The following is a 72089-nucleotide window of genomic DNA, read 5'->3' on the forward strand; positions in this document are numbered from 1 at the left end:
TTTTTCTAAGTTTCAGCTTAGCAGTAGACAGCTAAAAACTCGAATTTTAGATCGAGTGATTTTTAGCCGGCACGACCTAAACGAGAATCGAAGGTCTCGTCAATTTAGAGATAATAGGGGTCGAAAACGACTTTTTGACAAAATATTATTTAGAATAAATAATCTTAACCAAGTTGTAGAATACGTCTCAAGGGTTCCGTACATATAAAGAACGTTGAAATCCGAGTTATAACGAAAAAGTTATGGTCCGTCGAAGTTTTACGGCAAAACTGGCACGACACCGGGAGACGTAAATAGTGAATTTACGATGGATGACTTTTTAGCCTTAGAAATCTAAACAAAAGTTGTAGTATACATTAAACCGAGAACATACAAAAAACGAACGCCCAAATCTGACTTCGTATGAGGAAGTTATGAATTTTCTAAGATTTGGCTTAACAGTGCACAACCTGAAACTCGAATTTTAGATCGAGCGGTTTTTGGCCTATGCGACCTAAATGAGAATTAAAGAGCTCATTAATAGGAACTCAACGGTAAAAAGACAGACGAAAACAGAGTCCGTATGTAGAAGTTATGAATTTTACGCGGACATTTAACAGTATAATCTCCTCGTACTGTTAAATTTAAGATCGGTCACGAATTAGCCGACGGAGTCAAAATGAAAGTTGTAGATCTTGTTTTTACCTACGCGTGGATATAAAGAACGTCAAAAACGGAGGTCGTATGTGAAAGTTACGGATTTTAGAAGTCGGAAGTGTGCTGTGCGAAAATGGGTGATGTGGCACAATCTTGGCCATTGCTTTCTCCCCAAGTCTTGCCACTAGATGGTGACATGTGGCACCAAGTTCAGCCATTTTTCACCCTATAAATAGAACCTCTCCCACCCTCATTTTCTTCACACATTTCTCATTCTTTCTTCTCTTTACTCTCTCTCTCTCTAGAACCTCTCTCTGGCCCCGAAACCCCCCGAAAAGCCTAGGGAACCTCCCTATCACGAGGCGGAAGCCCCGGAGTGCTCGACGGCTTCGAGAAGAAGAGCTTTTCGGCTCGGGAACGCTGCTCCAAGCAAAGCCCGGTTTTCTATAAAACCCGCTGTAAGTGAGCTACACCTACGCTATTTTTAATATAGCTTTTATTTAATTATAGTAACGTTATTAGGAACTTATAATAAATACTTGGGCTATTATTATGGGTTATATAAGTATTTTTTAACGCTTATATAATAGTAATAATAGCTAGACTATTAATTAGTCTCGGCGAATAATATACTAAACTCTAGAGATAATAATACTAGGTTTCGTCGAAGGGAATTATTTTTAAGAAGCGAAGCATTGTCTGAGTTCGGAATCATCGCCTTTTCAAGTGAGTGCATAGTCACTTTCATCTTACACATAGATATGAAGTATTTTATATAAATTACGTGCTACGTGTGCATATTATCTGTATACTTGCCGTCTATGCTGGATGAACGATTTTATACATGTTTTAAATGATTTAAACTGTATATGTATTTTATATCTACAAAATGTGTTGGGTAAAACATGGGTAGATGTAATAGTTGATGTGTGACAAAATAAAATAATGAGAGGCCTCATTATAGATGTTATTGATGAACCGGTTTGTTTGGTTTGATAAAGTTAATAAACTTATTTATTATGGGTTGAAAACCCTATGTACTCACTAGGTTTCCCAACCTGACCCACTCAGTTTATTTATATCACAGGTGTTGATATGAAGTCACATTACACTGAGAGATTAAGGAGATATAAATCACTAGTGATAAGGAATGTAAGTTCTGTTTATGCTTATGTTTCTGTATTGACGATGACATCCCAAATGTTTTAAAATGAATAAAAATACTTTTCTTCGGAAATGCTTTGATAACGTATTTATCATGTTTTACTGGGAACAAATTCCGCAACATTTTTATTAAAAGAGATACTCTGATGTTTATAAAGCATAAACAAAATCGGTCTTTTCTGGCCGTGAAAATGGGGATGTCACATCTTACATAGCCCAATTATCATTATTAATCAATTATGTGTTTGCTGTGTATGACCATTATATAGTAGTACATGAATTGGTAAAAATATTAGTAGATCGGACCAAGATTTCTAATTATATATAAATTGGTAACCAACTTTATTTATCCATAAATAAGAGCTAATCATAGGAAAAAGATGGATTCAATAGTAAACGAAAGTGTTTTTTTAATATCTTGATTACAATCGTTTTTAGTTTAGTGCTTAAGTTAGTCTAAGCTTGCAAAATCAGATACAAATCCCTTTTAATTATCGTTTTCTTTTAGATTAATTTTTAGTAGTTATTTTAGCATACTGAATCTGTTCCTTGTGTTCGATACCCAACTTACTTTACTATACTATAAACGGACTAGGTATACTGCCTATAGGTGCATTAGTAGATAAGTAGTTAGGTTATAAATTTAAAGTTAGATAGGTATATTTTTGCACACATCAGGTATCCAAGATCTTACTTATGTGTTCTTTTTCTTATTCTATGTTGATTGATGCATTTGAATAAATAATGAGTTGATTCTTCTAGATTTCCCAAACCCTCAACTGGTTGGAAAATACCTTGGTTGGAGAAGTAAGAGGAAAATACCTTCTATATTGCCCAAACCCTCAAGCAGAAGTAAGAGGAAAATACATAAATGGTTTATAAGCTCACAAAAGGTTTCTTCCCCGCCAATGTGGGATAGAAGAAACTTGCCAACTTGCAATATCTCCTCTATAATTTCCAACATATATATCAACTTGTTTGTTTGTATTAGATCTAGAAAGAATGTTGAGAGTTATATTATAAGAGTATTGGGAGTTATAAGTTAGGGTATCTAAGATCTTACTTAAGTGTTCTTTTTCTTATTCTATGTTGATTGATGCATTTGAATAAATAATGAGATGATTCTTCTAGATTTCCTAAACTCTGAACTGGCTGGAAAATACCTTGGTTGGAGAAGTAAGAGGAAAATACCTTCTAGATTACCCAAACCCTCAAGCAGAAGTAAGAGGAAAATACCTTTGTTGAAGCAAAAATAAGAAACAAAAGTAGAAAAGGAAGAGATAAATCTTGGTTTTATAAATCTTACAAAACTAACAAGTCTTTGTAGTTATAAACTCATTTTCTTTTCATACTCCCACCAATGTCGGATGAGTTAAAAATAATTTAACCCACTTATTATTTTTTTCCAGCTACCATACTTTGATAAGTAATTTCTCATTTATTTATACTCCGTTTTGGACGTGTGGTATATCAAAACGAATATATCACAAAGAGAACACAAAAATATAATCATTTGTCTGTTTTGATTATATTTAGAGTCCTAAATTCGTATTAAAAAATGGAAAAAAAACCCATTTTTGGAAGTTAATAAAACTAGTTTTCCAACATCATATAAATATAAAAATACTAATGGCCAATCACTTACTCTCATTTACATATGTTTTCCAAAATATGATAATAGATCCACTGATTAAATCAAATCAATCCGAACAATTATCTATATGGTTAAGGTTAAAAGGTCTTGTTCACGCAGCTTCTGCAAATCCAACTCTTAGATTGCCATAATCAAATACAGTGTGGTAACGACGCATAAACAAATCACCTAATATCCTGCATCACATGAAACACAAAAATCCTGTAATAGTTGACTTTTAAAGATTATAGGTTTTAACATCTAAAAGCAAGCTAAAATTATGTAGTCAAACCCGAAGAAGGCATACGTACCAGTGTGGCCCACGTGGAGGAGGAATATCCAAAGGCATGAAACCACTAACGCAGTGTGCATCCTCACCCTCCCCGGTCTTAATTATGTACTATGAAACAAACACATATATAAATAAGTACATGGTATTTATAACGCTTGTGGTCGCATAAAATTGTGTTTCTATCAACTGTAAAAGATAAAATATATACACCAAATTGATAAAACCTCATTAGGTAAAAGTTCAAATTCTTTGCCACCAATGGTGAACGAAATAGTAGGCATATAAGGAAGTCTAGCACAATCAACCATCGACTCTTCTACTGGGATGGGCACCAGTTTACATAGCTGCAAATTTGGACTCATCATATTATCATAAACAACAAATTATGTGCCAAATAATACTAAAAACAACTAGCAAGAAAACTCACATTGCCCAATGTTTTTAAAATCATTTCTTGTGTGTTGTTATTGGCGATCATAGTATGCATAAGTCCTACTATTGCTTTACAGAGAATGCAATTTGGCGCGGTTACAGATGGATGTGATACACTATCACTCCTATCTACAACACTCTTAATGCCAATACTGTGCGAAAGGATAAAATCACGATACAAGACCAAAAGATGATGGATTTATCTATGTTGCAAAAGGTGAAGGCTACAAGATAAAATGATGCAATAAATCATTAGAAAGCTAACCTAACTTCGTGATCCCCATCAAGAAAACAGAATCCAATAAAGGGGCATATCGTCTTGGTATTGACCTGTTCAGGAAGTAAATTAACATGTGAGGTATAATAAACTGAAACTTCTAATAAAACTTTGATCGATGTGCGAATTGGAAGTTGTATACAAATGTCGAAAGCAGCCGAAATATTATGTGTCCAAATTTAGAAACAAAACCCTTGCACGCCTCGGTTACAATTCCTTGAGCCCCGATGGCATGATTTATCTGGGTGATCACACTCTGAAAGTTAACAAGCAAAAAGGTAGATGAGCACACTTAAGAACTGGAAAAACTAATGATAATAAGATCACACCCTAGTCCCAAGAGTTTTAGATACCAAATTATAATGGATAATGTAACCAACATTCCAATCAGAATCAAATGGAAATATGAGGTCCTTCGATTTTTTAGTATAATGAAATGATACTGGTACATATTATTGAAAAGCTATGTATGTAAATCATGAGAAACGTGTATTAAATATTACAGCTTTATATAAGTTATTATGAAAAAACAACTTCTAATATTAAATGTACATAAAAATAATAATGTATAACAAAAATATTTACTAATAAATTCATATCAATCAAATTTTATAGAAATCAATACCACTGTTGTTTGTATATTTTATTCCTAAAAAAAATTATGTTAAAAACTATTTGCCAACCCATTATAACATGTTAATATTACATGAGAGTTACATACCGTTGGACCAGCTAGCAAGGCAGTTCCAGAATCAACAATAGCTGCACATTTGTTCTTACAAGACCCTGGAAGCAACCACAACACATCATGCATATATGTTCCGATATCCAACATGTAGTAAAATATAACATTCCATGTTACATACCAGTCGGCTGCCCACCAATAAGTACATCATCCATATCAAACTAGCAAAAAGTAGAACAACAAAGTGATTTAGAATATATATTTATATGAGAAATTAAATATTCTCCTACCTTTTCTTCCTACTTATCTTCGTACCCACATTAAATGGTCACAAATATCATATTTTGATAAAATTCATAATATTTTAAGAGAATTACCATCATTTCACATGGGTAAGAAGATAAATAAGAAGAAACATAAGAGGATATTCAATTTCTCTATTATATATATATATATATATATATATATATATATATACACATTCATTTTTTGAACTAGCATTATGGAATAGACGAACTGACCTGCCAATATCCCTTTTGAGTAACTGGAACAAACGTGTGCACACCTTTGTAGTGATTTGGATCAACACCACCGAAGATGATTTCACCCCCTCCTCCTTCATTACCTCTTTGGTTAAGCCAAAATGAAAAAATGTGCTCCTTAACTAGATGTTGATTGAACATATTGTCCCTATATAACATAAATGTGAACTATTGATACGTTAGAGTTAGATAACACATTATGCCCAAAGGAACTCCCGAATAACTAAGCTACATGAATCTGCATGACAATAATAATACCATTTGTATAATGAACATGGTATTTGTAATTAGGCGACTTCTATTAGATGTTGACAACAAAAGGTCAAAATATATCAAAATATAGGTGACATTCATTTGTTATATGGGTTGGCGTTGAAAAAAATCCACCAATTATGTGAGACATCCACTTAATCTTTTCCAAACTCTTTTGATATTAACATGACTCTTAATATTTTTGAAACACAAGAAATTGTATTGAGAAACAAAAGTTAGCAAGAAACTTCATGGTTACATGAGATCGATTGTACAAAGATGGGTATGAAACATTATTTTCCATCTTATCAGTCCCATAGCGATTCATGATCTAGGCTACAACCAAGATTTTTCCCATCAAAGCAAGTTACCAATGAGCAATTCTGAGATCGAGAAAAAAAAAATACAAATACTAGATATCATTCAAAATCGATAAGTTGTTCTTATCCTTGCGCAAGAACATGTAGTAAATGAGTCAATTTCATTAAATCCAAATGTAAGTGGCTTAATAATGTTCATATAGATTTAGAGAGCGTTAAAGAGGGGCTACAACAGAAAATATCATCCAAAAAGTTATTTGCACAAGTTGTAAAGTCCCACTAATTGTTAACTAGAAACCGAACCTCTTTTTCCACCTTAGAATCCAGAAATAAACAATTCACATTGCTAGGAAGAATAAGTGTCAGGACTTTCACTTTACAAAGGATAGAAAATGGTAGGAATAACAATTTCTCTCCTAGGCAGAATGGATCACATGGGGATCCTCCCCATACGAGACTCGATCCAAACGAACATGTTCACCTTAATAGTAACCTCGTTAATCCACAAGGTTGTTATTTTCCCAAGAAACTCCTTGTCGCTCTTTTAAGGGATGCAACCAAGAAAATCCCATATGACTCCATAATTATACAAATGATCTCCTTTACTGAAATAAATTTGAAAGTAGTGGTTCTTAAAATAATCAGGGTTCCCATCATCACTAATAACGCTTAGATCCCCGCCTCAATCCCATAAAAGTTGACATCTCCATAGAGATTTTGAATCATATCATTAAGGAGGCAATCTAGGAAATAATTAGAAGTAAAAATCCTAAGGAAAGCTCCAAATGTAAAAATCCTATGAAAAGCTTTTGATATAACGACATTATTACACCACATATCTGTATAGAACTTAAGGCAGATTTTGGACCGATGGATCTTCCAATTTGCTTATTAAGAACTATATTGCATTTTATTAAGTCCATATTTATACTGGAAATCACCCCTAACACCCTTCTCCTATTTTATGAATATTTAGAACATCTAAAGCCATAAATACTTCCTTCAAAAGAGCATCTAAAATGCTACCACCATATTCCAAGAAGGACAATGTAGAGCCTTAAGGCTTCTAATGCTAAGGCCTCCTAAATTCTTTGTTTGACAAAGTTTTAGACGAACAGATCCACATGATTTTTTTTCCTCTTAGAACCACCCCCACAAGTTTATTTTAAATGCCTCATATAATGTTGATTACCTTTGATGGGACTTTAAAAATGGAAACAAAGATATGTGCCAAGAGTCCTAAGCATAAACTTAGACAAGGTAAACCTCCCCCAATGTCAATCAAAAGGCTCAATGAGAAAATCTCCTAATATTAGAGGGATCTCGAGGGTAAGGAAGGGGATGGTGCCTTTCCTATACTTTATTACCAAAACCATTGACTTAATCTTACCATTATTCACACCAACACAAAAGACATTGTTTTTTTTCCGAGAGGTTGACTTTGAGGTCCGAAGCAAGTTGGAAACATTTCGAGATACATAATAAAGTAACAATATTATTGGTCGACCACTCACCTAAGAAGATGACATCATCCATAAAATGGAAGAGATATTTGAGGTCTATTTTTAGGATTTTTGTTTTTCAAAAAGCCCATTTTTAATGGCTTCCAAAATAACTATCTTAAGAGAATCCCTAGAAATGATCAAAGGGAAAGGCAAAAGTGTGGTCTCACCCTCTTTCTTCAATCAGAAATGGGTGGTAGGCAAACCATTTACAAGGACAGGAACTTTGGCTATGTAAAGAAATTCATGAATCCAAGACCTCCACTTAATCCCAAAATCAATTTGGGTCAAGATGTCATCTAAGAACCTCCAATCAAGATAGTCAAATGTATTTTCAAAACTGACATTAAAATAAGCATCTTATTTCTTCTTCCCTTAGCCTATAATTTATTAGCCATGAGCGGGCCACTAAGAATGTTCCTTTCTTTAATAAATTTTGATTGCTCCTTATAGATGTCAAACCCCATTACCCTTTTGAACCTCCCCGCCAAAGCGGTGTGAATGAGTTTTCTAACAAACCTAATAAGATTGATAGGTCTATAATCTAAAACAGGTAGGGGATCACTCAATTTTAGGACAGAAAGATAAACGAGGCATTCTTTTTTGGGTTAATAAATAGGTGATCCTCGAAGTGTTTGACCAAGACAAAGATATCCACACCCAACACCTCTCAATATCTTTGATTCAAGCGAAGCTATAACCATCTAGTCTTGGGGTTTGTCATTCCTATATTCCCAAACAAGCTATTTCACCTTATCAAAGGTAAACGAGACTCCAAGGATGACTTTTGATTGTTGCTAATATCAAGAAGATTGGGGTTGCGTAACCAATGTCTATTTGGAATTTTGTTTCTAAGTTTCTCCTTGAAATAAACTAAATATTGAGACTTTAAGATGGTCGTTCGGACTTGTTACCCAATACCTACCAATGCTAAGCCAATTAATCTTCGAATCCCTTAACTTGTTGTTTACCAAACAATGAAAGAATCGGGTGAAGTGGTCCTTTCCAAGTTCTTGTATCAATCTCACCTTTTATCGATGTTTTTTTTGTTTTTCACAACTCTTGAATCTTTAGAATATGTTATTCGTAATCTTTAATATCCATCGGTCCTAGTCGAATAGAATCCGTAATAATTTCAATAGCAACTGATTTTCTTTTAAGCTCATGTTCATGCCCTTTTTTCCTTATTAACTTTTCCGATCCACTTTTAATACCCAAGTTTACATTCCTTAATGTTTTGGATAAAAGTTTAATCCTTGAGAATGCCTCCTCCTACTGCATCCTCCAATTTCCCCAAATTAAATAATCAACCGCAAAGTCCAAGAATCATGACTTGAAATATTTAAAAGGAAAAAGAACAAAGACTTTGCAATATATATACAGTTGAAATTTTAAAGGCGAAGAACGATGTTGAGATAATTATTGGACACCAAAACCTAGTTGAGTTTATTCATTTTGCATATACTCATCCATCCCCACCCTCGCCATATATTGAACTAACCTATCGATGCATTATAATGTTGGGTTTCTACTTTAGTGTTTGTATAATTATGCACAACAAACATGTTACCATATTGAACGAAGATCCATTTATGAGAATGTATTATTATTATTATTATTGATGAAGATGAACTTATTCTTATTTAGATATAGAAGGAAAATATTGATGTTAAGAGAATGGATGTAGGTGGCTATAGGTTGTCAAAAATACAAAGGAGGGGATAAGCAGATCCGAAGTGGAAAAGTTGGTTGATGAAGGTGATGTGAATGCATGATGGCCCTAAAACTTAAAAATATAGAACCACATGACAATAATCAAAAGAATATGGAAATAACTTGTGATAAACCTTGACGTAAAGGTTTTGAATATCGTTTAAGAACCTTGATGTGACTTAAAACTGTTCACTATTAAGTAGGGGTGGCAATTAATGACATGAAACGACAAAATACTTGACACAAAATGAAATTCGGACGAAACTGAAATTTGAATTCGTGTTCGTTTCATCTTTGTGTCAAGTGTAAAAAAACACGATGTCGTTTCCATGTTCAAAATTTGACACAAAATTAACACGATTTAGCATTTGTCTGTCGTGTTTTTCGTGTTTGTTATGTTATGTATGATTAAGTATCAATTAAATAAACAAATTGTTATTTCATGTTATCTTTGTCATGTCGTTTTGTGTTTTTCGTTTTTTAATTGGTTCATTTTCGTGTTAGTTAAAAAAACACGACATCGTGTCGTGTCGTGTTTGTGTTACATAAAACCTTGTCGTGTCGTGAGGTGTCAGACAAAAACACGACATGATGGCCATATTTTCCACCCCTACCATTAACTATGGAATATATAAGAACCAAAGAATATGAAGAATACAATAGAAACTTCACTTACATGTTTGTTCTATTGTCACTATAGCTTTTTAAGAGAAATAACCTAACAACTAAAAAAGAAATATCTATTCACTAAAAATTGTATTTGAATCTACAAAATTCATGATAACATATAAGCTCCAAAAGTAAGGCTCATGGTAGGAGAAAACATATTTCTAATAGAAAGCAAAAATAGAATAATAATAATGAAAATATAAGATTATAAACTAAATAAAGTGTTGGTGATTTTAGCGTTATCAACATATTTTTGTGTAATTATTATTAATAATGAGATAGTATGAGCTCCATTTACTAATCGAGATAGGAGGTGCAGGGTGTACACATGAAGTGATAAATGTGAACTTGAGAATACGTAGTCTGGGGGCAGCGCCCCTGGGTGCAGAGTTCTAAGGGGTTACGCCCCTGGCGGGTCTAGGGGCAGCACCCCTAGCGGGGTCCAAGGGGCAGATCCCATGGTGGTTTCCCGCCAAAACTCACTAGATGACATCATGATGATGCATGTGTTGGTTATGTCCAATACATACCTGTTTTGGTGCCAAATCTGGATGCAACTGCCATTAACCACTTTTTCCATCTTGTATAAGAACACTCTTCATGTTCCAGAAAACGGGTTACAAATATACTCTAAAAATATGATTACTAAGATTTTTGATCTATCTCTCAAGAACACATTAACATGTATTATGTGTTTCACAATCTGAATTACACCTGTAATTTAGATTGATTTATTTTTGGATTATCCCACTTCTGGCAAAAGGGACGAATTATAGATTTCATAAAGTGTTCGAAAACGGTCCGTGAATCTATCCAAGTTTGTATTTATTGTTATTCTGATCCCTTTATTTCTAACATAAAGACTATATTAATCCTAATTTCGACCCCTTAAATATATTGGAGGATTTGCAATTTTCCAAGAATTAATTTGTATTTGGTATATCAATATTTGAATTGAAGATAATACAGTTCATCCCAACATGTTTCATTCTTCATTAATCAATTACTTTTGAGATTTGATAGTTTTTACTAAATTATAGATTGAAAATGATTCCTATATTCATTGCATTGCACTCAGCTTGAAATTTTCACTCAAGGTTACTATATCTTCTTAGTTGCTGATGTTCTAATAGGGACATTTTAAGCTTCAGTGGTTTATTGTTTTTTTTTTGTTGCAGGTTTTTCCTCTATCGGAGGGTTTAAACTTGCAACCACATCCTTTCATATTCACCCCCACTAATGGTAACCTACCCGTAAAAGGGACCGATTTAGATTGTATGGTATGTTTATTGGAGTATAAGGATGTGAAGATGATGAAGATTTTATTTTATAGTAATATGTGTTTTTATTAAAGTATCATAATGTTGGTAAATAACCATTTGAAGGGAAATAATAACGGTTGTAAAAATTGTTTGACGGTAGCTCGATGGTCGACGGGGGTTAAGGGATTAATCGGTCTTGGCAGGGATTAATCGAGAACCATAGATTATTAATAAAATATTTAAGTTAATCAAGGATTAATATATCTTAAGAAAAACAAGTACTTCAAAATTAAAAAAAATGTAATTTAAATTTTGAAAATACGAAAATATGAACATTTTGGTATAATATTTGAAATTTTTAAATTTTGAAAATTTTGGAGTAAAACAAAAGTTGATTTTTTGAATTTTTTTTGACTTTTTTGACTTTTTTTTTGTCTTTTGTTGACCGAATAATCCCGCCAAGACCTATTAATCCCGCTAAACCCGATTAATCCCTAATTTTCGTCAAGCACCCCTAATCCAAGTCGGTTGGAGAACGTCAAACGATTAATCCCGATTTCTGCAACCTTGGAAATAATTGATTGGAAAAGATGAGGATGGAGAGGCAGTCTATAGAGGAAAATGGGGCCCATATAGAGGAAGAGTAAGAGTGAAAGTGTTAGTCGTACGTAGGAACCTCCGATGATGATGATGATAATAATAATAATAATAATAAATTAAAAGTAACCTAAAAAGGCAATGTCAAAAAATATACATGCAGCTTCCAATCTTCATTACATTAATAGAACTAACATCTAAGTTGATGGACTTTAATAATAAGTTAGTTTATGAGAAATTAAAATGGACATTTAACATAATTGATTTATTTATTGAACATTATATATATCTACAAAAACTAATTAAAACATACCATATTGGGAGAGCATTGTCAAGAGAGATCTCCTTAAATCCAAGCCCAATGATACCGTCAAACTTCCCTCCCAATAATGTAATACCAGGTTCCCTTGTTGCTTCGATGAACTCCTAAATCGATTATAGATTTAAAATATTTTAAATCTCAAAATTTTAACCAATCTGAATGCAAAGAAAAATGTTTCATGGTGACAAATTTTCCAAAATCACCTGATCCTCAATTACTATATCACCAACTTTGATGTTGTCTTCACTAAAGTATCCAGATATTGATCCACCGCCATAGTCGATACTAGCATGTTTTCCTGTCAACATAGAGACAAATATTTTCTCCTTTAAGATGTACAATGTAATTTTTTTAGCCAAGATAAAGAGTAGAAATATAGGACAATCTACACATATTCCTTGCTAGTCTGTATATAGCCACGAAGTTCAAGAAATGGAGCACTTTGCACTTACGGTTAGAGCAACCCAGTTAGTAGCTTAATCATACCACCAACTCATTTTTTGGGGGTCTCCTAATTCCACATCCACTATTCTTTAGCGTTTATGAGTATTTGCTTAATCTACAGGTTTTACATTGAATTTTATAACAATTGAGCGACATAAAACATTTAAGGACATGATTCATTTTGTGCAACTTTTAGAAATAAAGAATCTACAATCTTTGGGTTAGTTTTAAATTTTTTTTCATGTCTCGTTATTTAATTCGTCCAATAACAAGATGTTCTCTTTTATCTTTCTTATGGTCATGAATGATCAATAAAATTTCTGGACGAAACTTAGTAATAACAATAACAATTAATGTTTATAACGACCGAGTAGTTAATCCATGTGTGTTAGTTTTCAATATTATTAACGATATGATATTTAATTCATAATTATTTATGGGATTGTTTAATTTTTAAGTCTGAATCAGAAGTTTGTCAAATCAGATCGCTTCAAAGGTCATAACTATACTCGTTGGACTGATAAGTTCAAGTTATTGCTTGATGTGCTTAAGTTTGGTTTTATTTTGGACCCTAAATTGCCTCTTATTCTAGCTAATCTTGTCCTTACAGCGGGAAAGGAACCATACCAGAAATAAATTCACAATCTGGAGAAGATGAGGTCGTTTCGAAGAGAGTTAAGAGGCCTTATGCATTATAGACATAAATAATTACCTATCTAACCGCCTCTATGATCTTACATGTTGGTGACAGATCCTAGAGAGGTATAGAAAGACATGGAGCATAAGTACGAGGTACAAGAGGAAGGTAGAAACAAGTAGTTTATGTCCGTTAATTAGACTTCCAAATGGTCAACAAAAGACCAATTTTGGAGCATGTACATAAGATCCACGTCTTAGTCAACAAACTAACCATGTTTTCCATCTCTCTACCAGAGCTCTTCTAAGTGGGTGCAATTATCACAAATATGCCACCCTCCTTTAAGGACTTCTCCAAGATGATGATGCATAAATATGAGTACTATTCATTGGATGATATGATGAAGGACTACCAAATTCAGTAATAAATATGCAATAGGGAAGAATAGGGTAAGTTAGGATCAAGTTTGCACCACTTCTCATTTGAGAGTTTTGGCCAAAAGGGTAAAACTAGTTTTAAGAAAAAAGGCTTGGCACCTAAGAAAAGGGAGCTCAAGAAGCCCAATCGTCAACAACAACCAACCAAAAAAATCGAAAAGTTCCATGTCGATAGAGAGACCAATCACTATGCATGGGAGTGCTTGTAAGAAAATTTGGTCTTATACATGGCTTTGTAAATTTTATTGAGGAGCGACCCCCTTGGTGGTAAATATGGGTCTTGGAGGAATCAATATATTTTCCATCTCTTACACGGTCAGTGGTGGCCCGAGGATGGTTTATAGTTTCTAGACTATTAGTGGTATTCACCGATTGACACACATGTAGGGTTCGCAACATTATCACAATGTGATAATGTGACATCCCCTATTTTTCAGAACCAATTAAAATATTTTCTTTACGCTTTAAACAATTGAGATGCGGAAATTCTCAGTTAAATTTAAACATTTTTTAGATAACAAAAGTTATTTCATTTTATTAACACTCCGAGAATGTCATCGTTCATATTTAAACATACATTACAACGTAAATATAATAGATCTTGAAACTACTTATTACAAGCACATCTCTTTATTCCACTCAACATCCTAACTAGACATCGGCAACCTTACATCCACTACATGTGATGCACAAATGAGTGGGTCAAGTTTGGGAAACCTGGTGAGATGCATAAGGTTTTTATGCCCATAATATATTAATGATAATACATAAATAACATTACCGCAAACAATCAATATAAGTATACTCTGATATAAGACTACTTACCCTACCCAAATGATTCTCAAAAATCCTAAAGCAACGATTATCTAGAGGAATCACCCACCCTGATAAATCGTTTGAGCAACTGCTTGACTACACATCTAGGGGTGTCCTTGGGCAGTGTAAGTAATATAAAGACAACTAATGTTCAGAGCAATTGATAGATATGGTATCCCATTCTACCTATGTCTGTGGGTTATAAGTCCACACTAGCAACATAATTCACTAGACCACCTAGAATAGTCAAATGTTTTCATCTACTCTAGTCGATGACCTAGACATACTTGTCCGTTGCCTTATCTGGATCCACCATTTTTGGTCATCCAATAAAGAGGAGGACTACTACACTCCACTCTAATCTCACATTTTACCCTCAAAATGAGACCCCACGAATATCCAGCTTATTTAGAACTAAGTACCTTTTATAAGTCCATAACTAAACCAAACTACATCTAAAGGCAATTCTAATTCTGACATAGTTCCTAATAAGTAATACTATTATAGTTATATAAGTAGCACAGAGTATAATTAATACAATTAGCATTTAACAAATAGTTTTATTAAATTATGCTCTTGAAAGTAACTACGCACTCACCTGACACAAGTAAACAATTCAAGGTTAGGGCAACGCTTCCCCTTAACACTTATCCTTTCGAAAGATCTAGATTCAAATGGTTCTAAGACTTAGCTTATTTTCATATTTCTTGTGATTATAATTCTAGATTTCTCAATAATCCCAATATATACTGAGAGATATAAGTAGCAGATAGTATGTGACAACCCGAAAATTTTTAAAATTTTTGCCTGGTAAAGCTCCGCCAGTCAACTCGACTGAGTGTCAAACTCATTTCTGCTATCGTTTAGCCTCGTTTAGAGTCCATTTAAAGGTCCAAAGGTCAGTACATTCAAGCATTGGGCATAGAAATGGATCGCGTACACTTCTAACATCAAAACCGGGCCTTACACTCCAACACAAGGAGTGTACGGCCGCACACATGGGTGTGCGGCCGCACACCCCTCTCCTGGCATTACACTCACGTGTATAAGTCTAGAACTCAGCCTCCTTTCATCCCTTTTCACTCTCCAAGACTTAGAACTCGATTTCTCTCTCAACTATCATTCGATTTTCAGCCTAGATATTCAAGAATGTAAGTGTTCTTCACTTGATTTGTTGTTAATCCTTCCAAACTAGTAACACTCTTTGATTTCATCCATTGGAAATCATGTTTTGACTAGATCTTCAAATCTTCATCCATTTCACCAAGAACACCAAGAACACACACTTGTTCTTGGCGATTTTGGGCCTTCTCGAGCTTCCGTATCATAAGTACTCTTCCCTTATGCTTAGATCTTGTTAAGGACACTAGTTTAAGGCCTTGAAACTGCCCAGAACTCAAGAACATATGGTGTGTGCGGCCGCACAAACTCATGTGGCTGTACACCCCTCAAACACCCTCAAAACACCATCAAAACACCCCTAAAGGCTTGTATACTGTAAATACCATTCCCCAAGCTTGCTACTTACCAGATATGAGCCTTAGAAAACGTCCAAACCATGTTCATCAAGGATTGTGCGGCCGCACACACTCCATGTGGCCGTACACCCCTTTGTTTAGTGCTTAAGGGCCTCCAAAGTGCCTTTCTAGCTTCAACACTTGATGAGCATCAGTGCTACAAGCCTCCCCACCATTTGGAAAATGTTTTGTGCACTCTTTACCATGAGTGTGCGGCTGCACACTCCCCTGGCCGCACACCCATGGCCGAACACTCCTCAAAGTGGACGTACACTCCCTTAATTTGAATCACATGTGATTCCAACACTTGGACAAAGTGTTTCCTAGTCCCGTAAGGTGTTTCCTTGCATTTGGTTGTTTCTAAACACTATATTTATGTCAATATATGCCATTATATGTCATTTAGGACTCGTTAAGTCTCGGGAGTTCATTCGTGGAACTTCTCATCCTTACGCGCGTATTCGTTTGAATCACCCACATCAGGTGAGTTCATACCCCGTAATGAATCTTTTAACTGTTTTAAATGTTTTAAGGGGGGGGGGGAATACAAGTTGAACACAATGTTAATTGTGTAATTGTTTGTTATAAACATTTTCAAAAGGATTACTTATGTCATTTATAAGTTGTCAAAACATTTCAAAGACTCTTTTCAAGTTATGTTACTTTATAGTTTAACAAAACTCCGTTTTTAAAGTACAAGTATAACTTAGTAGTAAAATGAGTATTTTCAACAACAGTTCAAGCACGTTACTAGTAAACTATAATAGGTATAGTTTAAGGGTTCAGTTCATACTATAACAAGTACATAGGGGAACATACTATAACAAGTACATAGGGGAACATACTATAACAAGTACATAGAGAAACACACCACACTAAGTACCGGGAAAAACGTTCATATATCTTTCCGACCTTGCGTTGACACTGGTACGATTTCACGTACTAGGACTAACAGGTACGAGGTGATAAACTTAATAATATATCTTTCCGACCTTGCGTTGACACTGGTACGATTTCACGTACTAGGACTAGCAGGTACGAGGTGATAAACTTAATAATATATCTTTCCGACCTTGCGTTGACACTGGTACGATTTCACGTACTAGGACTAGCAGGCACGAGGTGATGAACTTAATAATATATCTTTCCGGCTTTGCATTGACACTGGTACGATTTCACGTACTAGGACTAGCAGGCACGAGGTGATAAAATATAACAAAATATCCTTCCGCTTACATACGAGTTCACATTTAAACCTTTAATTAACCGACTAAAGATTAAAGGCAAAAAGACTCCCCGAGGTGTATTGTACATTTAATACTACCTGGAGCCTGTATTTTATTACTTTATAGCCAGTAGTGTCACTGCTGAGGTAAAACATTATTTTCCCTATACATTACTTTGTGAGCTTTTCACATATTCAATAATGTACAAACTAGATATAGTTAATGATAGTCTCACTTGGGAAAATACACACTCACACAAGAAACAAACATACATAACATTAGATGCCTTGGTAGAAGGCTACGTTTAGTAGAAGGGACCATAATGCTAACCTTATGATTCCTTAATGTATACATCAACGGATATATATATATATATATATATATATATATATATATATATATATATATTAATAGGATCCGACAGGTAATAAGATGTGTGCTCTCCGCTTCATTTCCTGTTCCTTGTTTGGTTGTGGGCTTGGAACAGATTCACCCAGTCTATTATCTATTCGATTCAGATATATATGTCCAGTATACATTGAGTCATCATAAGGGTACCAGGTGTGGGTCAAGTCACAGGACACAAGGTCAATGCGCAATTTTTCTAGTACAAAACATACTTTCCAAATCAGAGCTTTGGTATACAAAACTAGAAACTTACCAATTAAGGGTTTAATCCATTTTATTAAACCAAGATAACTTCAAGGACCTTAAGTGGATAACTCTATAATACCTTAGATTATACATCAGAGTTATATATAATTAATAACCGATAGATAGTTGGATGTGTGCCTTCCGCCTCATTTGCTGTTCCTTGTTTGGTTGTGGGCTTAGGGCAGATCCACACAATTAACTATCTGATCGGTATTAGATTATATATAACTAGTATAAACCAAGTGATTATAAAAGGAACCACTGTGGTTACTATTTTATTATAAGAAATAAGAGTTTTCTTAAAGAATCTTTCTTCAAATATAAAGGAACTATTACAGTTAACTCCGTGAGTACCAAGGGAATACACCAAGGTCATATACAACAAGGATCCAACAACTAATGGGATGTGTGCTTTCCGCCTCATTTCCTGTTCCTTGTTTGGTTGTGGGCTTAGGACAGATACACACAATCGATTGTTTGTTTACTCTGGGTATTATATAACTTGTATCCATTTAATACTCATAGAAAGGACTGTTGAGTCATTTTTACTTATCTTTCATCAAAGCAGGAAATATAGGATTTCCTGGAGGAACAGGCAAACTTTTCTAAACAGAACTTACTACAATTTTCTACAACTTTCTACAAACTTTCTTACTAATACAACATCACTAAAATCTTATGAACTCACCAGCTTAATTGCTGATCAACTCTTTCAAATAACTTGTATTCTCAGGAGCCTAGTAGACAGGTACTCGTGCTGGGAATTCAGAAGATGGAGCAGTATAGCTTCAAGTCTTGATTGTTATTTGCTCATGTATTCTATGTTTTGTGAACACACACTTTGTAAACACTTTCTTTCTAATGAAATGGTTGTTCATTACTTTGCTTACTATGATGCATGTCTTGTGATACTAAACATGATGTCCTCCACCCCAGAACGTTTCTGCCGTTCCGGTTTTAGGGTGTGACAGATTGGTATCAGAGCATTGTTTATAGTGAACTAAGTATATCAACCGATAAAAGATATACAACTATAAATACAATGGGGCTTAAGTGCTCTGGATAATGATATATTTTAAGAGTATAACGATAAGTTATAAAAATATACCTACTTGCTTATACATGTACATACTAGACCAAGTATCACAAGAAGAACAGAACTAAAGTATTTAAAGGTTGAACATTGTCGTCAGACCTGAACAGTTATGTAATTATAGCTAGGATCAATATAGCCTGATCAACTATATTCATTCGAGATGTGACCGACATGTGTTTGGGAGGGATGTGGTGTTGCAACAGTCTTAAAACTCACCTAACACCAGTCAAGAGAATACTAGATCAAGTACATTAGAGTTAGAATACTATATGAGTATTCTATGATTCCATAACGCGATAACAAGTTTAAAACATACCAAGTACATTACGTTAAAATACTATAGGAGTATTTTAGACACTATACAAATAACTTATGTGATAACTTAAAAGACCCTTACGGATAGGTCCATAATCTTGCAATGTATACTTCCAAGGTTATATATAATTGAGAATTTATAGACTTAGAATTTGTGATCTACGCTCCACTACCTGTTCCTTGTTTGGTTGTGGTTTTGGAGTAGGATCACTTATTCAAAGGTCTATTTAAGCTTAAGTTATATACAACTTGTATACATTGTGCAATTATAGGAGGACTCTGTAAGGATCACCCCATAAAGTTACCTTAAATCTCATAGATTCTTTAGTCACTTCCATTCTCGCACGACGAACCCAAATAGATGTAACCACTTCCTCATAGTAGACGACATTAGAGTAAGGGGGAAACAAGAGCAAGTTCATGAGAAGTTTTCAAAGAGGGATCAACCGAAGTAACCAAAACGTCTTATGCGTCATGCTAATAACTAATAATCTTGTTAACTTATTGAGCGAGTGGAAACACTGCTCACATTATGTGTTAGGATTACTTTTCTAACATCCAACTGGTAACAGTTATTCAAGTAACAGATATTCATTCGAGGATAGTCATTTCAAATTCATAGAGTTTATTAGGTATAGACTCTTTTATGAATTGTTTCTAGTACCCTGTGGAAGTCAAGACCCGATACACTCAGAACTGGAACAGCCTTGTCTTTTCAGCTTTCGGCTTGTGTCCACTGCTATAGACTTATTCCATCTCATCTTTGTATTCTTTTAGCAAAGATGCCTCCTCGCAAATTGAACAGACGCACTATTCCGATAACTCCAACTCAACCGCCACTACCCTCGCCACAGTTCGACCTAGCTGCTTTTCAGGCAGCGGTAACAGCAGCAACGATAGCCACCCTAACCCAAATTCGCGCAAGTGGTATCAGTGGTTTTGGTGGCGGTGCTCGCCTAAACAACCACGGAGATACCCACGAACACCCAAGGGAATGTTCGTATAAAGACTTCATGAAATGCAAACCCAATTCCTTCGACGGAAATGGTGGAGTCATCGCTCTGATGCAATGGTTCGAGAAAACAGAGTCGGTCTTCGAACTCTGTTCATGCCCAGAAGGGAGCAAAGTCAAGTTTGCTACCTGCACCTTCTCCGGAAGAGCCCTAACATGGTGGAATAGCCATGTTAAGTCACTGACTCTAACAGTGGCAAATTCTATGGGCTGGGAAAACTTGAAGGAAATGATGATGGGAGAGTACTGCCCACGGGGCGAAGTACAAAAGCTGGAACAAGAGCTATGGGAGCTCAAGATGGTTGGCTCAGACATAGTGACCTACACTGACAGGTTTAGCGACCTGGCAGCACTATGCCCCGGGATGGTTACCCCGGAGAGCAAGAAGATAGAAAGGTACATCTGGGGTCTGACTGACCCGACCCAAGGAAATGTGTTGTCTTCTAACCCATCCACATTCGATAGTGCCAAACGCCTAGCCCAGCGACTCATCGACCATGAAGCCCATCATGGTGTAGAAGTCCCGTTTCCCGAGCCATCGAGGGAAGAGGACTATGGACAGAAGTCGAGGAACAAGAAGAAGAAGAAGCAAACAACACAGGACACCCCGCAGGAGGAACGAACGAGTACTATATACACCGCCACAACCCCTGCTACTTCAGCACCCGCCAGTCGATATGCTGGAACCCTTCCGAAGTGTGGGAAGTGCAACTATCACCACACCGGAGTATGCCGGAAAATGCAGTGTCTGGACTGCCACAGAAAAGGATACACAGTCCATTTCTGCAGGGCACCGGCTCAACCGATCTCCCAAGTCCCCGAAGTTGAATAAAACCAAGTCTGCTATGGCTGTGGTGAGAGTGGACACTACCAGAAGGACTGCCCGATAACAAAGAACTCAGGAGCAGATGGACGAATTCTGATGATCACCGCAGGAGAATCGACCTCGGAGTCGCCAGCGTGCGGCGATACGTTTTCGATTTAGTAATTACCTTGAAAATTTAATTTATATTTATATAAGATTAAAACTTGGGGATAACACTTAAAAGTAATTATAATAACTCACATATTGAAATAGGTCACAGTATTCAAGAGAACTAAGAGATCCGTTCTGAGAAGCTATGATGGCTTAGTATGTACCTTAAGGGTTGTGCATAGCTAAGATTTTGCAGACTTAGAGTGAGTGATTCCGCCTTAATTCCTGTTCCTTGTCTGGTTGTGGATTTGAGGCAGAGTTACTCAGTCGGCCGTCCAATTCATCTTAATTATTCGCAACTTGTATATTCCAGGCGATCGTAGTGGTACCAAGGAGGATCGTAGTTTAAAGTATCAATACTAGTTATCAAAGCACTTTCGCAGTATGTACGCGCACATCGCGGTACGATACGTAGAAGTGTTAACAACAAGAGCAAAACAGAAAGCACTAGAACATTTACAAAGAGTACATTTTCGAAAACACTAGGGAAGTACATCATCGTATAACAAACGTTTCTTTCAAATCGGCCAAAACTTTGTTTGGTAAAGAGTCCGTTACTATCTTTCGTCATGAGTTGGCGTGGTCCTCACCATACATGGTGGAATAGCCATGTTAAGTCACTGACTCTAACAGTGGCAAATTCTATGGGCTGGGAAAAGTTGAAGGAAATGATGATGGGAGAGTACTGCCCAAGGGGCGAAGTACAAAAGCTGGAACAAGAGCTATGGGAGCTCAAGATGGTTGGCTCAGACATAGTGACCTACACTGACAGTATAATGACGTGAAATTACTGATAAATCTTATTTATATATTCATAATGAGTATGACTATAATTATAAATTACACTAAAATAGGGTTAAGTGTAATTTAACTTACAGAGATTTTCCTAGACAAAAGTCTGGAAGTTACACTGGCAGTGCTTCTACTAGATAGCTACTAAGTACCGAGCACTCAGGGATCTCATGGCTTCGTCGGAATATCGAAAACTAAGTGAAAAATGGAGCTAAGGCAAAGCAAAAGTCAAGAATATGACTTGTAGGGGTGTGAGAAATTATCAGGAGACTGCTGGCTATTTAAAGGGAAACAAATATTTATTCGTGTCGTGCACTATAGGTCTGCGCACTATCATGGCGGGGCTCCTCAGGGCTGCTGACACATGTTCGAAAAAGGGTGGAGCTGTGTGGCGGCTTCTAGAACCATATGCGTGCCGCACATACGCACATATGTAATTTTAGATTTTCAAAATTGCATAAGTTCTTCATAAGAGTTCCGTTTTTGATGGTTTTTATATCGATGCATAGCTATCGACGAGATCTACAACTTTCCTAAAGACTATGTCGGCTAATTCTGACTTTATTTATTTAACACAGGCTTAGACTGTTAAAACATAAATAAAATGCATAGCTCTCTCATCCAACGTCCGTTTTTTACTGTGTTTATATTGTTGGACTCCTATTAATGAGATCTTCAATTCTCATTTGGATAGTCTCGGCTAAAAATTGACCGATCTAAAATTCGATTTCTGTGCTAACATCGTTAATGCTGAAACTTCGAAAAATTATAACTTCTTCATATGAAGTCAGATTTGGTCGTTCTCTATATGCACACTCTCAGTTTTATGATTACTATGAATTTGGTTTAGATTGCTTAGGCTAATAAGCAATCTATCTAAAATTCAGTTTTTACAACATCCGAAGCCGATCAGATTTAACACGAAACTTCGATGCACCATAACTTCTTCGTTCTAAGCCGTATTTGCATTCCTTATATCTCTGGAATCCTTATTGCAACTACTTCATCTTTCATTAAGGTTATTCGTCCTAATTATTATTCTATTTTGACACGTGTTTTAATATTATTTATTATATTATTAATTACATATAAAACACTTTAGCACATAAATACATGAATAATCCTTTCTTAGTCATTCATATAAAGAATAATAGTTGACCAAAGTGATTACAGAATATGACTATTTCTAGCAGGAAATGCAGGAGTTACAGATAAGCTTCAAGAATGGTCACATATTCGCCCTTCGAGATGCATTACATGTTCCTAGGATCTCAAAGGGACTCATGTCAGTAGAGAAATTTAAGAAGAATGGATATAAGATGGTAATAGAGAATGGTCATGTGGAGTTCACCGAGAATAACTTCTTCATTGGTCGAGCAATTAACACTATTAGAATGTACTGGATTGACTTAAATGAAAGAGATACATATCATGAGGATGAATGCATGGTTCTTTTGTGTTGGATGTTCAGTTTTGTGATAGTTATGATTTGCATATTGCTAGTGATAGTGATGAAACTAGTAGTAATGATGTCACTAAATTTGAGATGAATAAAATTAATTTTTCTGATTATAACACTTGATCAATTTCTTTATTGCACAAATGTTTATCCCATACAAATATAAAAAACATTTAAAAAAATACAAACTCAAGGTGTGTTAAATCAAAACGATAAAAATTTGATAAATGAGAAACATGTATAAAATCTATGTTCAAATAGAGAACTTTTCCATGTGTTAAAAAAAGTTACTTTACTACTAGAGTTAATTAAGTTGAATATTTGTGAACTAAATAGAATACTCACATAAGGAGCGTAGAGATATTTCATTACATATTGTGATGACTTGATCCATTATTTATATTTTTATTTGTTTCCATCAAAAGATGAAGCTGGTGACACATTTAAAATGTATAAGGCCGAGGTTGAAAATCAACATGAGAAGCATATAATGATTTTTATCTTGGATTGAGGAAGAGAATACTTTAATTGAGAGTTTGACACATTCTGTGAAGAATAACATCAAACATGAAAGAAATTCACCATTTACTCCCCAACATAATGGTTGGGATGAAATAGAGAACCAAACCCATCCAAGTCGAGATGGTCAAATACATGTTGAACCCATCTAGTTTACCAAACAATCTAAAAGGGAAAACATTTATGGCCGCTTACAATGTACATACTATGATAAGTATTCATGTCATTCCTCAAGTTCTAATTAGTTGTATAAAGGAAGAAATCCCAACCTAGACTTTCTATGTGTGTCTTTATGTGTGTGTGTGTGTGGGGGGGGGGGTTGGATTTCTTACTATCATACATCCGATCCTAAGTGATCGAAATTGGGATCCTAAGCTATGGAGAGTATATTCATTGGATATGCTAAAATAAGGCTTACTGACTATTGGATAACGAATCATGTATGATAGTAGAATCTTGAGATATGAAAATCTTCAAGGATAAGTTTTAAAATGATGATGAAATCTCAAACCCCATAATAGCTCTAAATACTTATCAAGATAATATCCAACCTTCTATAGAATATCCGAGAAGTACAACAACTAGAAATGGAAAAAATACAGGAGATAATTTTCTCTCTTATTTGGTTGAAGGGACTCCAAAGAAAGTGAAAAAGAAAGGTCATTTTCTCCATTAATTTGGATGATGATCATAAGACCTTTAATGAATCCATGTCGTCGAGGGGTGTTAAATTATGATAGTAAGCTATCAATGATAAAAATGATTCTCTTATGGGAAATAGAACTTTGGGGTTAGCTAATCAACCCAAGGGAAAGATACACATAGAATATAAATGGATTTTCAAAATAAACTATCACCTAAATGGATCCATATCTGCATATAAAGCAAAATTAATTGGTAAAGGATATAGGTAGAGAGAAGGAATCAACTACTTTTGTACATACATTCCAATTTCTAGGAGCAAATTTATTAGAACACTTATAAATATAATAGCCTTGAAAGCACTATATATTTATCAAATGGATCTTTTGACAATATTTTTGAATAACTATCTCAATGAGCATATTTATTTGGAGCAACCTTCAAGGTTTTGTGATATTCTGAAAAGCAAACAAAGTGTGTATTTATTAAATTATTGTATGGTTTCAAAAAACTCCAAAACATTGGCATGAGTGATTTCATACCATCGTAACTCTTTTCATGTTTCAACATAATATTGATGACATGTGTATTTATAAAAATACAGAAGTCACGATCGAGTATAGAGTCATTATTTATCTTTATGTCATTTATATGTTGATCATTTGCACTCACCTAGACATATTATTGAAACGAAGAAATACATATCCTTGATATTTAAGATGAAATTTCTAGGAGAAGCAGATACCATATTTGGTATTAAGGTGAAAAGAACATGTAGCTGGACTTCTCCGATTCAATATCATTACATAAAGAAAGTTCTAAATAAGTTTCAACATTTGAACATTTTAAGGAATTCATCACTCATTTTAATTAAACTTTGAAATTAAATGTAAACTATGGCTGAGCAGTGGCTCAACTAGAGTATGTGAGTGCAATCGATAACATGATTTATGCCATGCACCGCACTTGACCTGCCGTCGTATTTGTTGTAAGAAAAATAAGTCACTATGTTGTCAACCCATGTATGGAGCACTTCAAGGCAATGAACATATTACAACGGTGCCTAAAAAGGACAAATACTCTCGAATTGACATAAATGTCATCTCGCGGTATACTAGAAGGGTGTTCCGATGCTAGTTGGATATACCACACCAGTGATTCAAAATCCACAAGTTTTTGGATTGATACTCTATTTTAAGGAACTATTTCTTGGATGAGGAAGAAATAAACATGTATAACTTACTCGAAGATGAAAACCAAGCTTGTTGCATGAGTAGAAGTAGGAAAAAAGGTAGAGTGGATTAGAGATCTACTATTGGATATACGTCTGTGTGATACTTCAATGCAGTATATTCCAATATATTGTGATATTGAGGACACCCTATCTAAAGTATATAATGTAGTGTTTAATAGGAAGTCAAAAACATATTGGTATTCAACATAGTTATGTGAGACATCTAACTTAAGAGGTACCATTATAGTTATTTATCTATGTCAAGATAAGAGTAACTTCATAGATCTACTTATAAAACCTCTGACGAGAATTTTAGTTGGAACTACCACGAGAGATATGGGTCTAAAACCACTGTAAAATCGTTTAGTGATGGAAACCCGACTTGAAATTAGTACTCATATTCTCAATTTTAAATGGTAATACGTAACTAAATATAGAAGGTATTATTAATAATAATATATCCATCTGAGATAGGATAGTATATTGTTGTCGAGAACGAGGTTGAGTTAAGACTCTTTACAAAGTTTTGGAGGAATCTACACAATGAAGATGTTGTAAAACTTTACCTATATGATCTATAGGTGGTGATGCATCCAATGAACATTAGTGGTTTACCTTATAGATAGGGTGAGCAAAGGCAAACTTAGAAACTGAAAAATCAACAACAACCAATGAAACCAAAACCTAAAAACCAAAAACATACCAAAATCCTCGGTTTAGAGTTTAGATTTCAAAAATCGAATTAAGCGGTTTCGGTTTTGGTTAATACTTCAGAAACCGACCCAATAACCAACTCATACCCATGACCCGACCCATAATATATATTTCTAATTATTTAATATTTAATATATACTTTAAATAATATAATAAAAAACTAAAATATAATAATACGTAACATCGTAAGCTAAACCAGTAAGGTAGTAAGGTACTAGGTAGTAATCTTAATCCCATTTTGTTTGATATCCGACGTTCACTCTCATCTTCTCCCTCTCGACGTTTGGAACTTCCAATTTTAAGAATGTTGATTTTATCTTTCTGATTAAGCTTACGTGAGTGTTTTTTTGTAATATCTTCAACTTTGCCTGCAATGTGCATCACAGGACAAGAAACTCATCTACAACATCTCCATCTTCGTTTTACAATGTCTCGTTTATTTTTCAGAATTTATCCAAGAAACTCATCTGCAACATATCCATCTTCATCTATCTTTCTGAGTTTGGGAACTCCATTTGTAAGTCTGAGTAGATGTGCTTCTCTGAATGTATAAGTGCATATCATCCTATCCGATTTCTTGCTTTTGCTTAGATGTTTAAGTTCACATTAAAAATATAAACCATTACTGTACTAGACTACTATCTGATTTCAATTTAGTCTCAGATTTTGTTAGTAGGTAGATAATTACTAGTTAATTAATATTTTCTTAATATATAAGTTCATGCTTTATTTGTTTAATATGATTTTAATTAAAATTTTATGCTATTTGCTTAATATGACAGAAACAAGAGGGATGGGTAGAGCTCATGTTATATTAATCTCAAGTTCTCTTAGTAATAATGTAATATGAATTTTAATATGCAATCTGTAAATCGGAGTTTAATTTGAAATCTAAAATGTTAGTTAATTTGAGTTTAATATGAAATCTAAAATGTTAGTTAATATGAGTTTAATAAGAAATGCTAAATTTGAGTTTGTTTTTAAATGTATATGGAAGGATCTCAAAAAACTGTTGACGCATTTGAAAGTAGAAGTAAGCAAGCTAATCTAATCCACTAGTTGTTTATGTTGATGAAGAAGATGACGAAGATGTTGTAGAAAATAAGGGTGGTGATCATAAAGGATCCTGGGTGTTGTGAAATGTCAATATTGTCCATAAATTATGTGTGCAAATTCGAAAAAGAATGGTCTGTGTGCAATGGGAAATCATTTAAAATGTTATTTTTCATATTCATTTATTTAGGAATGACGAACTCTAATGTGGAATTAGAGTGTACATTTAGTGTTGGCGGGATGGTGATTGATGCAACTAGAAGCTCCCTTACAGACATGATTGTGAAAGCTTTAATTTGCACCCAGGATTGGATACGTTCCCCGTCGATTGATATTCAATTTTAAAAACATGACAATTGCATATGTAGAAGAAATACAAGAGAAGTTGAAGGGAACAAAACTTGGTTAGGATTTTTACATAATTATGCATTTATAATTCAATACTAATATTTTTTGGTTTGTAGATCAATTGTAAAGTGGTGAAAAGATTCACATTGGTGAGGATTAAAGATTGTTTTTATTTTCTATTTTTATTTTATTTTATTTTATTTACTTTTGATGGTGTTTTCATGATTTGGTTATAATGGAATATTTATGTTTTACTTTGATGGTTTTTTCCAGTTTTGGTTGTAAACTTCTAAACATGGTAGTTTTAATATTTTCTTGAACTATTTAGTTGGTTTATGAGTTTTTGATTGTTTTAAATGGTTGGAAGGGAATATGAGTTATATTGTTAGTTTGTTACATTTGCTGGAAAATTGGTTAAAACCCAAAACCCATGAACCTATGGGTTGAACCCGAGTAACCGAACGCAATAGGTTCTAAAACCTAAAAACCAAAATTAGTATGTTGGGTTCGGTTTTACCTCAAAGCCGACCCAAACTGACCCACACTCAACCCTACTTCTAGAGGTTATAAAAAGGGTTTATAGTGCATGGCCATATTCATGCTTAGTGAGAACACATAGATTTTGGGTGACGTATGGGGGTAAACTGAAGAGGTCACAAGGTTCTTTGTTTAAATTCATAAGATACCATTAAATCAGTATATTCTTGTTTTTCCACACTAAATGAGAGTTTAATCTTCATGACACCTAAATGAGATCATCTTTCCGAGTGAAATAAAACTTTTAAATTTAGTGGAGGATTCTTGGAAATTATGAAGGGAATACCAAGTTGGCTAGTTTCTCTTGTCCCATATTAGTGGGTGGAAGGATATTTCTAGGGTTTATAATGTTAGGTAAAATATGAAAGGTTGAAAACATGCGGCTTTCACATTTGAGTACTATTGTTACGACGACTCAACATTTGCGGCTTTCACATTTGAGTACTATTGTTACGACGACTCAACATTTGCGGCTTTCACATTTGAGTACTATTGTTACGACGACTCAATTTCATGTGCAAATTGCGGCTCTCTCACCTATATATATGCATGTATGTTTTGCATATTTTGTGTGCAAAAACTTGAGAGAACATCAAGTGTAGAGTGTCAAGCCAATTGTAATCTTGTGAGTTTTAATAAAATTCTCTAGTTGCAGCCCGTGGATGTAGGATTTGCACCGAATCCGAACCACGTAAAATCCTTGTGTTCTTCTTGCTTTATTTTCATGAGTTTGTGTGTGTGTGATAGTGTGTTTCCGCTGCGTGTACCCGGTCCGGTTCCTAACAACTGGTATCAGAGCCAGATTAGCGAGGTTTTGGAGGGTACGATCGTTTTTTTTATCACGCACGAGTGTACCTGATTTGTATCTTGTTTGTCGTAATGGCTGAAGACAAGGTTGTAATCGAAAAGTTCAACGGTTCTGATTTTAGCTGGTGGAAAATGCAACTAGAAGCATTGCTATGTCAGAAAGACTTGGACGTGGTACTCGGAGACAAACCGGAGAAAATGGAAAAAGCTGCTGAAGATGCGTGGAACTCAAAGGACAAGAAAGCCAAGGCGGTTATTACATTGTCGTTGACGAAGAGCGTTGCTTTCAACATCATGAATGAAACCACGGCACGTGGTATGATGGAGGCTCTGTCAAATATGTATGAGAAACCATCGGCGGCTAACAAGGTGTTCTTGATGAAGGAGCTGTTCACTACAAGGATGAATGAGGAAGGCTCAGTTACGGTTCACATTAACAATCTAAATTCAATTCTGTCCAGATTATCATCTGTGGGAATTAAATTTGATAACGAGACTCAAGCATCACTGCTACTAGCTTCTCTACCTGATAGCTGGTCCGGAACAGTTACTGCTGTTACGAGTTCCGTGGGGACCAGTGGTATGACTTTTGAAGGGGTTAGAGATTTGGTTCTAGGCGAGGATATCAGACGCAAGAATCAAGGTGGATCTTCCTCTTCTGATTTATTAAATGTCGGAAGAGGTAGAGGGAATAGCAGGAATAGTGGAAGCAGTGGGAGTCGGGGAAGAAGTTCATCTAGAACTAAGAAGAATGTGAAGTGCTGGAACTGCCAGGAGGTGGGACATGTTAAGAGTCAATGTCCAAAGAAAGAATTAAACATTGCTGGTGCTGAGAGTGTGTCTGAGGATGATGCACTGATACTCAATATGGAAAGTTCTGTGGACTCTTGGGTCATGGATTCAGGGGCTTCGTTTCACGCCATGGACAACGGGGAAACGATGGTGAATCTAAAAGAAGGAGATTTTGGAAAGGTACGTTTGGCAAATGACGAGATGCTTCAGGTAACGGGCATGGGAGATATTGATTTGGTTACTTCATTGGGAACTACATGGAGCCTGAAGGATGTCAGGGTGATTCCGGAGCTGAAGAAGAAATTGATTTCTGTTGGTCAGCTGGATAAACAAGGAATGGAAGTAAGGTTTGGTGGTGGTAAATGGAGGGTGATCAATGATAATCTAGTGATTGCTCATGGTATGAAGTGTGGGTCATTGTATATGGTTGAGGTATCTGCTGAGGGAAGTATGACCGTCCCTGTTAAGCAAGACAAAATCTGGTTCGCTAAATCTACGGCTAAGAGAGTTCATTTTGCAAACATGAATTCTGGAGCCAAGGGGATGTTAGCTGAACGAGTCAGAAATTCTAAACCATTCAGGGGATTCTGTGACAGTGGGAGCACGGGGTGTGTTTCGGGTACAGTTACAAAGAGCCGTTGGGTTTTGAAGACTAAGACTGAAAAAGTCTCTCCTGTTGAAAGTTTGCAAAGTTGGGAGAGTGTTAGTGGTCCTCGGTGTATCTCTGGATCTGGTGGAGTGTCCAAACCGGTTGAGACAGAGGATGAGTCGGTGGTGGGATTAGCCACGACTGAGTTGGAGCTAGTGGGAGCTTCAACTGTCCCTTCTAGTACTTGAAGATGAGGGGCGGCTGCAATTAGAGAAATGGGACTAAGTTTAGCTTGTTCTTAGGAACTGGAGGCTTGGAAGACTTGGTTGTTTTAAGATTACTGGAGTTGGATGACAGAGACGGACCATGTTGTTCAAACTTTCAAGTGGGAGATTGTTAGGTAAAATATGAAAGGTTGAAAACATGCGGCTTGCACATTTGAGTACTATTGTTACGACGACTCAACATTTGCGGCTTTCACATTTGAGTACTATTGTTACGACGACTCAACATTTGCGGCTTTCACATTTGAGTACTATTGTTACGACGACTCAACATTTGCGGCTTTCACATTTGAGTACTATTGTTACGACGACTCAATTTCATGTGCAAATTGCGGCTCTCTCACCTATATATATGCATGTATGTTTTGCATATTTTGTGTGCAAAAACTTGAGAGAACATCAAGTGTAGAGTGTCAAGCCAATTGTAATCTTGTGAGTTTTAATAAAATTCTCTAGTTGCAGCCCGTGGATGTAGGATTTGCACCGAATCCGAACCACGTAAAATCCTTGTGTTCTTCTTGCTTTATTTTCGTGAGTTTGTGTGTGTGTGATAGTGTGTTTCCGCTGCGTGTACCCGGTCCGGTTCCTAACATATAAGATTGTCAATTCCTTTATCCTTCAAACGATTTAATGGGGGTTGATAGATGGCCCAAGTCCACAAGCACACCTACTTAGGCCATGGAAGTGAGGTTCACAAAATGGAACGATTTAGGTGCATTTTGCACTTCACATGCCGCATCGATCAATGGAAGCTGATGATTTTTTTGTGGGTCTTAGATCGGGTCGGGCTATACTGATCTGATCAAACGGTGATACCATCGGTTGAAATTGATCTTGTCAAACAATTAGAGATAACTATGATTTTGGTAACCGATAAGCGTGTCGCGATAATAGATAAGCTTACAGAACAATTGTTGCATCTAGGGATTAACTCACTTGTAATGTGGCAATCCGTCAGTGACTCAACATTGTCACAACCCCACTTTTTGGGAATCTCCCACAGGCAAAAATAGGACCTCTTAGGTTCCATTTATTCCACACCTAAAATTTGAGATCTCCTCTTCTCTCTTCTTACACTGTGAATTCAGCAAGCATGTGATTCCAGATCCGTTGTTCTTCCATAGTTGTTGGAAAGAATGATAATCTACATTAAATCCTAAGCTTTTACACATAAGCTTACAACAATCGAGCGACATAAAAGCCTTAAGGACATTATTCATTATGTGCAACTCTTGGTAGTCAAGAATCGACGATCTTCACATTCGTTTTACTTATTCCAGTCTCATCTTTTAATTCATCTAATAATATGTGGCAGTATTCTTCTACATTTCTCCAACTATATTTTCTATATCTTGGTATGTGTTGCTATCGTAATTAGGCATTTTATTGCTTTCTTCATCATAGTTTGTTACCCGTTGTGGTTGTTGGGTTTTAAACTTGTTCATAGGACAAAGTGTTTGGTATTTCGATATATTTGAATTGCCTTCGGTACTCGTTTGGATCCACCACAAGATCCCCGTCACTATTAAGAAGCTAGCAACAAGGCCAAAAAACTAACGGCCGTGGGATTACAAGGAAGGCAGATAAACCATAATAGACTACTAATCCCAAATAAACCAATTTGCCGACCAAATATTACTTCTACTAGAACTCTACAAAAAAGAAAAGATTTTAATTTCGATGAGAATGACATGCTCCTAATGTGTTCATTACTATGTTGAACTTCTTTATTTATCTTTTTGTTTCAACTTTTATGATTTAAAGCCAGTAATCCTAAGAATATAGGACTCTATTATAGATAAGTAGATTGATTAATACGGCATTGAGGAGTTGCAACTTATCATAAAGCTGCAACGTCATAGCATAACAGAGAAAACTAACTTACTAACCATTTTCTATGTAGGTGCTTGACTGACTTGACTTGTATTTGGCATGGAAAAAACAAGATACCTGCAGGAGTAGCATAGCCCTAGGCATTAACTTTCTGTTCATATATATATATATATATATATATATATATATATATATATATATATATATATATATATATTCATGAATGTTTCTGTTATAAGACTTCGTGAGAGAAAATTTACAAGATGGTTTGATTACTTTGTCCCATGTTCTAACAGACAAAAAACTGGCAGATGTTCTTACTAAGCCTTTGAATGGAGTACTTCACAACAGAGCTGTTTCCAAGCTGAATCTGCGGTCTTCAGCTTGAGGGGGGTGTTAATTAGATTTCGTCTCATTTTAACAGTTAATTCTGTTATAACTGTTGAGGGTAGAATTGTAATATTACGATCTAATTTGTTAGATCTAGTTTATTTAACATTGCTTATGTATATATACCAGTTGTAATTAATAGTTTGAAGTTGAACAATCAATGAGAACGTACGTTTCTCTTCTTCGTTTTTCTCGTTTCTCTCTCTCTCTCTCTAACATTGAATGTTAACAGTTTCATTTAGAAATTATATAGATAAGACAAGCTTACCGAAGCGCATTCTGACGATGGTACCCACAAGTTAGAGCTACCCGTGTCAAAGATCACACTGAACTTTTGAGGTGGGGTGCCGATGCCAATCTCACCAAAGTATTGAGCATTCATATAGTTCGTCAATGCAACAATATCAGAGTCTTCCGAATCACCAAGATTATTAGCACTTTGTCTATACTTCCTAATAGACGTCTTTAAGTAATCACCATCATTCAATCCAAGATCTGAAGCAATACGATTGGTCCGCTCAAATTTTACTCTTTTCAGTCCAATCCTAACAAGCCCATCGGTTGATGTGGAAATTACTACTGGAGTACAGAAAAGGGTTGACAAGAAGAGAAAAATTGCTAGGTTTTCATATGCACTTGCCATGTTGTCCTGCATGTCAACCCACCATTAAAATTTGATTAGCATATGCTAACAAAGTATTTAACAAAGCAACAAAACTTGATCAAATATAAGTTTAAGCTTAATATTATAAACTCAAGATGTAAAGATGCATTTAATTAATGGCAAACTATGAGTTGGGGATATAAGAAGCAAATAAATAATAAACACTTTATACCAGTTTCTTCTTCTGCAGAAAAAATTAATCTGAAATTGATTGCATGCAACCTCAAGTACCCTTAACCTATAATGGAGAAAAAAAAAGTAATAAAATATTGACTGAACTAATTCCAGTAAATCGCAAGGATTTTAGGGTTCATATAGAGTGAATGAATATATATTGCTAACGCAATGCACAATACCTCTCAATTCCAGACGTCCAATTCCACGGTTACGTGCTCTCATTCGACTTCGGGTAGAGACGTGTCACTCTTGTGATCTTTTATGATTTGCCCAAAAAACACCTTATAGTTTGGAATTTAATTAGAGCATTTACCCCTAATGTATAGTTTTGAGCTATGTTCTAGATGGGTAATTAAATATAGGCTCTAGTAGTGGTGTTTGTGGTTAGACCGAGACAAAACCACAAATTGCACCGCGGAAGTGCTAAACTGTAGTATGCGGTGCGGTTTAATTAGTGTGAGTGGTTTTGCGGTTTATGTATGGCTTGTGAATTTATGTTTACTCTAATCTATTCAAAACTATAATACATGAAAATTAATTTCTAGACTTTATTTAACTTTCGTTTAAATTAATTTTTGTTCATTTTCCCTGCTTACAAGTTTTAGTATTTTACACATAATTCTTAATAAACATTGTTTTATTTAATTAAGGACATTAGTAATTTATGCATGATACTTTCACAATGACTTTGAGTCTTAATAACTCTTATAAATCTTTTGTATCCATAATATTTAATGGGAAAATGACATATAGGCCCTATAATGTTTTTAGAGTTTATCCATTTAGCCACTTAACTTATTTTTTGGCCTAATAAGGGAACGAAGTAGTGGGGAACCTGTTTATTTAGCCATCTTCACCTCTTTTCCCCGATTTTATTGACAAATAGTCAAAAATTGCCACATCATCCATTGGAAAGTAATATCACATTTTGACCATTTCTTTGTTACCATAGATCCGAACACAAAAACATCAGCCTCTCTTGTTTTATCACAGAAAATCTATCATTTCCTCCTTTTCCATTTCCAAATCCATTCTCCTTTCTGGAGACGAACCTATCATGGCTTTTTCTTAATAGTTAAACCAGCACCACCTCTCCAATCATTTTCACCATCGTCGCTTTCGTTATACAAATGATATTTTTTTAAAAGAGTCAGACTTTAACTCACTAACCCAGTCACAAAGTTCAGCTTCATCCTCGATTAAGCTCTTAGCAGAGACCTGCGTTTTTTCTAACAAAATATGGTTTGTGTAGGAATCAATTCACTTGATTCTTGTAGAATGGAAAAAACCTTAACTGTGCATAAAATAGGAACAAAAGAAAAGGGAAGTGGTTGATTAAATACCAAGTGATATAATCACACTATCACAAGAGATGATTTACTCACCTGCACCTTGTGCACCAACGAACAGGGGATAAGAAGCAAAAACAGGGGATAAAAGTTTTTTTGGAAAATTGCTTAATTACCAAGCTTTCTTAGAAACGAGAATACAAAACTTATTTTCGAATTCATTAATAAAGCTACATACGTCCTCTACTTATACTAAAACAATAAGTATTTGACTCATATAAAACTGGAACAAAAACAATTAATTAAAAAACTTCCCAAAATGCCCTTCCTCCTAAAACCGTATTTTTTCTGAATTAATCCAACATCCCGTGTGAAAACCTCGTTTCCGTTTGATACTGATGAGTTTGAATTTATGATGAACCGGGTTACGAGGAAAGAAGATGATTTGAAATGGTGTGGCGGTGAAAAGAAGTTGTAGGGCATGCTACAGTGAAAATGGAGGGAAGGAGGGAAGAATGAGGAAAATGTTATGGGGCAAGTGAAGTGGGGTCATAAGAAGTGCTTATGTGGCGGTAACCGGTTTACCCCTTCAATTCTTCCAAAATGACCTAATAGACCCGACAAAAACGAGTTCGTTCCCTTATTAGGCCAAAAAATAAGTTAAGTGGCTAAATGGGTAAACCCTAGAAACATTATAGGGCCTATATGTCATTTTCCCATATTTAATTACGAAACAAAACTTTTAAATATGTAATTGTACTTCGGTTATATTTTCACTAGGTAATAATTACTTTCAACCTAGCTATCATCTTATTTATGAATTCAACTAAAAATATTGACTTACCACCTATCATTTTATTTGAATAACTCTAGTTCATTGTAAAATAAATTCATCTACAACTGGTGTTTGGCATTACAAAGAGAAAGATTTGTAATATTTATATAAATATAAACCCATTTCCCAGTGCCTCGAATGAATCACTACACGAGCTCAAGAAGCCAACCAAATGGACTTAAAAAATAGTAGGGTACTTAAGGAAAAATGGGTAGCTCATACACGAAAAAACTAAAAGATGTAGAAAAGTGGATTGATGGTTCAGCTACGAAGATTTAAGGGAAAATGGGTAGCTCATACAAGAAAAAACCAAAAGATGTAGAAAAGTGGATTGATGGTTCAGATACGATGATTGACATGCTTAGGCATAACAAACCATCTTGCAATCGTTAGAATGAGAAAATGCTTTATCGACCGCGAAAAATAAAACATCATATCTATTACAATTTCCCGACATATTTTGGCGAAATTAAGTTTGTAATCAATATAATAATAGTGTAAATTAAGTTTGTTGTGCAGATTATAAAAAAGTCATGAATGCAAATTTATATTACACACAAGTTTTATGCACATAAATATTATACACAATAATTTCTCATAATAGAATAGGATTTGCAAAAGATCTTCAATAAGTACAAGTCATCCTATAGCTTAAAGTCATTGTGGGTGCTTATGTTGCACAATACAAGAAAAACGCTTATTAGTGGCGACAAATATCGCCGCTAAAAGTAAGATTTGTCGCCGGTAAAGGTAATAACGGCGACAAGTCGCCGCTAATGAGTCGCCTCTGCTGCCGTGTGACTATTGATCAAAATGTCGCCGCTAAAGCTAACTGTCGCCACTAATAATGAAGTCGCTGGTAATAACCTTTATCGCCACCAATAGTTTGTCTCCGGTAATAAGCGTATGTCGCAGATAATAGTGTCATCGTTAATAGTCATTTTAATTTTTTTTAATTCAGCCCTTTTTGGTGTAGAAAAACCAATACGTAACGACATTAATCGCCAAAAAAACGAAAACATTAGACGCAGAAAAAAAATTACATAACAACATCCAATTAAGTATCAAAGTGTTATAATTCCATACAAATAACAAAATAAACAACAAAAGTATTATAAAGTAATGTCATAACAATTCTAACAAAACACAAACTAATCCGATGAACCATCATCTTCGCTCCCCTCGTTTCCTCCTTGATCATCACTTGGTGGTTTCCCCGAATTAAAAAACGCAGAAAGTTCGTCCTTACACGTCGGGTCGTTGAGCATTTCACGAAGATTTTCCACTACATAATAAATAACAACATATATAAACTTATAAGTTAAACTATTAACATAAACAAAAGCTACCAAAGTACATTTCTATTTTTTGCACTTAAACACAAGAAATACCAAAAGTACATTCCTATTTCTTGCACTTGGGACATAAACACAATTAACAAAGCAACATGCATTTATTGATGCCGAAGTACATTGCTATTTTTAGACTAGGGACAAAAAAACCAAAGTACATTGCTATTTCTTGCACTTTGAACATAAACACAATTACAAACACAATTACCAAATCAACATACATGTATTGATCGTTATAGAGATATATGAGACTTTGAAATTAAATAGTCTTGTTTTACAAGAAATGGTTGCTTACTTTCTACTTATTTTGTGTTAAATAACCTTAAATACAAGAAATACCAAAGTACATTGCTATTTATTGCACTTGGGACAAAAACACAATTACCAAAGACACCAAATTACATTGTTATTTCTTATACTTGGGACAAAAAAACCAAAGTACATTGCCATTTCTTGCACTTGGAACATAAAATTTTAATTACAAACACAATTACCAAATTAACATGAACTTATTGATCATTATATAGATATATGAGACTTTGAAATTAAATAGTATTGTCTTACAAGAAATTTTAGATTACTTTCTACTTATTTCGTGCTAAAGAACCTTAAACACAAGAAATACCAAAGTATATCGCTATTTTTGCACTTACGAAAAAAACAAAATTACAAACACAATTACCAAATCAACATGCATTTATACAAAGTACATTGCTATTTCTTACACTTTGGATAAAAAATCAAAGCACATTGCTATTTCTTGCACTTGGGACAAAAAACCAATTATTAAAGCTTTTAGCAAATAATCATCACCAACCAAAATTACCAAATCAACATGCATTTATTGATCATTAGATATATATATATATATATATATATATATATATATATATATATATATATATATATATATGACACTTCAACTATAGATCAATAGACATTAGGATTATAGAGGAATCTTAACTATCATTCGTCACAATAATATAAGACTCAGACTTAGTGATAATCATACCTAGGTCACATCAAAGGAAAAACTAAAGTGTTAGGCGAAGTACTGCCCAAATTTCAAGTCATCCACTTTTATCAACTGAGTGCATAGTTACTTTTTTTACACATAGATATGGAGTATTTAACTACTTAGATGCTATGTGTATCTATTACATGTATTTGCAATATTGGTGCTCAATATGGCTTACTTGGTTATACTATATTTAAATAAAGTATTGAGTTATTTATCTTATCATGCCTAAAGTATATTGGGTATTAAAGGGTTATGGAAAAGTAAAATATAACGCGATGTTGTAGCCAACATAATATTATTGTACTGCTAGGGATTAGTCAGCTAGTATGATATAGAGGCTGGCTACAGACTATTGTAGACAATTGGTCAACCATGGACAAGGTTGCATCTTGTAGTTGTTAATCAATCATATACGGGCAAGTTTACGTCATATATGTGTAAATCAATCATATACATGCAGGTTTACAACATGTATGTGTTAATCAATCATACACGGGCATGTATACATCATGTAGGTGTTAATCAATCATACACGGGCGTATATACATCCCATAGGTGTTTATCAATCATACATAGACATGTTTACAACATGTAGATGTTAATAAATTGTATTGCGGACAGGCATGCAACCTATAGGCATTGATGAATCGTATGTGGATACGTCTACGACCTTTAGTTGTTACTGAGCTATACATGGGCAGGTCCCCGACCTGTAGATGTTAAGCAACCACATACAGACAGGACCGCGACTTGTAGGTATGAATGAACTATTCATGTGGGTACTTTGGTCAACCTATGGTTATCTTATTATCACATATTGCTAAGGAATCCCCAAGGAAATATCGTTTGCTTAGAGATCCTTTGGGATAGATCGCTCAAGATCATCGAATTAGGATAAAGAAGTAAGAATAACGGAAATAGGAACTGGTACCATTGTGCTAGCAATGTACTTATCTAACAGAATATAGATTGAGAACTACAACGATGGCCTTAATATATGTCCCTCTATATGAATAAAGAAGATAATGGGCATGGGTAATCGGGATATTTGTTTGATTCAAAATATATAATTAAAGAACTTAATTAGTGTGGGTTGAGAACCTTATGTACTCACCAGGTTTCCCAACCTGACTCACTTAGTTTCTTTGTATCACATGTATTGGTACAAAGGTACATGGATAGTGATCTGATGAGAGATTCGAGGATATAAAGGCCATTAGTAGAATAAGATAGTATAAGGCATGTAATGACTACGTTTATGCTTATGTTTTTTGTATCAGTTATGACATACCAATTTCTAATAATCAATGAAAAAAATTTCTTCAGAAATACTCTTATGGGACAAATTATGCGTTTATAAAGAATATTCTGATTTAAAATAAGCATAAATAAAAAGATATTTTCTGATCGTGAAAATGAGGATGTCACAATTTAACCCTTATGTTTAATCTAAGAGCTCATGCACTAACTGATTATGTGTTTTCCAAAAATAATTAACAATTAAGTATAAATAAACAATTAATTATATGATAAAATTATAATTAAATACTTACTATTACTGCTTGGCTATATCACTAGCAAATATACCCTTCTTATCGGTATGAGCAGCTTGGAACGTTTCAAATATCGCCAAGTTCTGTTTAACATTAAAAATTAGATTATATTTTAAATAAATAATTACATATATCATACGTTACATTTTTATAGCAAATACTGCAATACGAGCTTGGCCCCCCATGGTTTGCGTAATTTTGCAGTTCATCGACTTTTTTGTTTATTTCCGAAGCAATTGTGTGTTCATCCGTTTGGAAATACTCAATTGCTTTCCTCAAATTATCAATATCCATATCCACTGGGGGGGGGGGGGGTAATGCTCTCGGGATATCCTCATAGCCTCCGAATGTCAAAAAATATTTTTTTGCGTCGACTTTATGATCTCTAAAAACTTTTAATAAGGCCGCCTCAAAACTCTCTAAAAGCCTAGCACTCTTTGGATCCACGGAAACCCGATGAAAATCAAACTTTGTCTACAAAAAGAAAAAAAGTTAGCTAAGTAAAAAGTAGGCATAATTAAACATATAAAATATTCTTATAGAAATAATTTACCTTATATGTGGTTTTATTGTATCGTTTAACGCGGGGATACTTTTTTCCAATGTCTTTTATCAAAAGGGACTATCTGCCACATTATTTTCCCAATCTCACGTCCAAACATGTCTTTTGGTTCTCCTACGAGATCAAATGTCATATCCTTATCATATTTCAATTCAATTGGGTTGCTCTTATTATTTAAGACTGCCTTTTCGAGCTTAATATTTTTGGATTTTCCTCTGACTCTCCACGGTGGATTCGCTACAAAAATAATTAAAAATTATTAGAAACGGTATTTTATAATAACTGAATAAAAATAGTAAATAAATATTCATAATAAGACTTACCATCTTGCTCATGCTGAATAGGACCTCTACCGCTTAAGTGTGGTGAATCCCCGGCTCCATCGCCCCCATATCCATGGCCCATAATAGCATCCAAATAATAGCATCCTACTTTATTTGTTTTTTTTCCATTATAGTTCTTTACTTTAAGAAATTTTGTCAAATAATAGCATCCTACTTATAACAAATACACATACATATACCACATATACACCAAATGCATTTACATTCAACTACATATATCAAATACACAATAACACATACACACAAACATACACTGATATATATATATATATATATATATATATATATATATATATATATATATATATAACAATAACATCCTACTTATACCAAATACACATACTTTCACATACATATACCACATATACACCAAATACACGTACGAGAGAGATATGATTTTTGCAAAATCATTTAAACATATAAAAATAAGGGCTAAAAATAAAATCAGAATTAGCCAATGCAACCTAAAGGAAAGCTGTAGTACGCGTCGATAACTACACGTGAATATAAAGCATATCGAAAACGGAGCTTGTATGAAGAAGTTACGTCATTTGCAAAAAAATCAACATTTTCGGCGTGCGCTCAACGCGCAATGCACGAATCGAATCGACTGATTCCCCTTTTTCTCTCTATTTCTTTTAATAAAATTTATTTTATTTTATTTTAATTCATTTCCTTCGAGCCTGAGCAGTACTGAGCCTCTGACCTCTTTTCAACAAGAAGAAAATATCGATAAAACCACACTACATGCTGAGTTCACGACCCCACTTTTATGATTTTCAATCGTTTTACTGGGAGGGGGATACATGTTATGAATATTGTAAAAATGCTATTATATCAGTATTTACAAAATGCATAAAAGTTTAGGAATATTATATCTACTCGTTATGTTGCACATACCTTAGGACAATATTGATGGGTTTTACATGTAATAACGCGGATAAATCCTTAACACTTAAGGGTACATGCAACCTAAAAATCTAAGTCAGAACACTATTGAAGTAACATTCTACTGAACAACAAGAACCCTATGAACCATATGCTAATTTTGAAAATCATAAACAAGTTAGGGTTTACATACCTTTTAGTTATTGTAGTAAATAACTAATCAAAACCTTCTTCAAATACTCTGGGAAGCAAGCACCACAAGTTTCGTGTCTCTGATAGTTCATACCCAAAACCTAGCATCCAAGGAGACTTGAAGAGAGAAGAGAATTGAGGAAAAAAAATCAGCATTCCTTTTATGCAAAAGAGTGGCCCAAATTTAGAGGGTTTAAGGCCCTATTTATAGATAATAAGAAAACCCTAGATAACCCTTGATTAAAATAATAATATCTTAAATCGGGTAATTATCTGGTTTGCTAATTATCTCCAAGGCACATTCTTGAAGCTCCTAAATCCCTTAGAAAATCATCCAAAGGGTGGAAGGTTTTGGAACTCCTTCTTGTTCATCTATTAAACAATTACAACTTAGGTCATTGTACTTTTAATTAATCCCAAAATTAGTTCTAATTAAGTTCTGGTTAATTCTTAATTAAACAATACTATTTCTATTAATATATTATTTTCATAATACATTAATAAATCATTTATTGCTATTTATTAATCATATAATAAATCAATAAATCAGTCTCTCTCTCTCTCTCTCTCTCTCTCTCTAAAAGTCATCATATTCAATTACTAGGTTTGAGGGCAACCCAAAAGGAATTTGTTAATAATTCGAGTATATACCAATTTAGTTATTGGCTTAGACACCTAATCCAACAGTCTCGCACTTGGATAAGTCTATAACTACAATTGTTAGCATAACTCCTAAATTATCAGCAAAGGGTGCTTCCCATAGAAACTCCAGTCTTTGATATGATCAGACATTAGTCCTAAGATAAGTGATCAAATATTCCTTCGTTCTACATGATATCGTATGGACACGATACATGGATTAAAATTAATCTCATTGTCCAATATTCTATTTCCCGATTTCCCGATTTATGAAGAATGAATTCAGACTGCTAATTGAACACATAAATTTAGTCCAAGATTGACCAAGCTTAAGATGTCGACATCAAATCATCGAGGGGCCCAAAGATATGGCTTTTCTCGTTAGGGCAAAAGGAACGAATAAATTTCGACTTATATGCATGTATCCTTTACTCATCAAATCATGCATGACACTACGTTTTATAACATCATGTTACTGATGTGTTTACATAACACCAATGCATAATCGACTTGTAAATTACAACTCATATATATCCATTTCAAGAATATAAGATATTATCGTCTCAGAATTACTCATGATAGAATCCATGAAATAATTCTCTGAGCGTGAGTTTATCCGATACTTAAAACCTCCATTTCTAGGTACTCATGAACATTGTAGCAATCTTATCGCAATGTCAATCCTTATAGACAATCTTACAATTCAATTCAAGATAGTCTTAATTCATTACTTACTTCCAAAAGTATGAGCGACTGTGGAATTTTTAATAATCAAATTATTCAGGAAGTAAAACATGCAAAGTGAAACACAATAATAAACTAATTAACTATGGTCTCAAACTACTGAATATAAATAAAACTATTATTATTTAATCACCATAATAATTACGACTTTATTCATTGTATAATATTTTGAGTAATAAACTAACCAATTGAATTAAATAACTTCATTCATGCCATGTTCTCAACATGCATACTATGTCTCCCTGTGGTCCTTCCTTTGTGTACAGATCGACTGGACACTATTCCAATGATGCTCATTTGACAATTCCAAATTCATGTCACTGTCTAAAATGTATTGAAATTCCAACCTTATATGCATTGACCTTTTATGATGTCGAGGCTTCAAAGTCATAGAGACTGAGCCAACGACATTACAGAATATCCTATTGGAACTTTATTCTTAGAAATAATTCCTTGGTAATGAAGGTTCTAATTCAAGGTATACTCCTTGAACACTTCTCTTACATTAGAGTTTCCAAATAACATGTAGTTTTTTCAAGTATCTCCTATTATGGAAACATTTCCATATTCCCATACGACCATCAATTTTGACCAAGAATCATCTCAATCTAAAACATGTCACTATGGTCCATCCAAATAAATATCATACTTCTAACTGTCCACCGGCTACCAGTCTTTTGGTATAAGCTTAGAATGTTCTTGACAGTCGTTTAATAACTTTAGTCATACAAAATTGTAGTTCCTTTTTCTCATAATGCTCTGAGCATTTAAACAATTAGAATAAGTGAATATTATATCATATGTAATCGATCCTATATCTGAAGCATATGGGAATCGATTCATTATGTCTCACATAAGGATTTGATATTTGTTTAGTATTTTGCTATAATATTTTCATATATTGAATTTCCTATGTTGAATCATTTCAACATGATATTCATATATGTCTATGACTAAGTTCTATTAAACTATGCAATCTAAACCTTTAGATTTGAAAGATGTATGAGTGCCATCTCCCTTAATCCTACTATAGCGAAACAATTCCCAAACTTTGAAATTTACAAATTGAAAACATTGTTCCTTATGAACAATATTGTCAACATGCAATACTAGCATAACAATTATGCTCCCACTGGCTTTGACATGTACCAGAAAACAACTGGACTTCTAGAAATCAATACCCTTGACTTTCTTACTGAAGTACAAATTTATGTTACGCAATGCTTTGATAAATCTCCAACTCGACTTCTTAAGCACATACACCTTAATTTGATAGCATATGTATATGCTTAAACCCTTTCATAACTTATAGATATATGTCATGAAATTTCAAACAATTTCTTGTCACTCCTCACAATTTGAAGTATGAAGAGGGATGCTATAATCATATTGTGAATTTGAAAATGCAATTAACATAGCCAATATCCATATTGATCTTTATCAGATCTTTAAAATCTACTAGCAAAACTGTTTCCTCATAATCATTCTCATGAATTAGAGCGAAAACTTTGCCACCCAGATTTTATGGTGAATACGTTCCCATCCATGTGAATCTATCATTTCCAACCTACAATCATAAGACAAGGTTCAGGACAAAAAAACCAAATTCAAATTTAGTTTTCCTTCATGGACTGAACTTCGTCATTCTAAATTTCTTTCCCTCTGGCAGCTCAAGGGCCTACCAATGCTTCCATGTTGTTATAAGCTCACCCATATTTATCAATATACTTTCACTAACCAACATTCTTTTCTTTTGCAGTTAAATGAAAAAACATAGAACTCAAAAGCATTGCCAACTTAACTAGACGTGCACAGAAATAAGAACGTGTCAATCAAACACGATAGGTTATCAAGCTCAAGTCGTGTGCTAGTGTTAATTAAAAGGTTTATTGTCGGTTGAAAATTGAAACTCTAAAGATCAATACGACTCCCACTGACTCCTTGACATATGAGTTTTCTCTCAAGAAACATTCCTTGACGAGCTAAAACAAAAATTCAAGAATTCTTGCGGATTCTCGACAAGAAAACACTTCATAGATTGGATCTTAGTTTATCATTTGTTTCTCTATTAACGAAAAACATCAGAACTCCAATTATATATGTGCTAAAGTAAGAAAACAATTTTACTCCACATTTCACGAGGTGTTATAAACCTTCTCAGTTTGAAAAGAGTTTCGAGATACAATTTGTAGTAACTAGAGTATTACTCTAAAATTTGATTGGAAACAAAGTATGACTCATCTTTTGATTGAAACATTTCAACAATATCTGACTCATCTTCTTAGTCATAAAATTGTACTAAGATATTCTTTGAGGATCAATTGTGATATAGTTCCACAATCATAATCATAATCATAAAACATGATGCTAAAGTATTTCTCCTTTCCTTTCAGATTGGAGAAACTTTTATCTTTCTCATGATCAGATTTAGCTCATGTTGCTCAAGCTTCCTTATTTCTCTTAACTCCTTTAATACCATCAATCGTGATCATCACATCATGTATTAAGAGTCTATGAATAGGAACCTATAAAACAATGGAGTCGGATAATGGATGTCCCTGAAGTAGAGTCACACGACTTGACTTTAATATCTCTAAGATCTTTCAGGTATTATAGGAAGCTTCATTTACAATGTCTCATCAATTGATAGTAGAAACAATTGGACTCTTTGAGGTCAACACATGGAACGATCGCAGAACTAGCCCTTTCTCTTTACCGCATGACCAATTAGTTTGATCATGGACGACCCCTTTCCATTGGGAAGAGAAATCTTTTTCTAGACCATCATAGTCACCATTGTCAATGTGCATGGAAACCTTGGAATTAGACCCAATAAGTATCTTTGCTTTAGATGTAATCTTAAGCATCTATGCATCAGCAACAATCCATATTTGGGTCAGATCAATTATGGTCATATCGAGATTCCTCATATGAAGGTTTTCAATAACTAACCATATGACTTAGGAAGAAAGAGAAGAACCAAGTCAATGGATTGCTCCCTTTGGAAAATGACACCCAATCTATCCAACTTGTCAATGTACGATTCCTTTTCAGAACATGCATACACACAAAGTTTCCTTCTTGATGTTTACATGCCAATATGGATTGAGTAGTTTTGTATCTTTCAACTTGAGGAAAACGAGACGTAGGGAGAGTCACTGGAGGAGGAGGAAGAGTTGAGGAGAGATGTTATTTACTTCTATCATTTCCTAAGGAAGGGAAAAACAATTTCACCTTGACTTGAAATTGGAAGACCATCTCTTGAAGATGAGGAAAAACATTTCCATAAGAATGAGAAAGATCAATTTTATATTCATAAAACATCTAAAAGTGGGAATGGAAAGAATTCAAGTTATTTGATTTTAATCCTTAATTATTAACCCAAAAATTTAATTAAGGCTAGGATCCATATTTCCGAATCTATTTAGGTAGGTAAGGCTTTTACCGATTTCAATCTTATTAAACTCCTAGATCTTTTGAGATTCATTGATTCTTATCAATGTCATGCTTAATCTCAGATTATGATCTCACTTTTGTGACTGGGATGTGGAGGATCACAAACGAGATGTGAATAACCATGCAAACCCGCTTGACAACCTTCATGTCTTTTACGATCTCAGATTGATGTGTCGGTTAACCACACACGCTCCATTAACAATCATAATTTTCAAGATGTCCGTCATAACTCTTTATAGTCCCTATTACTGTGTCGGTTAACCACACACACTCCACTAACGACATATAAAGCATAATGTACAATTTCATGGATAATCATACATTTCACATTTTCCTAAAGTAACTAAGAGTGAGATTTTATAAATGGTGTTTAGTTACATTTTATTTCATTATAATTATTAATGAAGTTATGTCCTATAAAATCCGTTCGGCTAACGACCCTCCACCATACAAGAGAACGGTGGGTAAGAATAGATACTTAATGGCGGTTATTTTATAGGCCGCTTTCTTAAACTCCCCTTATAGTATGACTTCGTGAATGAGGTGTACTAGGGATTTGACGGACTTAGTCTTATACATATAATAATTATTAAACTTTTAATTTATTATATATATAAAGTGTATTTTAAAACTTTTCAAAATACAAGGTTTAAATTAAATTTTCGAAATTAAGAATTACTTTAATTTAAAATAAACCAATTGTGTTTTTGATATTTATCTGTTAATCAATCAAATAATTAAATATAATTAAAACATAAGGATAATTCACAAATTCAAGATAAGGATATCTGATTAGAAAAGATAATTATTCAGTTTTATACAATTAAAACAATATCTAAAGTAATTATCCTAATCAATTTATGAATTAAGCCAAAAAAATGTTTTCAACTGATCTGATGGTCCACCACGTTGTGGTAAACAATTACCGCATAATGATCGGATCGAAAAGAACGTGAATCCGCAGATCACCACGCCGTGGTGGCAAAATACCATGTCGGGTGGAGCGACATAATGACACATCTATTTTCCTCCTTCGGGTTTTGTTCAAGTTCAAGCAATGTACATTCAATTGTTAGACAACCCTACTCTCTGATACCACTGATGGGTTTTACATGTAATAACGTGGATAAATCCTTAACACTTAAGGGTACATACAACCTGAAGATCTAATTCATAACACTATTAAATTAACATTCTATTGAACATCAAGAACCCTATGAACCCTATGCTAATTTCGAAAATCATAAACAAGTTAGGGTTTACATATATTTAAATTATGGTAGTAAATAACTAATCAAAACCTTCTTGAAATACTCTTGGAAGCAAGCACCACAAGTGTCGTGCCTCTGATGGTTAACACCCAAACCATAGCATCCAAGGAGACTTGAAGAGAGAAGAGAACCAAGGGAAAATTTTGTCTATCCTTCAATGAAAAAGAGTGGCTAAAATTTAGAGGGTTTAAGTCCCTATTTATAGCTAATAAGAAAACTTTGGATAACCTTTACTTGATTAAAATAATAATATCTTAAATCAGGTAATTATTTGATTTCCTAATTATCTCCAATGCACATTCCAGAAGTTCCTAAATCCCTTATAAAACTGTCCAACGGGAGGAAGGTTCTGGAACTCCTTCTTGTTCAACTATTAAACAATTACAACTTAGGTCCTTGTACTTTTACTTAATCCAATTAATCCCAAAATTAATTCTAATTAATTTTTGATTAATTCTTAATTAAACAATACTATTTTTAACTAATATATTATTTTCATAATATATTAATAAATCATTTATTAGTATTTACTAATCATATAATAAATCAATAAATCAGTCTCTCTCTCTAAAAGTCATCGAATTCAATTACTAGGTTTGAGGGCAACCCAAAAGGACTTTGTTAATAATTCAAGTATATACCAATTTAGTTATCGGCTTAGACACCTAATCCAATAAATATTATACCTAATCGTTACACTAACCAACTCTCCAGGAAAGCATTGTACCTAGTCGTTACTCTGACCAACTCTTAGGAATAATATCATTCCCACGCTACTCTGTCCAAAAGCTTATAGATAGTAAGTATATTATGTCGTCACTACGCTCGATTTAAATAGATAATTGTAGTATATTATACCATCAATACGCTTGATTAAATGTATAATATTAGTATTTTATGCAACTACGCTCGATTCGAATGGATAATAGTCGTATTTTATGTCGTCACTACGCTCGATTCAAACCATAATAGTAGTATATTTTGTTGTCATTACATTCGACTCAAAACAGATAATTGTAGTATGTTATGCCGTCATTCAACTCAAAATTCCAGTATTTCCAAAACATATTATGATGTAATATTTTTATCAATAATGGAAGTGATATTTATGTTATATATATTGTTTTGTACTGTTCATTTTATGTTCAATATATGTGATCCAACGTTCTAACATCTCACAACACAGCATTTCCACCACCAGCCGGGGGTTTGGCCGATTGGTATAAGAGCTATTGGATATAGCGAACTAGTACTCCCTTAGGAAATTACGACTATATGCTTGGGACTTATACTTCGATTATATTTATCCTCAAACATACAAATAGAAGTATTGATATTAATTACACTAATGATAGACTACCTACGGGAGAGGTGTCAAGAATGGAAATTGTCTCTTGGGTTGTTGGATTTCAGAACGGCTGAAATCGGCTATATGCTAAAATCGTCCTGCTTTCCGACTTTTCCTACCTGGATGATCCTTACTTGATGGTATTGAAGTATAAAACAAGAATTAATAGAACACACCAACAAACTTCAGATATAGAGCTATATATAAACTCAGTCCTTGATGAGAAAACACAAGTGTGTGTGTGTGTCTATATATATATATATATATATATATATATATATATATATATATATATACACACAACGAAATATATAGAAACCCAAATGTGACATCCCCAAATTCACGGCGAAAAAAGACTGATTTGTTTATGCTTTATTTGTAAATCAGAGTATATTTTTAAAGAAATATATTGCGGAATTTGTTCCCAAAAATATGATAAAGAATTTATCAAAGCATTTAGGAAGAAATGTATTATATTAAAAACCTTGGGATATCATTGTTAATATAGATCAAAATCATAAACATAAACAACATAGGCCTTATAATATCTATTTATTCTAGTGGCCTATAATCCATTGATCTCTCATCAGATCATCACTCAGGTGCTCTCTTGCAACTACCTGTATACGAGAAAACTGAGTAGGTCAGGCTTGGGAGCCTGGTGAGCACATATAGTTTTCAACCCACAATAATTAAGTTTAGTAATTTCATCAAATCAAACAGCCCGATTACCCGTTCCCGTTATCCTCATTTTCTGTCCCTAGAGCATCTAAAGTAAGGGACCTATCCTAAGGATTTTCATTGGGATGGACACTACTACTAAGGGGGTTCCTCAGTCATATATTTTCGTAAGGAAACCATGAGGGGAATGGAGTACACCGATGAGCATATCATTCACAAACACCTACAGGTTGCGATGCTGCCAGCTTTCCACTAGGCTGTCTAGAATAGTCTGTGGTCGTCATCTATACTCCGCTAGATGACTGGATCATCGTCAACATCGAGGCCTCTCATCATTTTATCACACATAAACTATTTCATCTACCCATGTTTTACCCAAAATTTTTCTAGATATAAAATACATATACATTTTAAATCATTTAAAACATGTATAAATCGTTCATCTGACATAGATATCAAGAACACATATAATATGCACACATAACACGTAATTTATATCAAATACTTCATATCTATGTGTAAGATGAAAGTAACTATGCACTCACCTTAGAAGCGTGAGTTGATTGAATCTAACTAAAAACGGTCAGCGGTTTGTGATCATCGGGCTCAGGACGCGGAACGCCTTCAACAAACGAGAGAGAGAAAGAAAGTTTAGGTGTAAGAAGAGCAAGGGTCGAACTTGCTATTTATAGGCTAATTTTGGCTCTCTCACACTGTGAGCCACTCATGTTCACATCGTGAGCCAAGGCTGATCACCTCGTAGACTTTCCATTTGCGTCCCTAGCTTCGGAAGGTGTCCGTTTGACTCCTCACGTCGTGAGAATTCATGTTCACGTCGTGAGCCCTAAACTTATCACTCCGTAGACTTTCCATCTGAATTCTAGCCTTAAAAAGTGTCCATTTGAATCCTCACGTCGTGAGAAAACATTCTCACGTCGTGAGCCCTAACAGATTAGGTTTTCTGCCACATGTCGTGCTCTTAGACAACTACAGCTTCGGAAGGTCATAACTTTTGCATACGAGCTCCGTTTTTGACGTTCTTTATATCCATGCATAGGTGGAGACGTACTCTACAACTTTCTTTTAGATCACTAAGGCTAAAAAGTACTCTATCATAAACTCACTTTTTACGATTCTCGGTGTCGTGCCGGTTTTGTCGCAAAACTTCGACATGTCATAACTTCTTCGTTATAACTCGGATTTCGGCGTTATTTATATCTTTGGAATCCTTGTCCCGACCACTAAAACTTTCTTCATAATTATTGGGTCTATCTATTATTTTATTTTTGACGCTTATTTTTTATTCTTAACTTATTATATCTTATAAATAAGCATAATGAACATAAAATCACATAATATTCAAATAATTCCTCTTTATTACTTCAAAGAAGGTTATAATTGTTGACCCTAACTATTACACAATTATACTGATGCTTAGCCTAGAATCACGGACATTACATTTCTCTTCTCCTTAGGATGATTCCGTCCCGGAATCATGCATCAACAAACAGATGTGGATAGAGACTCATCATGTCACTCTCTGTTTCCCAGGTGAGGTCCGACCCATTCGTATGTTTCCATCACACAAGCACTAAGTCGACCATCTTGCGTCGCAAATTCTTAGTTTTACAGTCAACAATTGCCTCAGGCTCTTCGATTATCCTCTTATTTTCATTCATCCTTAACTCTGAAATTGGAATTATTTCGGGAACTTCTCCCATGAACTTCCTCAAATAACACACATGGAAAGTGTTATGAATACCGTGTAGTTCTTCTGGTAGTTCTAGCTTGTAAGCTTGGTTCCCAATCCTTTCAAGAACTTTGAACGGTCCAATAAACCTTGGACTCAACTTTCCTCTCTTTCCGAATCTTATAAATCCCTTCCACGGTGAGACCTTGAGCAAAGCCGAATCTCCAACTTCGAATGTCATCGGTCGTCTCTTCTTGTCAGCATAGCTCTTTTGACGATCCTGAGCTACTAACATCCTTTCCCTAATCACTTTCAGCTTTTCAGCAATCTGATGGACTATCTCGGGGCCCATAAACTACTTTTCTCCAGCCTCAAGCCAACAAGACGGTGTACAACACTTCTGCCCGTACACGGCTTGATAAGGTGCCATCTTGATTCTCTAATGGTAACTATTATTGTAGGAAAACTCTACGAGGGCTAAGTGCTCATCCCAGTTACCTTGAAATTCTAGGGTACATGCTCTCAGCATATCTTCTAGTGTTTGAATCGTTCTTTCGCTCTGATCATCAGTCTGGGGATGGTAGGTTGTACTTAAACACAACTTCGTACCCATTTCCTCTTGTAGACTCCTCCAAAACCTTGATGTGAAACGACTGTCACGATCTGATACAATCGTTAATGGAACACCGTGAAGTCTTACTACTTCCTTCACGTAAGCATTTGCAAGCTTATCCATAGACCATGTATCATTGGTTGCTATGAAGTGTGCACGTTCTGTGAAACGATCCACGACTACCCAAATCATGTCGTGACCGTTCTTCGTCTTGGGCAGTTTAGTGACAAAATCCATGGTGATGTCTTCCCATTTACCCATGGGTATAGGTAAAGGTTCTAAACTCCCATACGGTTTCTGATATTGTGCTTTAACTCTTGCACATGTTATACAATCGGCCACATACTTTTCGACATCGAGCTTCATCGTCGGCCACCAGTAGTAAGGTTTTAGATCCCTATACATCTTATTGCTACCGGGATGAATTGAGTACATGGTCTTGTGAGCTTCTTCCATCAGAAGATCCCTTATTCCTCCCATCTTAGGTACCCAAATTCTATCTTGGAATACCTTCAATCCTTGACTATTTGTACCGAATGCCAACGTCTTGCCAAAACGTTCTTCCTTTCGGTCATTTTTCTCCAAAGCTTCTTCCTGAGCTTTTTGATGCTTTCCACAATCGTTGAGACAACTTCTATTCTTAACGCTCTGGGCATTTTTCTTTCAAGGTTTACTTTTCAAACTAGAGCATCAGCTACAACATTACCTTTACTAGGGTGGTAAAGTATCTCACAGTCAAAATCTTTGAGTAACTCTAGTCAACGTCGTTGTCTCATATTCAACTCCTTCTGATTAAAGAGATACTGGAGACTCTTATGACCAGTGAAAAGTTTGCACTTCCTGCCATAAAGATTATGCCTCCATATCTTTAATGTGAATACTACCGTTGCCAACTCAAGATCATGAGTGGGGTAGTTCTTTTCGTGCTCCTTCAATTGTCTTGATGTATATGCTATCACCTTATCTCTTTGGGTCAGAACACAACCTAACCCAACTCCAGATGCATCGCTATAGACTGCGAAGTCTTCAACCCTGTCAAGTAAAGAAAGAATTGGTGTTTCACACAACTTCTTCTTTAGCTTCTCGGATGCTTCTTCGTGTTTCTCATTCCATGTATATGTAGCTCCTTTATGGGTCAAAGCTGTCAATGGAGAAGCTATCGAAAAAAAAGCCTTGGATAAACCTTCGGTAATATCCAACCAATCCTAGAAAGCTTCGAATCTCCGTGGGACTTTTTGGTTGTTCCCACTTCATCACAACTTCAATCTTTGCTAGTTCAACCATTATTCCGTCTTGGATAACCACATGACCCAAGAATTGGACTTCTCAAATCCAAAAATCACATTTGGAGAACTTTGCATACAACTTCTCCTTCTTCAAAACTTCTAACACTTCCTGCAAGTGCTTGCCGTGCTCCTGATGGCTCTTTGAGTATATCAGAATATCGTCTATGAACACCATTACAGATTTATCGAGGAATGGTTTACAAACCCTGTTCATCAAATCCATGAATACTGGTGGAGCATTGGTTAGTACAAACGACATAGCCAAGAACTCATAGTGTCTGTATCTCGTTCTGAACACAGTTTTCTCAATATCCTGCTCCCTCACCTTCAGTTGATGATATCCTTACCTAAGATCGATCTTTGAGAAATAGCTCGAACCTTGCAGCTGATCGAACATGTCATCAATCCTTGGCAATGGGTACTTGTTCTTTATCGTTGCCTTGTTCAGCTCTCTGTAGTCTATGCACATCCTCATGCTTCCATCCTTCTTCTTCACGAATAACATCGGAGCTCCCCAGGGTGATGAACTAGGTCTAATGAAACCATTGTCCAACAACTCCTGAAGTTGCATCATGAGCTCCTTCATCTCCGTCGGTGCTAATCGGTATGGTTCTTTCGCTATTGGTGTTGATCCTGGAAACAAGTGTATTTGAAACACCACTTGTCTATCAGGGGACGATCCAGGAAGCTCTTTGGGAAAGACTTCTGAATAGTCACACACCACTGGTATTCTTGGTACTCCTTCTTCTCCTTTTTTGCATCGATTACAAATTCCAAGTATGATGTGCATCCTTTGGACAAACATTTTCTGGGATTCATCAGGGAAATGATTCCAGAATTTACTCTGCGTTTGTCCCTGTACACCATAAATGACTCTCTTCCAAGTGGGTTTACTCTCACCATCTTCTTCTTGCATAGTATCTCGACATCGTTCGTACTAAGCCAATCCATTCCCAGCATGATGTCGAAACCATTCAACTCAATGGGAAGTAACTCCTCGTGGAATTTATTCCCGTTTAAGTCGATGATGATGTTTTTAATGTAATTTCTAATAGGTATGAATTTTGTACTGGAAATTTCTACAACTAGAGCATTATCAATCTTATCTATAGGCAATGCTAGTCTTCTAACAAATTTGTGCGATACGAAGGAGAAATTTGCTCCAGAGTCAAACAATATATTGGCAGATAATCCATTTACGAGAAAGGTACCTGAAGCAACATCTGCTTCATCGCTTGCTGCTTCCAGTGTCATCTGGAAAGCTCTCGCCTTCGGCTTCAGTGGAACATTAGGCCTTGATGCCTCCTTCTTCTTCGGGCAGTCCCTTGAAATATGCCCTTCTTCATTGCACTCATAACAAACCTTCTTGTTGAATGTGCACTGGTTAGCATAGTGCCCATCCTTTCCACACTTAAACCAAGTGACCTCCCCGTCACATTTCCCGAAGTGTTTCTTTTTGCACTTCTCACACCACTTTACTTCACCTCCTCCTCCTCCTCCAAATTTCTTCGAATCAGACTTTAATAATTTTCTCTTCTTGTTGGACCTTGAAGATCCATCAAACTTCCTTTTCTCGCCAACTTCAACCTTACTGGCGGATCTTCCCTTAATCATCTCCTCAACAGACTTACCAGCCCAGATAGATGCCTCAAGAGTAGGTGCTTGGCGCACTGGCACAACATACTCCCATGGAAGTCCCTTTGCATACTTATCGATTTTCGTTAGGTCATTAGGGACGATGCACAAAGCAAACTCCATTTTGTATGTGAAGGCATTGGTGTATTTATCAATGGTCATGCTACCCTTCTTCAACGTCAGGAATTGGTTCTCCAGCTCTAGCAGGTTTTGGGTCAAGTAGAACTTACACTTAAAGTGTACCAAGAACTCTGCCCAAGTCGGTTGTTGTGGCTCATTGGGGCTTATGGTCTTCCCCAGAGTGTTCCACCAACGCACAACACCACCTCTGAATTAACGTACTGCATATGTGGTTTGTAGCTTGCCCTTGCAACAACATGTTATGAAGGCTAACTCCATCCCCGAGATCCAGTCCATAACTCTGATTGGATCCTCCTTGCCAGTGAAAGTCGATGGCGTTCAAGTTGTAAAGTCCTTATTCTTGCATCCGTTCCTCTCGATTCCTTCATCTTGGTTATTCCTCCTAACCACTGGCGGTTCAGCTTGACTAACGGTTCTACTGTAATTTCCTTCTTCTGACTGACCCTCATTCAGTTCAGGCTGCTCAACAGGAACAATAGGTTCATCCATATTGTTCTGCAACATCTACCTCATCTCTTCCCTCTGTTCATCCATCATAGCCCGAATCATGGCTTGTACTCCAACCATTATGATAGGCTCAGGTGCAGCTGCTACTACAAGCACTTGCTCAATCACTTGGGGTTGAGGCTGCTGATTGCCATTTGCATTGGCATTTACGACTCCACTTTGGGTTCTTGCCATTTTGATTTATACACCAAATAAGGCAAATTTAGATGTTTATTTATGATAGACGTTTTAAATCCTCCTTATCACTCTGAAATGTTACATGCTATTTCTAATATCGTAGTCGAACGTTTAGAATCCTGAACACATAAGGTTTCCAGATCTGGTCGGCAATAGACCATAGATCAGAGCAAATCGTATCATATAAGGCATTTGTATATAGCTATAACATAAAGCATTTAGCACATAAAAACATTTTAGGTATCTTTCCTAAAATAAAATAGTGCTCGTGTCTAAAGTGTAGTAGAAACTCATCTCACAATCATCGCTTGACATTCTCAGTTTAAGTCTAGAAATCTTACAAATTCCTAGTTCGCTTAAACTAATGCTCTGATACCAACTGTGACATCCCCAAATTCACAGCCAGAAAAGACCGATTTGTTTATGCTTTATTTGTAAATCAGAGTATATTTTTTTTAAAAATATATTGCGGAAGTTGTTCCCAAAAATATGATAAATAATTTATCAAAGCATTTCCAAAGAAATGTATTATATTAAAAACCTCAGGATATCATTGTTAATACAGATCAAAAGCACAAACATAAACAACATTGGCCTTATAATACCTATTTAATCTAGTAGCCTATAATCCATTGATCTCTCATCAGATCATCAATCATGTGCTCTCCTTCCGCTACTTATATACGAGAAAACTGAGTGGGTCAGACTTAGGATCCTGGTGAGCACATAGGGTTTTCAACCCACAATAATTAAGTTTATTAATTTCATCAAATCAAACAGCCTGATTACCCGTTCCCGTTAACCTTACTTTCTGTCCCTAGAGCATCTACAGTAAGGGACCTATCCTAAGGATTTTCATTGGGATGAAGACTACTGCTAAGGCGGTTCCTCAGCCATATATGTCCGTAAGACAACCATGAGGGGGATGGAGTACACCAGTGAACACATCGCTCACAAACACCTACAGGTTGCGAGCCTCCCAACGTTCCACTAGACTGTATAGAATAGTCTGTGGTCGTCATTTATACTCCTCTAGATGACTGGATCATCGTCAACATCGAGGCCCCTCATCATTTTATCACACATCAAGTATTTCATCTACCCATGTTTTACCCAACATTTTTGTAGATATAAAAAACATATAGAGTTTAAATCATTTAAAACATGTATAAATCGTTCATCCATCATAGATATCAAGAACACAGATAATATGTACTCATAGCACGTAATTTATATTAAATACTTCATATCTATGTGTAAGATGAAAGTAACTATGCACTAACCATAGAAGCGTGATTTCATAGAATCTAACTAGAAACGGTCAGCGGTTCGTGATCATCGGGCTCGGGATGCGGAACGCCTTCAACAAACGAGAGAGAGAAAGAAAGTTTAGGTGTAAGAAGAGCAAGGGTCAAACTTGCTATTTATAGGCTGATTTTGGCTCTCTCACGTTGTAAGCCACTCATGCTCATGTCGTGAGCCATGGCTGATCACCTCGTAGACTTGCCATTTGTGTCCCTAGCTTCAGAAGGTGTCCGTTTGACTCCTCATGTCGTGAGACTTCATGCTCACGTCGTGAGCCCTAAATTTATCTCTCCGTTGACTTGCCATCTGCATTCTAGCCTTGAAAAGTGTCCATTTAACTCCTCACGTCGTGAGAAAACTAATGGGTTTTGAGCATTCTAACACTCCTAAGGTGTATATGTAACCCTAAATACCTTGGATCTATGTTTTCTCTATTATACATGCAAACTTTCTTTTCCAAGGTATTACCCTAACTAGCATGCAAAAACTTTGATACTTGGGTAATAAAACAAGTTAGATAACATACCTCTTGTTGTAGCTTGTTGCTTGGACCTTTAAGAGCCTAGCACCAATAATGTGAATGCCTCAAGTGGAATCACAAATCACCACTAACACTTGGAACACTTGGAAGAGGATTCCTTTTCTCACACAATCGGCTACACTCTTGCACACACTCACTAGTGCTGAATTTGATAGCTAGGGGGTTAGTTATATAGTGAGTCATGATTAGGGTTACACCATGCAAACCCTAATGTTCATGACTTTCAACATTCCTTATGCTCCATGGGTTTTAACCTCTATGGAGTATCCATGGGTTACCACATTGATTTAGCCCAACACAAAGAATTATGGATCACAAGCCCACTATACAAGAATGAATGATTTACACAATCAATCCCCATTTATTTAATTAGTCTCTTTTGATCACAAAATTAATTCCAAATTAATTCTTGATCAATACTAATTAAATAATATGATTTCATATTAATATATTAGAACTTATAATATATTAATAAATCATAATTATCCTTTTCTCAAATGTCCAAATTGTTCCGGTGAAGTGCAACCCAAACAGACCATGCTATACCGGGTCAAGTACATACCAAATAAAGTTATGCACTTAGACACCTTATCCAACAGTCTCCCACTTGGATAAGTCTAGTAACTATAGTTGCAAGTATGACCTCAGGATCCGAATAGCAATCGTGGCTCTTAAATTCCTTTGTCGAACTTAGACGTACCATTTTAGATAAGTGATCATAGAATCCTCTGTTCTCAAGATATCAGCCGGAAAAATACATGGAATACAGTCAACCTTATTGTCCAGCAGTTTGTTTCCCGATTCCTGATTTGTTTGACATAGAACTTAATCGAACACATCAATTTAGTTCTGACCGGGCCCGACACATAGGTCAAAACAAAATCACCGAGGGGCCCAAGATATCGCCTTTAATCCTCCAAGGACTAAAAGGAACAGATAAACTTCGACAGTATATATGCTTGCACTAACTATTCATTGAATCATACACAGCAACATGTTTTATAACATCGAGTTACCGATGCGTTTTCCTACTATCAATGTACGACAAACTCATAGTCAACAACTCATATATATTGGTTTGAAGATTATATGATATTATCGTCTCACGATCACTCGAGATAAATTCCATGAAGTGATACAAGTGAGCGTGGGTTTAAATCTAATACTCGGACCTTATGAGCGCTCATGAATGTCATAGCTATGTCTAACCATTTCTGACAATCTACAAGCCAAATTCATGACAATATTGCTTCAACACCTACTTCCAAAGTATGATCGAATGTGGATAGTTTGAATAATCCAATTATTCTGGAAGTCAAAACATGCAAAAATGAAACAATAATAAACAATGCACATGAGACAGTACCATACTAGTAAATAAAAACACCTTTTATTTAAGCATCAAACATCAATTACAGTTTATCTATTACAAGTTTCGAAATAGCTATCTAATCATTAAAACTAATATCATCCCTCAGCCCAAGCGCCTCGCATGGTGTAAATGCTTAAGCCTACTCTGTCCCTTCGTGAGGGGATCTGTCGGGTTCTCATCTGATGATACCCTCTTTGCCATGAGGAGTCCTTCTTCTATCTTGTGTCTTATGAAGTGATATTTCCCGTCGATGTGTTTGGACCTGCCATGATCCCTTGGTTCCTTGGCTAAGGCAACCGTACTATCGCTGTCACAGAAAATCTCCACAGGATCCTTTATAGCTGGTACAACTCCAAGGTCTCTGATGAAGTTCTTCAGCCATATCGCCTCCTTCGTCGCTTCGCTTGCTGCTATGTACTCTGATTCGCATGTTGATTCAGCTACAGTCTCCTGTTTGGAACTTTTCCAAGTAATTGCTCCTCCATTCAGGGTAAACACCCTGCCCAACTGAGAGCGGAAATTATCTCTGTCGGTTTGAAAGTTGGCATCACTATACCCCACCACTCTCAAGTCGTCACTCCCACTAAGGGTAAGGACCCAGTCCTTAGTCCTCCGCAGGTACTTTAGAATGTTTTTCACCGCAGTCCAGTGAGCCTTGCCAGGATTCCCTTGATATCTGCTGACCATGCTCAAAGCAAATGCCACATCAGGGCGAGTACAAGTCATAGCATACATGATCGAGCCATCAATGGAAACATATGGTAATCGACTCATCTCAGCTATCTCAGCCTCTGTACTCGGACTCTGAGCCTTGATCTGGATCAGTATTTCACCTTTCCTGGAATTATGCATGTTAAACCTCTTCAACACCTTGTCCAAGTAGGTACTTTGACTAAGTCAAATTAGTCTCTTACTCCAGTCTCTCAATATCCTTATCCTAGGATATAAGCAGCTTCTCCAAGGTCCTTCATAGCGAAACACTTCCCAAGCCAGGATTTCACCTCCTGCAAGGTTGGGATGTCATTTCCTATGAGTAGTATGTCATCCACATACAGTACCAAAAAGATAACTATAATCCCACTAGCTCTGACATATACACATGACTCATCATCACTTCTCGAAAAGCCAAACTCTTTGACTTTCTCATCAAAACAAAGATTCCATCTACGAGATGCTTGTTTCAATCCATAAATGGACTTCTCAAGCTTACACACTCTATTTGGGTACTTAGCATCGACAAAACCCTCTAGATGACTCATGTAAACATCCTCAGCCAACTTTCCATTAAGGAAAACGGTTTTGACATCTATTTGCCATATTTCATAGTCATGAAATGCAGTAAGGGCAAGCATAACCCTAATAGACTTAATCTTCGCTACTGGTGAGAAGGTCTCATCATAGTCAACTCTTGGAGTTTGAGTAAAGCCCTTCGCAACCAGTCGCGCCTTATAAGTGTGTACCTTCCCATCCATGTCGGTCTTCTTCTTGAAGATCCATTTGCACCTGACTGTCTTACGACCCGATACATTGTCAACCAAGTTCCAAACTTGATTGTCATACATGGACTGAATCTCGTTGTCCATAGCATCTTTCCATTTAGCAGACTCGGGGCCTGCCATGGCTTCCTTGTGTTGGATAAGATGTCTAAGTCCATAACTTATTTGGTATATACTTGACCCTACCCGGCATGGTCCATTTGGGTTGCACTTCACCCAAACTAGTTATGGATAATTTTATGAGAGTTGTATACTTACGATTTATTAATATATTATAAGTTATAATATATTAATATAAAGTCATGTTACTTAATTAGTTTTAATCTTGAATTAATTATGAATTAATTTAGTGATTAAAAGGAAGACTAATTAAATCATGGGCTATTATACTTATATGGTGTGGGCTAACACTCATTTGGGAATGGGCTAAGCTTATATGGAAGTCCATGGATGATCCATGGAGCTTTTACCCATGGATCCTTGGAAGAGGAAAAGACATGGGTTATTAGGGTTTCACCCTAACCATGTACACTATATAAACAAGCTTATGTTGCATGAAAAACACCCTTATGTGTGTGTAAGTGTGGTGGCCAAAATCAAGAGTTAGTATACTCTCTCATACATTTTCCAAGTTTTTGGTGATTTGTGATTTCCATTTGAGGCATTCACATTATTGGTGCTTGGCTCTCAAACTCCAAGGAATCAACAATCAACAAAAGGTATGTAATTCATCTAGTTCTTTTATGGTTAAAAGTACCCCATGCCATGCTAGATAGGTTATAAACCTTGGAAAATAATATTTTGCATGTATCTTAGACAAACATAGATCCAAGGTTTAATAGGGTTGCATGTACACTTAGGAAGTGTTAGAATGCTCAAAACCCAACAGTGGTATCATAGCCTAAGCTTGTTTGTTTGATACTTGATGCAAAATAGTGAAAAAAGTCGAATTTTTTGTTGTCTGCCTGATGAACTCGCCGAGTCCATAGGGGGACTCGCCGAGTTCATGAGTAAACTCATCCTACTCGGCGAGTAGGTTCGTGCACTCGGCGAGTAGGAGCCTCAGAATGCAGATTTTCGACTTTTGCTGCTGGAAATGGACTAGAAACATTACCCTAAACTGTTTTGGTGTTTTAAAACTTGTTTTAGTTGGTGTAATGGTTGTTCTAATCCATTTACAATAGCTTATATCAAAATTTCATGCTTTGTATGTGTTCATATAATTCTTGAAACTTTGATGATCATGTTCATGTTCTTATGAATTTAGAAGATGATAGGAATTATTTGCTGAATTGTTTAGGATTAATTCTTGATCATTTATGTGTTTTAATGGAGTCCATAATTTGTCCTCAAGTTATGGATATCCAAAGGTCACTTCTTTTAAACACACACTTAAAACACATAAGTTACATGGAAATGAAGAGTCTTCATTTTTATGAAGCTTTAATTCATAAGTTATGAAATGAAAGGTTTTGAATAGTTTCAAAACTTGTCCTCAAGTTTTGGAATTTGTAAAGTTACACACACTTTAATATACTTTAATTCCAAACCCTTAGAGTTTTAAAAGTTAAAATTCAACCCTTATACTATTTATAACATTAATGGTTAATTATTATATATATGTATAAGATCAAAGTCGTCTTACCGCTAGTACGCCTCATTCACGAAGCCAGTCTATAAGGTGGGTATAAGGTTGTTGCCTATAAAATGGCAACTTAATGGGTGTCCACTCTCACCCACCGCTTGCTTGACTGGTGGATGGTCGTTAGCCGAACGGGTAGGACAAGGACTTATAAATTCTCATTAAAAGTATGATGAATATTATAAAGTAACTAAACCTTATATAAATTCCCAATCTTAGTTACTTTAGGAAAATGTGAATATGGTGCTAACCCATGAAATTCACACTTTGTACCGTACCAAGTCGTTGGTGGAGCGTGTGTGGTTAACCGGCACACTAACTTGTACTAGTAAGGATCACGAAGGGTGACTTAATGTTTATCATAGATCGGTGGAGCGTGTGTGGTTAACCGGCACATTGATTAGGTGATAATATTAAGGGTACCAAGTGAATTTGCATGGTTATTCACACCTTGTTTTGTGATCCTCGGCATCCCAGTCACAAAACTTGAAGGGCACAATCGAGATTGAAACATGCCATTGAAAAGTTCAATGAATATCAAAAGAATCTAGGAATTTCAAAAACCAATTAAACCTAATAATTCATTTCATTTTCATGGTGGAAATTGGTGAATCGTCATTCACCTACCTTCAAATATGTTATAGCTTAGATTACGACATCCCTCTTCTAAGTTATAATATATTGTGTTGGATCCTAGCCTTAATATTACATTTGGGTGTATTATTAAGGATTCGACATATATATAATCTAAACTTGTTTTCTTCTTTTAAGATGTCTTCCAACAACAATGCTTCGGGCTCTAACCCTACTGGCTCCTTTTCCCTCATGAACCTTTGTGGGAGGGTCATCTTTGATGGTTCCAACTTCATGGATTGGATCCGGAACATCAGGATGGTTACTCGTTATGAGGACAAGGAATATGTCCTCGATAAGGAGCTAAAGGAGCGTGATGAGTCCACTGCTACTCCTGAGGAGGTCGCTGAGTATCAGGCACATGAAAGAGATGCCACCAAGGTGGCATGCATCATGATGGCCACCATGACAGCTGAACTCCAAAAGTCCTATGAGGACTATTACCCTTTTGAGATGCATCAGGATCTGATGGAAAGGTACCATCAGAGTGCTCGGTAAGAGCGGTATGAAATAATCTCCTCCATGATCACTACCCGTATGAAGGATAGCGAACCAATCACGAGCCACATGCAGAAAATGCAAAGGTATGTGGACCGTCTAATGAAACTGAATGTGAACTTCCCTGAGGAGTTGGCAATTGATATCATTTTGCACTCCTTGCCATCGTGTTATGATCAATTTCGTATGACATACCACATGAACAAGGAGGAAGTCACACTCAGTAAGCTTCAAGGACTTCTGAAGACTGCCGAAAGTGGTCTTAAAAGTAAGTCGGTTGCTACTCCTACTCCTACTACTACCCCTGTTTTGGCTATCGGGCAAGGCAAAGGGAAGAAGAGGAAGCACCCTTCGAAGGGTACCAAGGGAAAGTCCCTTGAAGGCTCCTCATCTGGAACCAAAGGTGGTTCTATCACTCCTTCTGCCATCCCTAAGGATGCTGAATGCTTCTACTGTCAAAATAAGGGGCACTGGAAGCGAAACTGCCCAAAGTACTTGGAGGATGTCAAGGATGGGAAAGTGAAACCATCCCATGCAGGTATTTACACTATATTGTCTAATAACTCACCATATTCTAATTCTTGGGTTCTTGATACAGGTTGTGGTATTCACATCTGTTGTGACTTGCAGGGCCTAAGAAGAAGTGAGGATGTGGAGCACGGAAAGATAAACTTAATCATGGGGAACAAGAAGGTTGCACCTGTTACCAAGATTGGAGTTTATACTTTGTTGCTAGATAGTGGGTTAAAGTTAGATTTGAATAAATGTATGTACTCGTCTGAAATGGCGAGGAATATTATTTCCTTTCATGCTTTGTACAAACAAGGTTTTACCTTTTCTTTTGATAATGAAGTTGGTAGTATTAATGCTTTCTTTAATAATGTTCTTTATTTTAAAGCATTACCTTGTGATGGTGTGTATGAAGCTGTATCGGTTGTAGATAATTTAGGAAATAATGTATTATGTATTGATTCTTCTACTAGCTTGGATAAAGCATCTTTGTGGCATTGTCGTCTTGGACATGTAAGCAAGAAACGCATAGGCCAACTCCAAAAGGATGGAGTCTTGGAGTCGTTCGACCTCAAGTCGGATGATAGTTGTGAGTCTTGTCTACTTGGAAAAATGACAAAATCACCCTTCACTGGTACTTGTGCAAGGGGTGAGGGTTTGTTGGACCTTATACATACTGATGTATGTGGACCATTCAAAACCGCCACAAGGGATGCTAATCGCTATTATGTGACTTTTGTTGATGATTTTAGTAGATATGGTTATGTCTACTTAATCAAACATAAGTCAGAAACTTTTGAAAGGTTTAAAGAGTTTAAACAGGAAGTAGAAAATCAATTGGTCAGGAAAATTAAGATGCTTCGATCCGATCGAGGTGGTGAGTATCTTAGTACTGAGTTCCTCGACTATCTTAAGGAGTGTGGGATTGTCTCACAATTGACACCTCCCAGGACACCACAGCTGAATGGTGTAGCTGAGAGGCGCAATCGAACTTTGTTGGACATGGTTCGCTCTATGATGAGTCGAGCTTCGCTACCAATCTCTTTTTGGGGGTATGCCTTAGAGACTGCCGCCCACATCCTTAATCTAGTCCCTACAAAGAAGGTTGCCAAAACACCTCATGAAATGTGGACTGGGAAAGTTCCCAATCTAGACCATATCAAGATTTGGGGTTGCGAGGCTTTCGTGAGGCGCGAAACTCATGACAAGCTCGAACCTCGAAGTGAAAGGTGTATTTTCATCGGCTACCCACAAAAATCCTTTGGTTACCTCTTCTACAGACCCAGTGAGAATGTGGTCTTTGTGGCTAGGAGAGGGGTCTTTCGAGAGAGAGAATTTATAAACCAAGGAGACAGTGGGAGGCAAATTGACCTTGAAGAAATTCAAGACTAAATTGGTGAAGGAACCTCAGACACTAGCAATCAACTTGAGGAGGAAATTCATGTTGATCCAGCTGACGAGTCTATACTTCCGAGGCATTCCACAAGGGTTAGGAACACACCTGAGTTTTATTATGGATTTCATATTACTACGGAAGGTGATACATTTATCAGTGACAGTACACTGGTAAATCTGGATGAACCTAACAGTGTTAAGGAAGCCATGGCAAGCCTAGAGTCTGCTAAATGGAAGGAGGCTATGGACAGCGAGATACAGTCCATGTATGACAATCAAGTTTGGAACTTGGTTGACAATGTACCAGGCCGTAAGACAGTCGGGTGCAAATGGATCTTCAAGAAGAAGACCGACATGGATGGGAAGGTGCACACTTATAAGGCTCGACTGGTTGCGAAGGGGTTTACTCAGACTCAGGGTATTGATTATGATGAAACCTTTTCACCAGTAGCAAAGATTAAGTCTATTAGGGTTATGCTAGCCATTGCTGCATTTCATGATTATGAAATATGGCAAATGGATGTCAAAACCGCTTTCCTTAACGGAAAGTTGGCTGAGGATGTTTATATGAATCAGCCAGAAGGTTTTGTCAGTGCAGAGTACCCCAATAGAGTGTGCAAGCTTGAGAAATCCATTTATGGATTAAAACAAGCATCTCGAAGTTGGAATCTTTGTTTCGATGAGAAGGTCAAAGAGTTTGGTTTCTCAAGAAGTGAAGATGAGTCCTGCGTGTATGTCAGAGCTAGTGGGATTATAGTTAGCTTTTTGGTACTGTATGTGGATGACATACTACTCATAGGAAATGACATCCCAACCTTGCAGGAGGTTAAGTCCTGGCTTGAGAAGTGCTTTGCTATGAAGGACCTTGGAGAAGCTACCTATATCCTAGGGATAAGGATATTAAGAGAAAGGAGTAAAAGACTAATTGGACTTAGTCAGAGTATCTACTTGGATAAGGTGTTGAAAAGGTTCAACATGCAGAATTCCAAGAAAGGAGAATTACCGATCCAAAGCAATGCCAAACTGAGCAAGGCTCAGAGCCCGAGTACAGAAGATGAGATAGCTGAGATGAGTCGATTACCTTATGCTTCCGCTGTTGGTTCGATCATGTATGCTATGACTTGTACCCGTCCTGATGTGGCCTTCGCTTTGAGCATGGTCAGCAGATATCAGGGGAACCCTGGCAAGGCTCATTGGACTGCGGTAAAGAATATTCTCAGGTACCTGCGGAGGACTAAGGATTGGATCCTTACCCTTGGTGGGAGTGATGACTTGAGAGTAGTAGGGTATAGTGATGCTAGCTTTCAGACTGATAGGGATAACTTCCGCTCTCAGTCGGGCTGGGTCTTTACCTTAAATGGAGGGGCAATCACTTGGAAGAGTTCCAAACAGGAGACTGTAGCTGATTCGACTTGTGAATCAGAGTACATAGCAGCGAGTGAAGCGGCAAAGGAGGCGATATGGCTGAGGAACTTCATCGGAGACCTTGGAGTTGTACCAGCTATTAAGGAGCCTATGGAGATTTTCTGTGACAGCAATAGTGCGGTTGCCTTAGCCAAGGAACCAAGAGATCATGGCAGATCCCGACACATTGACAGAAAATATCACTTCATAAGACACAAGATAGAAGAGGGACTCCTCGTGGCAAAGAGGGTATCGTCAGATGATAACCCTGCGGATCCCCTTACAAAGGGACTGACGAGGGTGAAGCATTTGCAGCATGCGAGGCGCATCGGGCTGAGGGACGATATTAGTTTTACAGATTAGATAGCCTTTTCTGAAACTTGTAAAATGTAATCGACGTTTGATGATGAATAAAATTTGTGATTTATTTATGAGTAAAGTGTTGCTATCATTGTCAATTATTTACTATTGTTTCAGTTTTGCATGTTTTGACTTCCAGAATAATTAATTTATTCAAACTCTCCACAGTCGGTCATATGTCGGAAGTAGGTATGAATCAAGACTGTCATGAATTGGGATTGTAGATGACTAAAGGTGTTTAGCCATAGCAATGGTTGCTACAACATTCATGAGTACTCATAAGTTATGAGTATTGGAATAAACCCACGCTCACTTGTATCACTTCATGGAATTTATCTCGAGTGATCGTGAGACGGTAATATCATATAAGTCTTCAAACCTAGAGATATGAGTTGTTACCTATGAGTTGGTTGTGCATTGATTGCACGTAAACGCATCAGTAACTTGATGTTATAAAACGTGCCTTTGTGTGCAATTCAATAAGTAGTAGAACAAGCATATGAGTCGAAGTTTATCTGTTCCTTCTAGAAATAGAAGCGATATATGGTCCCCTCGATGATTTTGTGTTGACCCATGTACCGGGCCCGGTCAGAACTAAATTGATGTGTTCAGTTAAGTTCTTTGTCAAACAAATCGGAAATCGAGAAACAACTGCTAGACAATAAGTAAGACATTGTTCCATGTATTTGTCCGGCTGATATCATGAGAGCAGAGGATTATATGATCACTTATCTAAAATGGCGCTTCATAGTTCACAAGAGTTTTCGAGAGCTACGATTGCCGGTTGGTTCCTGAAGTAATATAGGCAAATACAGTTATTAGACTTATCCAAGTGGGAGTCTGTTGGATAAGATGTCTAAGTCCATAACTTATTTGGTATATACTTGACCCGACCCGGCATGGTCCATTTGGGTTGCACTTCACCCAAACTAGTTATGGATAATTTTATGAGAGTTGTGTATTTACGATTTATTAATATATTATAAGTTATAATATATTAATATAAAGTCATGTTACTTAATTAGTTTTAATCTTGAATTAATTATGAATTAATTTAGTGATTAAAAGGAAGACTAATTAAATCATGGGCTATTATACTTATATGGTGTGGGCTAACACTCATTTGGGAATGGGCTAAGCTTATATGGAAGTCCATGGATGATCCATGGAGCTTTTACCCATGGATCCTTGGAAGAGGAAAAGACATGGGTTATTAGGGTTTCACCCTAACCATGTACACTATATAAACAAGCTTATGTTGCATGAAAAACACCCTTATGTGTGTGTAAGTGTGGTGGCCAAAATCAAGAGTTAGTATACTCTCTCATACATTTTCCAAGTTTGTGGTGATTTGTGATTTCCATTTGAGGCATTCACATTATTGGTGCTTGGCTCTCAAACTCCAAGGAATCAACAATCAACAAAAGGTATGTAATTCATCTAGTTCTTTTATGGTTAAAAGTACCCCATGCCATGCTAGATAGGTTATAAACCTTGGAAAATAATATTTTGCATGTATCTTAGACAAACATAGATCCAAGGTTTAATAGGGTTGCATGTACACTTAGGAAGTGTTAGAATGCTCAAAACCCAACACCTTGTAGTTGTTAGGTTCATCCAAATTTACCAGTGTGCTATCACTGATAAATGTATCACCTTCGGTAGTAATATGGAAACCAAAAAACTCAGGTGTATTCCTAACTCTACTGGAACGCCTCAGAGGTAAGGACTCGACAATCGGCTCAACATGAGTTTCCTCCCCAGGTTGATCGCTAGTGTTTGAGGTTCCTTCACCACTTGACTCTTGAAGTTCTTCAAGGTCAATTTGCCTCCTACTGTCCCCTTGGAATATAAGTTCCCTCACTCAGAAAACCCCTCTCCTCGCAACGAAGACAACATTGTCACTCGGTCTGTAGAAGAGATAACCAAAGGAATTTTGCGGGTAGCCGATGAAAATACACTGCTCACTCCGAGGTTCGAGCTTGTCGTGAGGCTTGAGCCTTGCGAAAGCCTTGCAACCCCAAACCTTGATGTGTGCTAACGAGGGAACCTTCCCTGTCCACAACTCGTGAGGTGTTTTGGAAACCTTTTTAGTTGGGACTCTATTAAGGATATGGGCAGCAGTCTCCAAGGCATATCCCCGTAATGAGATTGGTAACGAAACTCGACTCATCATGGAACGAACCATGTCTAACAAGGTTCGGTTGCACCTCTCATCCATACCATTAAGCTGTGGTGTCCTAGGTGGCGTCAATTGTGAATCAATTCCACACCCCTTAAGATAGTCCAAGAATTCGATACTAAGATACTCACCATCTCGATCGGATCGGAGCATCTTTATCTTCCTGCCCAGCTGATTCTCCACTTCTTGCTTAAAATCTTTGAATTTCTCAAAGGTTTCTGACTTATGCTTGATTAAGTAGATATAGCCATATCTACTGTAATCATCAGTAAAAGTCACATAGAAACGGTTAGCATCCCTTGTGGTGGTTCTGAAGGGCCCACACACATCGGTGTGTATGAGATCCAACAAACCCTCACCCCTTTCACAAGAACCAGTGAAGGGTGATTTAGTCATTTTTCCAAGAAAACAAGACTCGCAAGTGTCATCCGACCTTAAGTCAAATGACTCCAAAACTCCAGCCTTCTGGAGTTGGCCTATGCGCTTCTTGTTGACATGTCCAAGATGACAATGCCACAAGGATGCCTTATCCAAACCATTAGAAGAATCAATATGCAACACATTATTTTCTAAGTTGTCTACAACCATCACAGTTTCATATACACCATTACAAGGTAATGCTTTAAAATAAAAAACACGATTATAATAAGCACTTATTGCACCAATTTCATTATCAAACGAAAATGTGAAACCTTCTTTGTACAAGGCATGAAAAGAAATAACATTTCTCGCCATTTCAAACGAGTATCAACACTTATTCAAATCTATTTCTAACCCACTACTAAGCAATAAAGAGTAAACTCCAATCTTGGTGACAGGTGAAACCTTCCTATTCCCCATGATCAAGTTTATCTTCCCGTGCCCCACATCCTTACTTATTTTTAGGCCCTGCACATCAGAACAAATGTGAATTCCACAACTTGTGTCAAGAACCTAAGAGTTAGAATGAGATGAGTTTTTAGATAGAATAGTATATATACCTACATGGTTGGGTTTAACCTTCCCATCCTTAACATCCTGCAAGTACTTGGGACAGCTTCGCTTCCAGTGCCCCTTATCATGACAATAGAAGCACTCTGCTTCTTTTGGGTTGGAGGAAGGAGTAGCAAAACCTCCTTTTGTTCCACTTGAAGAAGATCCATCAAGAGGCTTTCCCTTGCGACTCTTGGAAGGTGCCTTCCTCTTCTTCCCCTTACCTTGCCCAATTGCCAGAATATGGCATTAGCAGTAGGAGTGGTTACAACAGATTTACCTTTGAGACCACTTTCGGCAGTCCTCAAAAGGGCCAGAAGTTTGCTCAGAGTGACTTCCTCCTTGTTCATATGATATGTCATGCGAAACTGATAATAACATGGAGGTAAGGAGTGTAGAATAATGTCTATAGCCAGCTCCTCATCAAAGTTCACATTCAATTTGAGCAAACGGTCCACAAACCTTTGCATTTTCTACAAGTGGCCCGTGATGGGTTCACCATCCTTCATTTTTGTTGTAATCATGGGGCAGATGATTTCATACCGCTCTTGACGAGCACTCTGATGTTATCTTTCCATTAGGTCCTGGTGCATCTCAAAAGGGTTGAAGTCCTCATATGACTTTTGGAGTTCAGGAGACATGGTGGCAAGCATGATACAAGCTACCTTGGTGGCATCTTTCTCATGTGCCCTGAAATTAGCAATCTCCTGAGGAGTAGCAGCAGACTCATTGATATCCTTAAGTTCCTTGTCGAGGACATATTCCTTGTCCTCGTAGCGAGTGACCATCCTGATGTTCCTAATCCAATCATTGAAATTAGTCCCATTAAAGATGACTCTCCCACAAAGGTTCATGAGAGAGAAAGAGCCAGTAGGGTTTGAGCCCGAAGCAGTGTTGGAAGACATCTGAAAAGAAAGAAAGACAAAGTTTAGATTAGATAAAGAGTCCTTAATATAACACCCAAAATGAAATATTAAGGTTAGGACCCAACACAATATTTTACAATTTGGAAGAGGGATGCCGTAATCCATCTTGCAAAATATTTGAAGGTAGGTAAATGACGATTTACCAATTTCCACCATGAAAATGAAATTTGTTAATTAATTTTTAATTGGATTTGAAACTCCTAGATCCTTTGAGACTCATTAAACAATTCAATGGCATGTTTAAATATCGATTATGCCCTTCAGATTTGTGACTGAGATACCGAGGATCACAAACAAGGTGTGAATAACCATGAAAATGTACTTGGTACTCTTATTGTCAATTATCATCTTAATCAATGTGCCGGTA

General features: G+C 36.0%; 1 protein-coding gene across 3 annotated transcripts; it reads right to left on the bottom strand.

The window, feature by feature from the left end:
* Positions 1-3406: 3406 nt before the first annotated feature.
* Positions 3407-34553, bottom strand: LOC145168449 (aspartic proteinase-like). Of its 3 annotated transcripts, XM_079087257.1 has the most exons (15): positions 34442-34553; positions 34258-34323; positions 33690-34070; positions 33088-33148; positions 12502-12596; positions 12290-12402; positions 5641-5809; positions 5301-5340; positions 5156-5220; positions 4577-4690; positions 4423-4487; positions 4153-4309; positions 3950-4069; positions 3745-3833; positions 3407-3630 (listed from the first exon to the last, which is right to left on the bottom strand). In XM_079087257.1, the coding sequence occupies exons 3-15, from the start codon at positions 34062-34064 to the stop codon at positions 3546-3548; spliced, it is 1548 nt and encodes a 515-aa protein (XP_078943383.1). In that variant the 5' UTR covers positions 34065-34070; positions 34258-34323; positions 34442-34553; the 3' UTR covers positions 3407-3545. The 3 variants fall into 3 exon arrangements, with proteins under 3 accessions (XP_078943383.1, XP_078943382.1, XP_078943381.1); XM_079087256.1 differs by lacking the exon at positions 34442-34553 and having other exon boundaries at positions 34258-34379; XM_079087255.1 differs by lacking the exons at positions 34258-34323; positions 34442-34553 and having other exon boundaries at positions 33690-34076.
* Positions 34554-72089: the final 37536 nt, after the last annotated feature.

This window comes from Lactuca virosa, chromosome 4 (genome assembly GCF_052849685.1).
Source record: "Lactuca virosa cultivar CGN04683 chromosome 4, Lactuca_virosa_CGN04683_v6, whole genome shotgun sequence".
NCBI classification, from domain to species: domain Eukaryota; kingdom Viridiplantae; phylum Streptophyta; class Magnoliopsida; order Asterales; family Asteraceae; genus Lactuca; species Lactuca virosa.

Excerpts from the sequence above, each read along its gene's own strand:
- LOC145168449 (XM_079087255.1), bottom strand. The coding sequence starts at position 34,076 with ATGCAGGACAACATGGCAAGTGCATATGAAAACCTAGCAATTTTTCTC. Across the intron at positions 12,403-12,501 it reads ATATAGTAATTGAGGATCAG|GAGTTCATCGAAGCAACAAG; the intron begins GTGATTTTGGAA and ends TAATCGATTTAG. Across the intron at positions 4,488-4,576 it reads TTCGGCTGCTTTCGACATTT|GTCAATACCAAGACGATATG; the intron begins GTATACAACTTC and ends CTTCCTGAACAG.